General features: G+C 44.1%; 1 protein-coding gene across 1 annotated transcript; it reads left to right on the top strand.

The window, feature by feature from the left end:
- The first annotated feature begins 17,036 nt into the window (after positions 1 to 17,036).
- ephb3a (eph receptor B3a) lies at positions 17,037 to 56,264 on the top strand. The gene is made up of 15 exons (XM_085440373.1): positions 17,037 to 17,646; positions 23,374 to 23,438; positions 25,550 to 26,222; positions 28,302 to 28,457; positions 31,660 to 31,995; positions 32,742 to 32,866; positions 39,202 to 39,358; positions 39,545 to 39,653; positions 39,962 to 40,014; positions 41,601 to 41,723; positions 42,401 to 42,648; positions 47,222 to 47,437; positions 47,727 to 47,876; positions 50,669 to 50,862; positions 54,499 to 56,264. Exons 1-15 carry the CDS (start codon positions 17,583 to 17,585, stop codon positions 54,608 to 54,610), a joined length of 2,781 nt encoding a protein of 926 aa, XP_085296499.1. The 5' UTR covers positions 17,037 to 17,582; the 3' UTR covers positions 54,611 to 56,264.
- Positions 56,265 to 72,089: the final 15,825 nt, after the last annotated feature.

Raw genomic sequence — 72,089 nt, 5'->3', positions numbered from 1 at the left:
CATCATTAGAAGATTTAATTTTGAGTTTAAGTAAATTACAATTCAAGCGATACAAATCCATCTATCTCTTCGCCTAGTTCAGTACCTGCAACCACATTCATAAGACTGATGACTTGACAGTTTGTCCAGATGATTAATTATTATATATATAAACTCAAGGACAAGGATGGGAAGTGTCGAAGCATTAATGGAAATTTGACTGTAAGCGAAAAACAGTGTAGCAAAGGTGCACACGCAACAGGGACGGCTGCAGTTTTAAGGAGACTGTCAACAGAAGTCGAAACAAGAACTCGGGAGAGCTTCACAAGGAGTGGACTGATGCTGGTGGCAAAAAAGTCCAGTCAACACTTCCACAGAGCAGATTTTAGAGCACTTGATGGTTCCATCTGCTCACAGGCTTCACGGAGATGCAGATTTCCTTTTCCAGCAGGACTTTAGAGGTCCCACAGTGCCAAGATGGCAACCATATGGTTTACTGACTGACGTATTACTGTGCTTAATTGGTCAGCCAACTCATCTGATGTGAGCTCCACGGAGAATCTATGGATCCATCCAAACCAAAAATACAGCCAAGCTGAAGGCTTCTGAATGCATGGATTACACTGGATCATGCTGCCTGATGTTGATTTAAGTTGCAATCTTCAACTTAATTTTTTAAAAATTTGATGTAGCTGAGTTTCTTCAGGGTTCAGGTTTTTTAGTCATCACATGCATATACAGGTATAACACACAGTGAAATGTAACAGTCATTGTAAAATGTAATATTGTATCACGAGGCATTGCCACAGCACCATCAGATCCCCTTGCATCGTATCACACCATCATTGTATGTAATAATATTGTAGCGTGTCCTTGTATCAGTCCCCACTGCTCACTGAACCTTTGTGCAGTAGGTGTGTGAAAGGATGGCCATGGCTCACGCCACGTTCTGATTTTAATGAAGCAGCCATATAAAATAAATCAATGTTTATACCTTAGCTGAACTCACAGAAGGCTGTATCTTCAGTCTCTCTGCATCCTTCTTGTATTTGGTAAAGCTGAGCAGAAGGGATTACCTCGTGGGGATTTATTCATGAGAGGCAGAGAACTGGATATATGACACTTTTTTCATTTTCTCTCTTTACCTTCTGCATCTCAGGTCCAGCCTTAGGTTCTAATCTGCATCACAGGCAGGGTTGCTTCAGAAAAACAAGAACAACAAAAAAACCCTCACAGCCTGTAGTAGGTTTTCCCGCTCACATTACATTCTGCCATGTAGTTTCCCCAGCTGTCACGCTGACAGGAACCTGCACCGTGTACCTGAAGAACAGCAAACATGCTGGAACAAACCCGATTTGTGATTCTGCCGCCGTTTGCATATCTCTGCTGTACAACGGCAGCGTGAAGTGTCGTACATAACGGTGTACACGGTGCAGTTGCTACTGCGAGGAACGTCAAGGCAAACCCTCGTGTGTGAGGCGACAGGGACGTGAAGGAGCCCGCGGTGGCTGATGGCAGCGCGCAGTGTGACATTTCCTCCGTGTCGCCGCGGTTTTGTTCGCAGCACCGAATTTAAATGGATATCAAGAGGATTTTTGTCAAGAGCATTTATTTCAACCTTAGGCAGCTTTTCCAAGGCTGTGCCAGTGGAGAGAGAAGAGAAAACAAAGTGAAGTAGTGTAGTGTCTCCAACTGACATGGTGGTTTAACCTGAATTTGAGTCATAACAACTGTGAACTCTGTACATAAAATAAACTGAGTGAGCTCTTCTTGTGCACGTTCATTTTAATGCAGTTATGACAGAGCTGCAGTTGCACTGAAATCGCTACCTTGGAAATCAAGTCAAAGGGTTCATTTTCTTGTTAAAAAATGTCCTTTTCCATATTTAGCTGTATAGCACAGTAAATGCAGCTCCTTTTAAACAAATGTGAAAGTTAAGAGCACTCTGGGTGTTCTCTAATTGCATCTTTGCCGTGCATCTGCAACTGTGTGCGAGTTTAAGTACGTGTGTGTGGAATGTTCAATGAGCCGATGCATTAAAGAAAACAGCGGCGATGCTCTCTGTCTCTTAAATCCCAGCTGCGAGTTTGCACAGTCCCAGCAGCACACCTTCATCGCAGCGTCCACTGATGGAGACACGGTTGGAGAGGCGGCTGGAGCGTGCCCTGTTTCACACAGAGAGAAGTGGCTCCTCAGAGGCGCAGCTGCTGAGCAGAGCACGGAGAATAATGTGCACACAAAAAACAGGTTTGTGACTATTCTCAGGGCTTTGGGCTGTTTTGCACTGATTTAAATGGTTGTTCATATACAGCTGATTGTGAATGCCAGTGTACTGATAGCAAAGAGCTTAATCATGTCTTTTTTTTTCTTGTAAGACCCGATAGGACACACGGGGCTCTGGTTCCTACTTTTTAATTTTTTATGCTTTTCTTTGTTGCTTTGTTGCAATTCATTTAAACGTTGAAGGTAAAGATGAGAAGGAAGTTCAGAATTTTTGTCAACATTTTTGAAAAAGTTTTTTAACAACAGACGGGATTTTCAAAATTTCAAAATGACCAGGGTCAGTATTATTAGCCCCCTGAAAAACCATCTATTTTATTGAGCCATAGCACGAGCCACTGCTGTGCTTTTGCTTTGTAATGCTTGCAATTTCAAGTCAATTTCAAACTGTGGTTTATCTCCCAATTTACACACAGTATAAAACCTTTGGTGAGGATTTGAGCTTCACTTGAGAAAACATCACGACACATGCAAAAGACATCAATTTAAAGTTGAGAAAAAGAATTGTCGATGTTCACAAAGCAGGAAATGGATATTCAAAGTTATCACTGTGTTTCTAAGTGTCAAGAACTGGAGTGAGAAGTAGCATCGAGAAATTCAAAGAGCCAAACAGAACAGAACAAGCCCGGCAGAGGTAGGAAGTGAAAGATTTCAACGCCTCTGGAAAGAAAACTGGTGAGAGATGTGTCTGAAGACCCCAGAACAACTGCCAAGACACAAGTGCATGACTTAGCCAAGACAAACCAAGGAAAGACAATCACTGGGACCCACTTCTGGAGAAGAGGCAACTTCAAGCATCTTCATTTTGCACAACCTGGAGAATGAGTACACATACTCATGTGCTTTGAACAGATGAGATAAGACCGGAGCTTTTTGGCTGAAGAGATGCTGCTTATGTTTGAGTAAAGAACGGAGAGGCGTACAACCCGCAGGTGGAAGTTTTATGCTGTGGGGATTCTTCAGTGTGTCTGGATCTGGAATTTTCGTCAAAGTGGAGGGAATAAAGAAGAAGGGAAGATGTGTGGATACATTGAAAGAAAACCTCAAGCCATACTAAATGATGAACTTGGTCTGGGTCAACATCAGGAGGCCGAACAATTGTGTTCTCTTCTGTATTGTTGTGTTAAGCTAAAAAAAAAAAAAAAAGCACATTAAGAGCAAGTTAATATCCGAGAGCTGAGGGACGCATAAAGGTTTGTAAATGCATCATCAGAAGAAGCTGAAAAATGGTTTACTGGTTTGAGTAATTATGATGTGCAGCAGTTTATGATTTCAGAGATCACTAAAGTCCCTGTTGGACGTACAGTGCGTGGGGGGCTCAGGGCAGCGGTAGAGGATTTTTCTAACCAATAACAACAACGTGCAACAGAGTCATAAGCAACAACCACAATTCATTGCGCCTCACCTACAGTCAGTTATTACAGCTGATTCAATAAAGCTGGAGGATTCACGAGAGAGAGAATTAGTCAGAATTAGTGTGGTGTAACATCATACATTTCCCCCTAATGCACGTTGATAGCATCTTTAATTAAAGTCCCTTGCCTCCTGAACTTGTTTCAAACGCATCCAGTATTAAATGCAGGCTTTCTATTAAAATGTAGAACGCTCGAGTGAAACGGCACCACGAGCGCATTGTTATGGCTCTATTTTTCAAACTTTGGAAAGCTTCTCCAGAGCTACAGAAGATATCTGTTTTTAACAGGCCAACACTCCCTGCGAGGGGTAAATTGAACATCTTTCATGAACTCAGATTGGGAATTCTGCACAATCACTCAACGCTACCGGTTTCATAGCAAACATTACCATGTTGACCCAAAAGTATTATTTATAGACTGGTAGCTACATAAGACTAGGAGGGAAGTTCCAGGGAAGTGACGAAAGCTTTCCTCTTCGTGAGATTCTCCGGGTACTGGTTTTACTGGTTTCCCTTTTCACTTCTCTCAAAGCACAGCTCACATCTGCTTACATGACGAGAAGCACTTTGTAGTGTGTAAATGTTTCATAAAGAAGGCCGCCCGGCGATCGTGAGGCTCGCTGAAAAACAGCAACAACGCGAATGCTGCACGTCAGCCCAACAACAACAATAACAGGCATATTATAAATAATGCGTCCGCTTTCAAGCTGATGGGGCTGCTCGTCTGACAGTTAAATAAATTCGCTGCTGGCTCATTAAGCTGAGAGAAACCAGCGAAGAACGCGTCGGAGGAAGAACACTGCGTGACAGTGAACAGGCCGATTCCAGGCTGACCTCACGTAACCCCGGCATCGCTCAGGATAAATGCTGGAGATAAATGACTCGGTGGGGCGAGACTGGTGGTGCGGTTCAGATATCTGTCTGCGTCAACAGCTCAGAACGGTGTAATCCATAATTATGTTTATCCCCTCTTCTGCAGAGGTTGTTAGACTTTATGTCATCGCTGCTGACTTAATGGAAAGGACAGCTGCAGCACTGCCTCCCCAAACTTGGGTGTAGGCTTTTTTTTAGGCTCAGCTGCAGTTTATATACAGTTTATAGTACATAGCAATGGTGCCAGCGATATCACTGCATTGTCAAACACTCTAAGGACTGTAAAGGAATTCTTCAAAGGTCTGTCCAGGATCACTTATAAGAGAGAGACGACCGGGCCGTTTGTGGGCCTGCCCGCTCCCATCTGTGCTAGAGCGGCATCGTAAAAGCTCGGGATAAACAACAGCATGATAAACTATGTGCTGACATCATTACAAATAATCACAGTGTGGGGAACAGCCAAACACATTTCCCGTTGCCAACAGGAGAAAATTGGATAAGACAGAACTCTGGTTAATATGGTAAAATGCTACGGCTCGGGTAAATACAGGGTTAATCTACACTTTGCTCCATCATATTGCAAAAATCTTCTTTTTAGAAAAAGCTCGGCATTCTTCTGCAAACTTCTCGGATCAGGGTTCAGCAGTCTTCAAATCCAGCCATCATATAACATTACGGCTTGTTTTTGAAGCTTTATTTATTAAAGTAAAGTGAAACTCTTGAGATTAATATGTTTGCAAGAGTGTCACCACAGGTGGGAGACGATCCTTGCAAGCAGGAGGAGAACATGCAGATTCCATTTAGGACTTCTTATAAATATGGCTGCGCTTCCAGTTTCTATGGAGGAACTTTACTGACCAGACAGAGAGAAACAAACAGCAATGAAAAACAGTCAAACGAATTCAAATGCATGGGAGTGGGGTGAGGGGCTTTCACGGTGAAGTGAAGGTTTCTAAAGCTTCATTTAACACTGGAGCTTTTTGAGTATGCATCAGAACCACTGAAATGTGGCTCCTGGGGTGGGGTTTGCTACTCCATCTTTCAGAGACAGCCTCCACCCTCTGGTTTGAGTCTTTATAGAGAGATTAATACTGGAGCAGGATAATGAGTAAAGTAAATATTTCCATGAACTACTCGAGGACCAAAGAGGACCCAGGAGTGGAGACAGCCTGAGATTTTCCTCCAGAGTCTCGCGACCTCAGCGTGACTGAACATTTCTGGGGGCACTTTAAGGAAGAGGAAGACGAGCAGACTCTTTGAAACATTGTCCAATGAGATAATGTGGGTAATGAGGGTTGAATAAACTTGCAGAGTCCCTGCAGCTCGAGTGGAGCTGCCATTAAAGCAAATAAGGAGGCAAACACATACTAATATCTCCATAAATTCATGCACATTTTCCAGACACTCAAATTAAGCTGATATTTAGTGTTTGATTTGTGTCATTTTTAGGGATAATTGCATTAGTCTAAGTGTGCCAGATTTAGCCAAATGGATAATTTTCAACTGGTGTCACCTGGTCTGGTGTTTAATTAGATCTTAAAACATCAGAAAGAAAGAAAAGCAGGGGAAAGGCAAGCATATAGCCACTGGATAATAAAGTTTTGTGACTACATGCAAAGGAATGGTGAGAGTCACTGAATCTGTATATCTTTACTGAAGTATGTTCCAAAAGTGGCACGCTTTTATTGTGAAAGATCTTGAACCAAAGGATGCTTTCTTCCTCATTAAACAAATACAAGCGTCGCCTCTTTTTCTGCATGTTGATCTATCGCCAACATTTCTCTGAAACTCATTCTTTGCAATTAAAAGATTTTGCAGTAAAGGGGAAACAATCCAAAATCGAAGCATCTGCACAGGTGGCCTCCAGTTCCATTATTCCATTGTATAAATCATTTTGTGAAGACGTTTAGAAAAAATGCTGTTAGTCAGTAAGTACTCTGGCAGCACTGCTTTCTTAGCTGGACAGCAGAAATGTGGAGAGAGGACGGGAAACATGGTGAAGAGTGACATCTATAATCCCCGGCCAAGACATAATACAACAATCCTGCAGTTCCCGGTCAGCACCTCGACCCCACTGCACTCAGCTTCCCCTGAGGTTAAGTTCAACTTTTATTTTTTTTTATCGTGACTCTATACATCTTCTGCTTTCACGTCATTCTAGTGGAAAATTCTGCTTATTTTATGCGATTCGTATCTTCGTCCTGTAAAATGCCAGCCCAGTGCCGTGTTTGTGCACTTGTAGAAAGCTCACGCCTCTTTCTGTCTGTATAAATGTCTCCATTTCCAAAACTGAAACAGAAAACCCAATAAATTCAGCATCCTTCATATTAGCTGCAGGCCTGTGCTGCTGATCGTTTATGCAGCGTTGCATGCGTAAAATCATATCTCTGTGACTGTTGATGAAAAAACAAACTAAACTGGAACCTTGGAAAGTCACAGTGTGACAATACTCAAAAAAATCAAGTGGGGCTTAGTATCCAAAGTTGTTATTTCATGGCAATTTTTCGACTGTGAAAAGGCTTAGCTCTGAAAGACCTGCTCAGAATAAACAGGGGTTTCTTTTTCTGTAATTGCACTTCAACTTTCGGGCACTAGGAGGCACTCACGTTCTGTGTGAATGGTCCCACCCTGAAGGCATAAGGCAGATACCTACTGGAGCATACAGCAGGTTGCATCATGATGTAATATTTTTCATGTATTCTCATGCCACATGGAATTACTGAGTCCCCAACCCAAACCTCAGTCTGTGTAGCAATGAGGTTTTCCTCCCTGCCTCTTGCTCCGTGACACCACCAGGCACGGGTGAGAAGGAGTGGAGGGGGTTGAAGGGAGGAGACGGTCACAAGTGCTCATCGTCATCACCACTACCTTTAAGTAAGACTGTTTTTTTGTGGGGGGGGGGTTTCACTGTTACTGCCCGACAGTTGGAGCAGCATGCAGCCCCCCGAGGGTCTCAGCTATATGGCTCAAGCACGAGCTAAATTTGACTCCGGGCGCTCGGTTTGACTCACACACTCACAGGGCACGCAGCATCACCCTGACCTCATTATGAAAAGGTTTCTCAGAGCCTTCGACCCAAAATTGACTTTTCTGCTTTTTTTTGCTTTTTTTTGCTCCGAGCCGAGGCTCATGAGGTCATGCTATGTGGGTCTTCAGGGGATAGGAGTGTCTGATGGACAGCTTCAACCGTTAGAAGAGGAAGTTGGAGTATTATGTGGGAACAAACTATGTCGAAGTTTGAGAGAAAATGCAGAAAAAGACTCTTCAGTCAACAAAAAGTTTAGTTTTACAGTTTGAAATGATGAACGACATGAACAACATCTGGTATTAGATCAGGAAATGAATAAAAACAGTGCTGTAAAGACGTATCCTCTACAATTTAATGCTACTTGAGCATCAATTATAGTCTTCTATGCTTCCTTTTCAGTCAATCTCAGAGGGAGATGTTTCAATTTAATTTTCAAAAACAGGAAAAAATAGATTTCTTTTAAGTAGTAGGCTTTCAGCAGCAACGTGTTAGCAAACAGCTGCGTTTCACACTCCTGCAGTTACAGTACATCCCTGCAGTCATCCCTGCAATGTAAAACCATATTCAGTCACCTTTTGTCTCTGTTTTGCCCCTGCAACCGACTCCTGATGTCAACGGGCTTTTTCCTGAGCTAGTTGCCAACTGTGTCTGTCTTGGAGCTGGGAAGTCATCATGCAGTAGTTTGCAGTAGGAGGCTGAAACATGCAGGAAAGCATGCCAGAAAACCAAAAGCAGTCACTAAAAGAACCTAAAATGCTCAGTTAGCTGCAGACTCTGTGAGACGTCTCCATGTTCTATATATATATGAAATATTCTGCACTTCAGTGTGTGTGTGCATCTAAATGCTTGTTAAGTCACTTTCGGTTGCTGTTCATTCAGGTAACGCGGAGGCGACTGAGCTGACTGCCCTGTGATTAAAATACTGAGCACAGTCCTGGAAAAAGTCTCAAGTAAACAAAACACATCCTGCTGTTGAAAGGTTCTCGCTGTGTTACTGTGAGATCGTTCATCAGGAGACGGTTTTCAGCGTGAGTTTACACACAGTCACAGAAGATGAGGAAGCAGTTACACTTTCAGGTCCACTGCTCCCTGCTGTTTGTAGATCTGTGCCGATAATAAAAGTGTACAGGTGCTTAGGTAAGATCAAAGTGAAGGTCAGGTTGGAGGATGGGAATGGCTTGATCCGTTAGTACTGAGTAAGGGTGCCAGGAAAAACCAAGCTAAGGAGGCTATTTACTTCTTATTAAGAGCTTTTTAGCCTTTATTGAGGCAGAACAAGAGGAAAACACAGTAAATGGGCTTGGGTGCCCATTGGGTGCTGGGTTTAGTTACTCACTCAACCCAGCTCCCCATTAAGGGGCCCACTGCTGCATTCTTTTTAATTTGGATAGTCTCCTTTTTAACTTCCAATATGAGGTATCATTTATCTTTTACTATGTGGCCCACAATCACATAACACGGGAGACTGAGAAATCTCCAGCACTGCAGGTGCTGTGGTCCCATCACAAGATGCTTCTCCACTTCATTTGAAATCTTGTTTGTGTGCAATATTTAGCTTTCTGCTGTGTTCTTGATCTCGCCCAAACTCCCAAGGGAAATATCAGACTCATTACCTGCTAAATACTCCGCAGTTCACCAGCTAGTATCTATGTCTGGATGTGCGGCCAGCAGGTAATGAGCAGCTTCCCTAAATACAGCTAAACGGTGCAGTAAAAATGGATGATTTAGAAACGCACAGTAATAATGATTGAGTTGAGCCTTCTCCGTACGTTAATTGGTATGAGCAACACCTTTCATATTGTCTGTCAAGGATTTTGATTATCAGTCGTTGTGATATTTTATTAATTTTACCGGAAATATTCATCAGTGCTCTCACAGTGACCAAAACAAACCCATGGGACTGATGATACTGGAAGTTTCTGGAGCATTTTGGGAGTCGACCTGTTCATCAGGTGTCCAGGATTTAGAGTAAGTAGTAGAGTTTTGCACTGGTTTCCTGCAGCAGTAAGCTGCTCAGCTCGTAGGTGATTTTCATGCTTGAGCAGAACCTGAAGAGTGGAGGATGCTGCCGCCTGACTGAAATCAGTTTGCAGTCCACGACGGGTGATGAAATGCTGTTAAAGTGTGGCCCTTTAGCTGGAATGACTGCCAAGCCAGGCAGGTTTTCTTTTTTTCCCCCCCTCCAAATGAGAAGTGTAAGAAGCAAAACTGTCTGACACCAATTACTCCACCTATGGGGGCGGAGGAGCTTGCAGGAGAGTGTGGCAGACAGCGCTTACCTGGACACTTGTCAGGGAAAATCATATATGACAAAGAGGCCAAACGCCCCGAGGTTTCCTAGATCCAGAACACTGGTGTTAATAATAGATGTAGAAAAAGCCTCCGAATGTCACATTTCTTAACTTCTGTCAACTCAGGGTTGTAGTATGACCGGAAAGTAAATTTTGCGATGAAAGGGCTCTCCTTAAGGCATTTGCATTTAGTGAGTAAACACAAAAATGGAGATTTAAAGGCCGCGAACTCACGCGGGGAACCGCCACTCTGAACAGATATCGCTGCAAATAGTGAAACCTGTTTCTCCAGCTGAAGCTATGGGGAGGGAAGAGGGGGCACAACAAAAAAAAAACACCATTAAGAGCCAGCTCATGGTTAAAACTACAAATACGTTTACAAGACAGAGCAGTGATGGGAACAGCAGGCACGGCTGTCTTTCAGTCTCCTTCCTCTGTTATCTAATTTGTCTCAGTCCCGTTTGATCGTGTCCCTGCTCCATCTCAGCTGATGAAAAACAATTGTCTGTATTCATTTTCTGCCTCCGCTATTCCCCCCGTCCTCTCCTCTGCCTTCCTGTGGGAGCCCGGTTGGCTGCGCTCTAGGCTGCTGAGGGATGTGAACACAGAAAATTAGTAAGCACGCCAAAGCCAGTAATTGTTAAATTGCAGCAAATGGACCCCATGTGGACCAGACGAATAAACTCAGAAATCAACATAGCCTACCAGGACCCAGTTTATCTAAATTCCAATAGTATGCTCAGTAATGGAAAAACACTGTGGAAATGCCATTTCAAATAGACCCCAATGTAATCCCCCAGCCCACTGGGGTCCATTTAATCAATGCTACAGACATGAGCATAGAGGAGGAACAGTCTGCAAATGGAAGTGGAGTTCTGAGTCAGCTCACAGGAGATTAAAAAGTAGAGGTGGATGAATAATGGAGGAGGAGAATGGTGGGAAAATTGCCGAATGTGGCGAATCATCAATAACGCCTCCTGTGAATAATTTTGAAGGAAAAAGACTTCTGCTGAAAAACTGTCTGTACCCACTAAAATGAAATTGTTCTTAATTAGTTTTTGCTGTGTATTGCCTCACTCTCCGCGTGAGCACTCATTATTTCACAATTTCGGCGGCTTAGATTACCTGCGATCCTGAAATCTCCCACTGAAGTTGTAGTCATTTTGAACATCCTATAAAATAACTGACAGATTTCCACTCATTATCTCGGGAAGTTCGGGAGACGGAGGGAGTGCGGCGGACGTTTGGCAGAGCCCCGTGCCCTAACCCGGAGCAGTGACAGCTCCGAGAGTTGATTCAGGAGCTGTTTTTGTGAGACAAACACGCCAAGCGCCCCAAACAGAACACCGATTCATAATCAATCAGTGGTGCACACAACCACACGCTGACAGCAGTTTGTGAAAAGCCCAGCAGTGCTCGTGCCCTTAAGCGCCAGCTAACAGCCAGATCCCTGTCTGAACATAATCATGTATCATTACTTCTCCAATCAATGAAGCAAAATGCCCCTCCTGCTCTGTTTCATGTCTTGTTTCAGCGGTGCTCTTGAGGCCTCTGAGCTCTTTATTTTGGTCTTGTTAGCAAACAAGCTCAGACAGACAATGACAGATATTCAAATATATGCAGAATTATGTGCGATCTCTTCGGGCGACGTCTTTTCCTGATTGTTTTCCCCCTCATTATCTGTCAGTGTCGTCTCCCAACATTTGTTGACAGATTATTTTCTGTTTTTTTCTCACATCAGCAGCCTTAAAGAAAATAGATTATCTACAGGTTTTTCGGTCCTGGGGAGAAAAAAAGTGACATTTGTGTGTTTACTCAGCGCCTTTGCAACAGTTCTGCTAATGTTTCCGCTGGGACCCGCAGACCCCAGTTGAGAAATGAAATAGAAATTGTATTTAGAGACATACTCTCTTGCCAAGAATGGGATGAGGAAAAATGGCGACCACAGCTGCCATAGCTACAGCTCTGTTAGCCTGTTAGCTTAGCTAAGTTTGAAAAAAACAAAACTAACAAAAAACAAGTTCTAGTATTACTTACCACGCAAAGCTACAACCTTTAGCTATTTAAGGACAAATGCTAAAAAAATATATGTTTTTATTATTATATTTAGTCTATTTATTGCTGGGTACTGTGACTTTCTGTTAAGCTAAGATTAAGCTAATGCTAACAGCTCTAAAACTATGCTCGTCCTTTAGGTTATACTTTCAGAAAGCTACAGTTATATACAGTTACAGTATGTAACAGTCTTGAGCTACCGAGCTTTTCTTTATATATAGTGGCCACACTTTCTTGTAAATGTGAAGTCTTGTCCTTTTACTTGTACCTTATTTGGTAAGCCACTTAAAACTGACCTATGAATCATTCAAGCATAAAAAGGCATCTACCTCAAGGGATGGATCAGTGTTTTGCCTACACATAATAGCAAACTGCAAAAAATGCCAAAGATAACACAGTTTGACAGGAATAAAACATTTATTTTTAAACCAACAGGGTGATTCCCAGGCAGGTATTAGTCTAAAACTTGGAATATCTCAGCATGATGTGCAGTGTTCTTAAAATTTTGAGGAAACAGTACAGGCCAAAGACAAAAGAAGATGTGTAAGCCCTACAAAAGTATCTATGGTGAACGGTATCTGAAAGTCCTTAACCCTTGGAGGGTCCTTAAAAAATACAGAAAATTCCAGCAAAGATGTGATACAGAACCTGAGAGATGGATCTGCTCCTTCACTTGATCCATCTACTGTTTGGAAATTGTCTCGGTGGAAAGGTGGCTGCCAACAAGCCATTCTTAAGGAAGGGAAGCAGAGGGGAAAGGTTGATGTATGCCAAATTACACAAGAACAGGAGTGAAAATCAGTGGAAACAGGTTTGATGGAGTAATTAATCCAAATTTAAAATGTATGGTTCAATTCATTTTCAGTATGTACGGAGGAAGTCAGAAGAGAGGTACAACAGTGAGTGTCTATAGCACGGTGGAACCGCAGTCATGGTTGGCGCTCCATTTCAGCCAGTGGTGTTGGAGATCTTGTCAAAATTGTTGAAATTATAAACACAGAAAAGTCAGATTTCGTTCCACCATACAATAACATCTGGAAAGAATCTAATTGACAAAGGCTAATCCCAAACACACTGCCCATGCAGTGCGAGCATATTATTGGTAGCTATATTTATATGACAGTATTAGCACAACAGGGGCAAACTGGCTAAAAAGTCCACTCGTGACAACTATGCCCGCTCTTATGACACCGTTTAAGATGAAGGCCAGATTTAATGATTTGCTACAAGCTTAACTACACTTTAATGCTCAGCTGAGGTTTATTCTTTCCTAGTTGTAAAACAGTCTAAGTACATGGTCACTTTACTGGGCCTTCTGAAGATTACACACAATCTTCATCATTAGTTTCCATCAAGTGATTAAAAAAAAAGCATCTAGAGGGAAAAAATTATGTTTGATGACAGTTCTTTACATCTCTACAAACTCTTCAGATCAAGAGTATGAGACTAGATTAAAGCGTCCTTCAGCTACAGCCTAATGATGGCGATACCGTGGGCGTGGGTTGAGCATTTGGATCCAGGGGGCAGATTTAAGCACCGGACACATCATTTCCTGCATTTTGGTGATTTTTTTTAAATGCACCAGCTAACATCTTCATTTATTTAAATCTGACTGGCAAGAAGAAGGATAGGCAGCATTATCTGAAGATTCATTAGCATGCTGGCATCAAAAACTTACACATAACTCTGCTTTCAGAGCTCCTTCTTTTTTCCTGACTGATAACACAACACTCTGCCTGTGTGTGTGTGTGTGTGTGTGTGTGTGTGTGTGTGTGTGTGTGTGTGTGTGTGTGTGTGTCACCAGTGAAGTTCCAGTAGTTGTCTTGAAGTCAGACTTTAAATTCAGATTCCTTTTGGGATCAAAAAGAAGCCCTCCCTGCAGAAGCAGAAGAAGAAGAAGAAAAAGAAGAAGAAGATGAAGAAAACAATTGCTCCTTGCTGGGTAATGTTCTTCTTCTCCCTCGTATTTGCCGCGTGTCTGCATTCCTTGAGCATCTGTTCTGTTATGGATCGAAAAGAATGTATTGGAAGGATCCCCAAGGTTAACTTACATAAACCATTTGCTCCCCACTGTTTGATGCTATTAATTATGCATCGTAAGTATGAATATAAATCTGAGTCGTTTTTATCATTTGCATTTTTTTATTCTCATGATAGAAGAAAAAAACACACAAAAAAGCTGGAAGATAAGCGTGCAAGACATCTCAAGAATTTGCCGCATTCATGTAAATTTTATTTGGAAGCCAAAGTAAAAAAAACAAACATCTACATGTGTCTGACATAAATCCCTGAGTGCACACGAAGCTCTGTGTGCACATGCCTGTTTTGTTACACACACACACACAGAGTGAGCCGAGCTGGACAGACTCCATAATTCACGAGTAGTTCACAGGAGACAGTCTGGCTTTGTGGAGATGTTCTGTCATCCCTTCTTGTCAACTTAACACTGCTGTCCCACAGAGCTCGTTTCCATCCCCTCCTCCTCCTCCTCCATCCTCGGCTCTTCATGTCTTCACTCCATGCTCTGTAAAATATATATTTTCTCCCCTGAGTCTGAGAGCTGATTTCTCATCTGCGAGGGGATAGGAATCCTCTCCAGAGCGGCAATTCTTTACTCCACCTGCAACAAGTGAAGCACGCACAATCCAAATCCAGCCAGCGACTCTAAAGACTTTGCCTGCCAGTTCATCATGTCAGAGTGGGGAGGGAGGGCGAGAGGTTGCTCTGAAACAACACCTGAAGGTATCACGCGGATGAACTTGGCACGACTCCACGAGCCTTTTTTTGCAAGTCAAAGACATACAACTAGAACCGCTGCAGATTAAAAGCAAAATGGGTTTGGCACACTCTGCAATCGCCATCAGTCTTATGCGGGCTTGTCAGGATATTTCAAAATAAGAGGAAGAATGAGCACCGCGATTATATTGGATTTTTCCTGCCCGTTAATGGGTTGAAATTCCTCCCCGCACTGTGTACTTTAAGATACCGTGGAGAATTCAAGGACTGTAGCAAAGCTGAATTCAAAAGCAGATTTGTAAATTTTCGTCCAAAACTCTCTCAGTCTCTTGGGAGCCTCTTAGAAAACACACACACACACACACCACAAACAAACAACAAGCAATCTGCAGCCGATGAAGGATGTCAAAAACAAGAAGAGAAATTAAAAAGAGAAGCAGCAGCAGTTAAATTCTGCACTGCCACATTTCATTATTTATATCCTCCTCTCATCATGACTCCAGTGATGCTGCCGGAAGCGACAGTGTCCTTTGTCGTCGTCATTGTCGTTTTCTTAGTTTGAATATAACTAGTTAAAAAAGGCTGTCTGTCACTGGTTTCTGTAGTGGAAGCTGACCCGAGCCTGCTGGGAACTGAACTGTAGTTAATTAGTACACAAAGCCTGAGGGACAAAGAAAGTTTAAGGGAGCTGAGGGCGGATTGGAAGTGGTGGGTGAGGATTTGGGATGGGGGAGTCTTAAGTGTGTGGCACAGAGGGACTTATTGGGGGGGGATGCTTTGTGTGTGTGGGTGTGTTCCTGTGTGGGGTACAGCAGGGGTGGGTGGAGGCGGAGGGATGAAGCGGAGGGAGCTGAGGCGCACAGACGGATGAATTGGCATCGTGAAGGGGAGCCTTGTCCCTAAGCTGAGAGCTTCTGCGAGCCAGCACACAGACACACACACACACACTCTCCCTGCTGGAGCCCGTCAAGAAACAAAAGGCCGGGTGGGTCTGGTGGGAAAGGACCTAAAAGGAGAGACTGCAAGACAGAGACTGCAAAAGGTCAAAGTATGGCATGAACTAATGAGGGCAGGCAGTTTGTCACGACGCCGCTTTGCTCTGGAGATGACACTTTGATGAGCGGTAAACTGTATCGTCTTTCTGAAAGCCTCACAGGGAAACAATTATATGTCCCAGCAGTATTTCCCAAGAGGCCTCAGTAACTCTCCCTGCACAGCCCCACTTTTATAGTAGGATTGATCAATTGATGCATTAGGTAAAGATGAACTGGGCTGATGGGACCAAGTAAAACTGTCTCATGCAGCTCAAATCACTTCTGGTTATTATTGCAGTGTATCAGCCTCAAAGGCTGCTCAATAACCCACGAGAGGCGCTCTCTATCCATTGTTATCAAAGCTCATATTGACGTCCTCCAACCAGTACGACCACAGTCCACTTAATGCCACAATTGATCGCCACTTAACGGCAATGAGCGGGGAGTCCGGGCTGGTATTACCTGCTGCCAGCGCGGACAAACACTTTGGGCCAGTGGCTGCTGGCAAACCAGCTTCCTCCTCCTCCTCCATCTCCTCCCACCTCCTCCCTCCAACCCGCCAGCTGCGTTAAACCACACGAAAACGTCCAGGTGAAAAACGGAAATGTGGATGTTTTGCCTTCAAAATAAAAGGCCCAATAGGTAAAACGCCAGTAAAGCAGGAGCTAACGCTGATCTAGCCTGTGCAGTGGTTAATTTAGCTGATGTCACTTATTAATGTTTATACCGAGAATAAAAATAATTAAACAACAACAACAACAAAAAAGCGGCCCCTTATTTACAAAAAGGATGTCCACAATACAGAAATGGATCAGCATATTTAATTTAACATAAATTTTACATTAGATACAACCCCTCCCACTTACCCAAGCATTACTGGGAGTACTGTGTCCACTGAGGTCGGGTTCATCCCTCCTTTCAGTCTTGAACCGGTGACAGTGATATATAAGGAAACTGTAATAAGTACTAGACCACGGAGGAATAGAAGTGGCTTAAATAAATAAAGTTTTGTGAACACAGGTTGTTGTAACTACATGATATAAAATAAACTACAAATTCAAGAATTTCTATTAGTAATAACACACCACATCACAGCTTTTGCTGCTTCTTTGACAATAATAACAAAAACAAAAATAATAATTTATTTTGTGCTATTCATTTATTATTTATTGTAGAGTGTAGTATTTTAATTATTTATCCTGCTGCTGCTGCTTTGGGATTAATAAGGTATCTATCTATCTATTTATCGATTCATCGATTTTTATGTCTATCCAGTTGTCTTTAAAGACATGCTCTTGTTTTGAAAGTGCCTACCAGAAGCTGAGGGTTCACGGAGTCTGCCTTGACGCCACCTCGAGCTCCCAGCCCCCCTCTGTGTGTGTGTCTGTGCCCCTGTGTTGCCATTCCGACGCACATCTCTCGCAGAGGAGCAACAGCCGCACGGAGTTGGTCAGAGCGGACTTCACAGATTCCTCTGCGGGCGGAGAGCGCTTCACACTCCGAGCTTCCACCCTCTTCTCCCGCGGGGGGCAGCAGCACAGAGATGCGCCCCTGGACCGAGGCTCCGTGTCGGTAAAGTCAGAGAAAGAGAATGAGACTGAGAAAAGGGCGCAGCGTAGCGGTCCTGTAAGCACCGCATCCACAACTACACTCCGGGGAGGATCTGGGGAGCTGGGTGAATGCAAACATACAGACGCGCTCGGCTACCTCTTGTTCTTTTGAGGATTTGGGTTGAATGGGGCGGCGAGAGCCCTCATCACAGCTGAAGACATGAGAATGTGGAGGGGAACAAAAAGCTCGGCTGCGGTGCTCCGTGGTTGAGTCTCCATCCATCCATCCATCCATCCACTCCAGGTCTACACACCTTTATTCATGTTGCAAAAGCCTGGTTTATGACAATGGATTACTTGCTGTGGGTGTGCAGCCTCGTTGTCCCTGTGGTCCTGGCTGTAGAAGGTAGGTCGTTTGATATTTTTCATCACTACTTTTTTGCTCCCCGCGGATGAACAATGGGCTGTTTGTAGGCGCTATAAACTGACAGCGAACCATGTTATTGTCAGGCAGAGGGATACAAAAATCAAAAACATACAATTACACACACTGTGCCTCCTTTTCATGACAGTGTGAATCACGCTGAGGTCAGTTTGAACACCACATCAGTGATGCACGCTGTCTACACCGGAGAGATTACATGCAACACGGCATCCGTGTGTTCCGTAATTACGGCTGTAAATATAAGGCGGGCTCCTGGGCTGAGCGTCAGTCTGCAATTCATGCACACATGCATCAGAACGCCCCAGTCCGTGTGTGTGTGTGTGTGTGTGTGTGTGTGTGTGTGTGTGTGTGTGTGTGTGTGTGTGATTACTCCCCTGTGTTTCCATTGCGGCTGAAGGACTGCCCTGTTGCTATTGTCCTTGTTGTCACACCCACGAGCCCGGTGAGGATGCCCACCTGCCCCACCTTTCTTCCCCCCCACAGCTCCACAGAGGTTAGAGACGGACTCCACGGAGGAGAAAAAGAAAGGGCTCCTCCTGTGATGCGTGCGAGAGGTGCAGACATGCTGTGGGTCCTGTTAAGCGGGGCTGCTTTAACAAGTCCCGGTGTGGCTCAATCTCTGGCCCCCGGACAATGCCGCTGGGACGCTCATGTGAAACGTTTTCAGATGACAAGTGTGAGTTAAAGGTCAGCGGCTTAACAAGTGCGCTGCGAGCCCACCCCGGAGCCCCACCTCCCCCGGGGGGAGAAGCCCACCATCGCCCACATCCCTTGCTCCCTCGCCCGTGGGCTCTTCTCTCCGAGCTGTAGCTACATTTCTCTGCTCTGCCTCGCCTCCCTCTCTCCCCTCCCCGTCCAATCTGCCTCTCCTGGACCGTGGCCAGCCCCTGATCCCTCATCAATTCTGGTGTCAGCAAGTAAATCAATGCAGCGGCAGCAGCACTCCCCGAGTCCCAGTGGGCTCTGACGCCAAAGGTGATCAGCCCCGCTTTCCCCCCTCAGCCCGACCACTAAGTGTTACTCAAAGCACGGGGGTTAACTAATGTTTGTCCTCTGAGGGTAAACATGAAGGGCAGATCATCACTCGGGTTTAAATGAGAAGTCGTGGTGATGATGGTGTGGGCGGGATTACATGTGCCTTGAACAGTGGGGTCTCTTGTTGTTGTTGGATCCACCTTGGCAACTTGAAAGTGTGCGCTTTAATTGCCAAAGTGATCAGGATGACTTATCTCCGGTTCGCGCCAGCAGATTGCAGTAAAAGCCTGGGCCAGCTGTGACGTTTTTACGTTCTAATGCTCTCATTTACAGTCGGCGTTTACTGTACTCTTTTTAAAAAAAACTCGTAAACGAGATGGGTGAGCGCTCAGAAAGCGTTTTACAAACGCGCCCTGCAAGACTGCGGTGCAAAACGCTCGAAGGGAGGACCGGGGGGGGATTTTCATATTAAAAGCGAGCCTCATTCACATTTGTTTTTCCTTCCCTACTTCCTACACACACGAATGTCAACAAGAATCGTTATTTGTTGACCTGTAAAAGCAGCTGCATGTGTTTAAATTAGGTCAGCAGCACAAAAAGGTGCTCATCATCAGGCGTCAAACTGAGCGTCGCACTCAGCTGTGAGCCTGTAGAGAGAGAGAGAGAGAGAGAGAGAGAGAGATGCACTGTGAGTGAAGTTCTTATTATTAACACCTGCAGCATTTACAGATCTTCACGGCGACGACGACGATGATGATGTTTTGGGCTTTTAATATTTCATGTGTTTGCTTGTCGGCAGTGTCTTGTGTAGTACAAGGGGGAGGGGGGGGGGGGTCTCTTTCATGATGCGGCCGCTCGTACAAAGTGAATAAAACATCAGCGTGTGTGAGCTCCCAGAGCGCAGAGCTGTGTGGCATTTTGGCGATTATAAAAAATACAAAAAAAGGGAGAAAGAAAGAGCCTCAAATGCCACGGGGGTGGTGGTGCTCTAAAGTTCCCACTGCAGAGCATTGTTTTTTTTTTACCCCTGGGGGCAGAACGACTCCACTGCTGCTGTAGTTTTATGGGAGAGGTGGTGGTAACGGTGGTGGAGGGGAAGAGATTTCTGGATTTGAGTTATAGCAGTTAGGGGATCTCAGAGGCATTGTAAATTTAACGGGAGAAGGGGTGGGGTGAGGAGGGGGAAGAGGTGTGGAACAAATGGGATCTTTTTCAGCGGGTTTCTGGGAGTCAGTGGTTTGATGATGAGGAGGAGGAGGAGGACGTTGACACACTCCGGTGAGGAACGAAAACCGTGTTCACGCTGCAGCTTTACTGTTTCGAGCAGCACGTGAGCCCAGACTGCACAGGAGTCCACGTCTTTAAGATCTCGGTAGACATATTGTCTTCCTCCTGCTCCGCATGGAGGTCAAAGGTCCACCCACTCCCCTCTTAACCCCCCCTCCCTCACATCAGCTGGGTGCAGTCCTTGCCTTCACAGAGGGGGCTTTTACAGATATGAGCTGGTCACCTTGCTCCCCCTGCTTGTTGCGCCGTGTGAGGTGAAGCCTGTTTTAAAGAGGCATGAGCTCGAGGCTGTGGTTAGCTGAGGCTGAGCGGATCTGTCTCCTGTTGCCTCTGGGTACAGGGGATAGAGGGAAGGGGAGGTGTGGGGGGTGGATCAGACACTCTGGAGACGGGCCTGCATCCACGGATCAGCAGCGAGCCGTCCAGTGCTCACTTGGCTGTGCGCCGCGAGGGCCCGCGTGTAGCCAAGCAAAGACAACAGGCGCTGATTTCACTGATTAGTCCCTCCTCTCTCTGGCTCGAGTCGTGCTAATCAGTAAAACAACCTTGTACACGAACGTGCATTCGGGCTCGACAAGTGAAGTTATTAACCGCTGTCGCTCATGCCCTTTCGCACGTAAAGCTCAGAAAACTGAGAATGCATTTGCCCTCTGCGCAAATGTTACCTATTAATTATCATGCCCAGGTAAATGGGATTTCTATTGTCAACACGCAGACACACAAAAATGGAAGCAGCCACTTATTCCTCCTTAAATTAAATGATTTTTTCTTTATTGCAGAACCACTGGTATGCTTATTCCAACCTAGCAGCCTACTTTTCATTTCTGAATGTACTGTACATTAAATAAATTCTGCTTAAGCACAAATCCCACACTTAAATGTGGCCTATTGTGCTAATTTCCCGCACTTTGATTTTTATTCTTGGACTGGGTTGGAGTACCTCCTAGCTTTAAAAAATCCTAATTTTCCTCTTTCTGGGTCTTGGTCCAGCTCCTTATTTTCTCAGTCTGAAACAACATGCTTTAGCTCCTTGTCCTTTAAGCCAGCATGCCTCTGATTGGCTGCCTCTGGTATACAGAAGGTTTAATAACAAGGGGGTGGGGCTTTAGTGCTAACCATATTAGGGATATTCCTTCTTGCTGACATCACACAGAGCCAAGAACCAAAAAAAGCTATCTAAGTGATTGGTTCATATAGCTCAGAGGGATTTCCTGCACATGCTCACCTCACTGAACTTTGACCGTGCTTAATGTGAGCATCTACCACTGTAACAGAATATAAAATTTAAAAAGGGTGTAAAGGAAAACATTTTAGTTCTTCTTCAGCTAATGCACGACTCCTCTTGCTCTCCATTATTTCAAAATTATCAAGTCATTATGAGTTTATGTGATTAGTGAATGCCTAATTAACCATCGTTTAGCGACGGCTAATGCACAGTTACGTCTTACATGTACACTGCTAGATTAGCTGGATCCCAGTCAGAAAGGGAAAAGCTGCTCCCATAAGTGTCTAAAATGCTGCTACGTGTCCCGAGGATCACAGATGGCGACTGATCAATCAGGGAGCATAAACTCATTACATAAACTCTTAGTGGCTGGATCCGATCACACGGGTGACCTACAGGAAATCGTGATGCATGGTTGCACTGAATCATCATGAATCATGCTTTAGATCAAACTGAGACACAGCACACCCACCCCGGTTTCAAGCTTTATGTTAAACTTGCGTGCTTCATCTTCACTGACTTTTTGCAGTCTCAAGCATTTTATTAGTGAAGCCTTATAGGATTTAACTCTCAGTTTATCGCTGCACATCAAGCGGCTGTTATCATTTACACACACATCCAACGTTACCTAGCATAAAAACGCCACATCGGGATGTCTGTTTGCTTCCCTTTAACCACGATGTGAACGTAACTGTATGAAAGAGATCAGTGCAGGGGCGGATCTACAGGGGGGGCAAGGGGGGGGCAAGTGTCCCCCTGCTGTGGAGCCTTCTATTAGTCCTGTACAGTAATTTAAGTTGTTTTCTGTATTTATTTATTTATGTATTTATACTGGAGAACCTTTTTGCGTCTCATTTATTGTCTCTTTGTTTTCTTAGAAGAGATAATGATACAAAAGTAGTTTTAAAGCGTTTTTTGTTGGCTTCATTAACATATAGGGGATTTTCAAATACCTTTTTAAAGAGAAATGTGCCACCCTGCCTAAACCCCCACCCCCAGGTAAAATTTCCTATATCCACCAATCACTGTGTGTCTTTCATTCTGAAGTTAGAATGAAAACTAGTGTAATCTTGCATCTCCACTGGCACACTATTGACCACCACTGAAAAGTAATCCATCCCCGTGCATGTATAGATCTATGTCCATTATCTCCCGTGCTCTGAAAAAGAAGAAGAAGAAGAAGAAAAGCCGCTGTGGTTTTGCCTGAATAACACACATCGCTCATATCAGCAGCCACAGATGGACGACCGATTTAGACACCCAAATGCAACTTATTTTAGTTAGTGACACTCAAAAGCCAAGGACACACTGTGGTGTAACCACTGTCTTCAGCGGGCTCCACCGGAACAAAGCCACCAAGTGCTACTGTTGCTCCACACAGGACACGCTATTTGTTTTAGCCTCTCACACCCTTCTCCGGCGCTGTTATCAACAACTTGTGAGCAAATGGTGCACAGCGGGAGTTGTGTCATTGAGTCTCCGTGAAGAAAAGTATAATTGTTTCAGTAATTAGCAGCAGGGGAACAATGGGAGCCTGCACGGCCACACAGCTGTAAGAGTGAGTGAGGTATCAGATGAACTCAGCAGATCACCCCCACTCAGGTAAACGTGTGATTGACAGCCAGACGACAGAGCTCATTGATCCTGCTGTTTATTCTCAACTTCTCCTCCCCCCCCCCCCCCCCCCCCCCCAAAAGATTGTCGACTTGGCTCTCACCAAAGTTGTAAACAGCCAGGTGACGTAAGCATCTGCTCACCTGAGAGAGGTCACAGTTTTTTGTGTTTTTGCCTCAGAGAACAATATATTCCTGCTCATGTGACCCCCCCCCCCCTTCAATTCCCCTGGGATATTTCCCCTCTGACGAAAACCCTGAACAGGCTTTGTTCTTTTAGTCCACAAGTGAATATTTGAAAGAAGTGCATCTGTGGGTGCCAAACGCAGAGAAAGCCTTAATTAGGCAGCAGCACAGATATGCCACGATTGTCAGAGCTTTCAAAAAACTGAACGCATGTGGGTGGAGGTTATGGAGCGAGGGGTGTGTGTGTCATTTTTACCTGCATCCGTTTCTGGAGAACAGAGAACTGTGTGTGTGTGTGTGTGTGGTCTTTAAAGTGTTGCAACACTTTTTGTTTTGTTTTTATCCTTCTTCACACCATTTAATTCCCAGTTTGTGAACCTTACTCCTACTCTTAATTTGCAGAAACCCTTATGGACAGTCGGTGGGCTACCACAGAGCTGGCTTGGACCACATTCCCAGAGAGTGGGGTGAGTTTGCGCATGTGTTTAGCTTAGTTGTGTTTTTTTCTCCTGGCTTTTTAACAGCATTTGTTCCATTTGCTTGTTAATAGAGCCCAGTCTGACTTGAACAGCACACCTCCTGCTGCTTTATGGCTTTGTTTTTGCAGTGTATGTTTGCTTTCTCGGATTCTATAAAGCAAATGAGAAGCACACTGTGAGACATTGTGTGGAGGATATCAAAGATTTTCAGACCACATGAAAAGATCAGCAAAGGAATATCTTTTTTGTGCTTTTTGTGCATATTGCACTTTAAACATACTAATGAGCAAGCGCACAAACAGGAGTCAAATCCCCGCCACGTTTAAGGACTATTAGCTAGACTTTACCTTGAATGTCTCCCTAGGATAGAGTAGCCTGATAACTGAAAGCATGTGTCTTTTATAATGTGGGCCCAAGAGCGCATTACAGACAGAAATTAAGGTTTTCAGCTGATACCCCCTATAGGAATTGTGAGAAAATAAAACAACATGAATTTGACCCCAGGGCTAACAGCCTGACAGACCTCCCCCACACTCGGCCAGTGTAATTTGTCTTCGCTACATGAGCGCAAAGTCAGTCAATGGAAATGGTGGGTTTCCATGGAAACGATCTCCGGCAGCCCCGGCTCCCTTCTTCCCCCCCCCAACCAAACAAGGGCCGGCTCTGAAATGTCCTAGCATCCATGAAGTCATATGTCACGACTGGCGAGGCAGCCCCTCTCCTCACGCCTGACAAGCCCATACGTTCAAGGAGGCCCGGCAATTATCATATTTGTCAGGTAGTGCATCAGCGGGGTTGCCGGTGATTTACGACGCCTAATGCTGACTCTTGGGCTCATCGTTTGGGGATAAATTGCACGCGGGGAGCTCAGAGACGTGAGATGAGTTATGCATTATTTTCCTCCGGTTGAAATAATCAATTTCTGGAACGCTCATTTGTTATGGAAACGAAGCATTCAGTCCGACGTGGAATTAGAGGGTGGGGCGGCGGTGGTGGGGAATCAAAACAATTGACTTCTCACAAGGTTATTTCCTAATGGACTAAATTTATTGACCCACCGATACATTTATCATAGCTGCTAATGTTAGTTACCATATAGAGACGCAACTGTTAACAACACATAAAGCCATAGTTGGTGCCCGTGTCACACCGGGCCCCTAAATCACTATTTCTACAGCAAGACATCAGACTCGCAGGGACACAAACCGAAGCAGATGCAAATATGTGCTCCTGTATTGTGTGTGTAGGCATAAGAGGATATATATGAGTCCATGTAACCTGAAATGCTCCAGAGTGCTGCCATAGTGCAATCACACTGAAAGCATTGCATTTAGATGGCCGTTTTAATAAATAACTCACTGTTTGCATTATACATATATGGAGGAGAGGAGGTGGTGGTGGGGGGGGGTTACAGAAACCGAGTCTTCCTTCGGGGGTGTTTCGATTGCAGCGCAACAGACATCGATGCGAGCGCTGCCTTAGGTGTGTCTGCACCTTGTTTAATAGCTACTGAAGTTGAGCTTTGACGGAGCCCCGCAAGTGACTGATTTGCTGATGATGATCTGAGCTGCGACACACGATCGGTATCAGAACTCGTCAAACAGCCATAATGTGTGAAATTTGTTTTAATGGGAAAATGTTTCCATTGAAAGTCCATCATAATTAGAATTTTCTGAATGATTCATGCAATTAGAAGCTTTTTAGCTGCAAATTATTCTGCACAGGCCACGTGTACGCGCACACGCACGTCGTGGGAATGTGTGTTGGTGTGCACGTGTTGTATATTCGTGCAACCATGTTTATGCCAGACATCACTTAGCTGTTTTCAACATTCTCTATGGGTGAACAGTTTGCATTAGGATGCACTGCATTTAACATTATTTAATATTAATTATCAGCGTATTAAAAATTGAGCTTCTGCCGCAGCTCGGTCGGTGCTGAGCGAGAAATGGAACTGTTTTTGCGTTGAGAGAAAGCATTAGATAATCACGGGGATTTTTTTCTCCTCATTTAATTCTTAAAGCCGTTCTGCTCCTTTCTGCACAGTATTTACAGTCATTACCTCCCCTCATCGCAGTGTCTCCGTGTTGTCTCCACAGTGGGAGGAGGTCAGCGGATACGATGACTCCATGAGCCCAATCAGAACCTACCAGGTGTGCAATGTCAAACAGCCCAGCCAGAACAACTGGCTGAGGACGGACTATATACCCCGCAAGGGCGTGCTTCGCGTCTACGTGGAGCTCAAGTTCTCCGTCCGCGATTGTGCAAGCATCCCCAACATCCCAGGCTCCTGCAAAGAGACCTTTAATCTGTTTTACTATGAGTCAGATGGGGACATGGCCACGGACACCAGCCCTCTGTGGAGGGAGAACCCCTATGTGAAGGTGGATACTATTGCCCCAGATGAGAGTTTCTCTCTGCTGGAAGCGGGAAGGATCAACACCAAAGTGCGCAGCTTTGGCCCCCTCTCCAAGGCAGGCTTCTACCTGGCCTTCCAGGACCTGGGAGCCTGCATGTCTCTAATCTCAGTCAGGGTTTTCTTCAAGAAGTGCTCCACCACCATTGCCAACTTTGCCGTCTTCCCCGAGACCGCTACGGGAGCAGAAGCCACCTCCTTGGTGATTGCCCCGGGGGCCTGCGTGAACAACGCCATGGAGCTGTCCGTGCCGCTGAAGCTGTACTGCAACGGGGACGGCGAGTGGATGGTTCCCGTGGGCTCGTGCACCTGCAACGCCGGCTTTGAACCTTCCGCAGACAGCACTCAGTGCCAGGGTACGTGTATTTAACAGACATTTTGACTTTTATTTAACCAAAGCTCCTTTATATGCTCGGCGCAAGTCACCTCAGTCTGTGCCCTCTTCCCTGCATTTATTGTGTGGCTCCTGAAAGGAGGGGGTGGGTGAAGGAGGGTGGAGGAGAGTATGAATTAATGAGCTGTTGTAGAGAGGAGCCGCATACAAATATTGTGCGGGCAGGACAGGAGGGAGAGAAAGATAGCGGGAAGGCACAGAAACAGAAAGGCAAGGAAAATGCGCATAATAGAGGCGGAGAGATATTAACAGAGAAAAGGGAGATAGCACGATGTACAGTAAAAAGGGTTGAATGTGCCCAAAAAAAGAAAACGGGACAGAAAATGAAAAGGGAGGGAAGGTGCAGAGAAGTCAAAGACAGACAAGCAAGGCTTCCTCTCACCTGGGTGTGAGAAATGTTGTCTAACATTGGCTGAGAGCTCATTCGTTGCCATTTGGCTGCTCAAGGTTAAAAGCTTGCCGCCAGCGCCTGATAAAAAGCTCTCCAGGGCCTCAGCCAGCGGTTGTGATGAGGAAGTGTAATTTCCTCCGCGGCCTCCTGTTAGTTAATCTACAGGCGGCCACACTCATTAACACCATTCAGACCAACGTGAGCCAACACTGCCACGCTAACATTAATCACTCAGACATTTCATTTCTTACCTCAGTCTTGCCTCTCGCTCACAGCCAAACACGGGATGAGATGGAGAGGAGGGGGAGGCGAAGAAGAGAAAAGAAGAGGGGGATGAGGCACAATAAGAGCGGGGAGAGGGAAACATTAAGTGTATCAAAAACTGGAAAATCATGGTGCCCTCCAAAGAGGTTAATGGATTGGAGAAAAGAGCGCCGGGTGATTCAGCACCCTCTCGAAAAGGAGTGGGGGGAAACAAACAAATAAGAGAAGATGACAATGCAGCCCTTAACACGAAAAAGAATAAATCAGATCACAGACTGTAGAGCCTTAAGGTCTCTTCGGATTGTGAAAGTGTAAAAAAAACACACATTTTCGTCTCGTCTTTGGCTTTTTATTGCACAGCGCCGTTGCGGTGTCATTAGCTGCGCTGATTTTTCCTAAAAGTGTCATTGTTGGGGAATTAGGGTGGAACTTGAGTTCAAAACGAGAGACCACTTAACCCAACTAGTTAATCACAGACTCTCCCTCCTGTCGGAGCCCTCATGCTGACACGACAGATGTTTGCCAGAGACCGCCACTTTTACAGCACCGGTTAGGAATGTGGCAAACAGTAAAACAAGGGGGGCTGATATATCCGGACCTTTTGCTGCTAATCCCCTTTATCTGAATCCTTCTTTAGTCTCGGCTTATGCTGGTTTTATCCTTAAGACTTGATATCACGCAACCTTCAGCGTGACGCTCTGGAATTCAAACGAATCGCTTTGGACACATCGTGTGAGATAACCGTACTTTTCGTATGCTTTCCTAATAACTCCGCTCGGCTAATTCGCGTCTGCTCTGATCATTCGGATTGATTTATTGGCTTATTACGGAGCCGTTCCACATGCGCGTGGAGGCCTTGTTTGTATTCCGCGGCGCGGATTCGGAGAACCGAGGACTGAGCAGACACTGATTGATGGGTTTAGGGTGTATCCCTTTTCTCAGAAGCATTCTCCATCCCTGTTTGTCTGACAACAGCAATCTCCTGTCAGCAGTCGGTCTTCATCTTTATCCTCCTTTTTCTTTCTCTTCAACATGAAACTTTGCTGTCATCCCGACTCTCTTTTTAGGGAGATTAATGTCACCTAGCCGAGAGAGTGAAAATGAAAGAGTAGATGCAAATGTATAGATAAGCCCTCGTGCTTAAGTGTTCGTCATTTCTCACGTACGTATCAGCGCTTCCTCCATAAATATTGAGCTTTGCTGCTACTTCACAGGTACTTTGTTCTCTGACAGATGTGACAGCCCCTGGTCTTGTAGATAAGTGACAGCCCAGCATGTTTTTTTTTGTTTTTTTTGTTCCTTTATTTACTTATTTAGATAGATCTATATATATTTTTTTGCTTTTGTTCTTATTGTCCTTTTCATTTTTCTCGCCCACTCATCCAGCGTGCATCCCCGGGACCTTCAAATCCAAATTCGGAGAGGGATTTTGCGCTCCCTGCCCAGCCAACAGTCGCACCAGTGCACGAGGAGCCAGTATCTGTCCGTGCCAGAATGGCTTCTACCGCGCTGACAGTGACCCCCCTGACTCCGCCTGCACCAGTAAGTCACTCTCCGCTGCACAGACTGGAAAAATAGTCTGAATTTGGAATATCTTTGGTGCTCGTTGTGACTTGTTTGTAGGGGCTTCATTTTAATCTGTTCATACCAAAAAGAGAAGTAGTGATTGTGCCCAATACACTAGTGCTCCCTGTGGGGTGTAAATCTTTCACTCTGATGAAAGTGTCACTTCATCGGAACAATGTATGTAAATAGGCTTAAAGCCAGCTTGGGGGAAGATGCTAGGATGTTGCCGTTTTCGCTGCTGTGTGCTTCTGCACACTCTGTCACTTTTTAGATTGATGCTGCTTGAAATTATTACATTTTTGGGTTCTGTTTTAGCAGAACGGCACACGAAACTGCACAGCTTGTCTGCACACTTCAGTGTCGATTTGTCATGATTGTAGGAGTGGACTATGTTAACATGTTTTTTTCTCAAATCACGTGATTGTGTTTGGTTTTAGTTGGTGGTTATCACCACAGCAGAAAGAGAAATGGTGAAGCCAGTTAAAGGTTTTGCCAGTTTCCTGCAGCCAAAACTGATCAAGCTGCAGGTTGTTTGCAGACAACTCGGGGTCTCCCATGATAACCACTTCCGGTTGCAGCACTGGTTTCACTTAGCAGCAGCCAGCAACCTCCAGCAAACACTTTGGCAACCTGTCGGGTTGCATTTTTCCTTAACCGAACCGCCTCTATCACCCAGTGCTAGGGCTTGTTCTGCCTTCACGACAAATCCCAGTGCTGGGTTTCAAACATGATTACATCAAGAGACCCAGTTACAGCGCAACACCCTGCTTTGTGACAAGATTTTTAAAAATCTGAGAAACATATTCTTTGTTTTTTAAATCTTCCACTGGCATGGAAAGAGGACTTTAATTGCTGCTGAACTGCAGTGTGTTCAGATTTCTCGTGACACAGGAGTTGTCCACTGTGCTGTGCACGATACAACCACCAGTCAGGAGAAGAAAAACGTATATTTACTGACCGATAGTGAAGTGGTTTCTGGATGCTGCTGGCAGTCGATGAGTAAAATTGCAAGTTGCAAACATTGATGCTGCACCAAAAACCTCCTTATGCTTGCTGAAGTCAGTCGCCAGCAGCTCGCTCCTAGTTTACATGGAAGGCATTGAAAAGTTCAGTGTTAACCAGAAACAGAAGAACGTTCATCATCATCATCAAAGTAAAAGTTGTGCTCAGCGTTGCAGCTGAGGCCTTTTAAAAGGTGCAACTTTTACTTTGAAGGTAAACAGCTTCTGTTTCACGTTGCATTTGTCACCGTTTTAAATGCTGCTTTGGAAATAGGAGACAAGTTGGCGTCCTCTATGCAAACTAAAGGTGACTGCAGCAGTCTGCTAGTGACCAAAGCATTCGCCTAGAGGTTTTCGCCAGCTGCTTGAGGAAGACATTTTTCCTAGTGATCAATGGTTCAGGGGGTCATTGAACAGTCTCTAATCCCGTGTGACTGAGACGTTATCAGTTTCACAGCGCCTTCCAGCAACCATTCGCCAAGATGGTTGCTGGTTTAATAGGAATGTTAGACTGGGTTTTTCACATGTCTTAAATGGCAGATGATTTATCGCATGGTTAGCAGTCATGTGACCACAAAGTCTTCATAGTTGGAGTGGGAACATAAGGGCGGAGCCATTGGGGGAAACACAAATGGAACAAGAGCTGGGTTACTTTTGGGGCTCTTCTTTATGCACCAGGCAAGCAATATGTATTCAAGTTAGTGGGGATGATCTTTATTCAGTTCTCCCTCAATAAAATTGAAATAGTAACAGGACCAACTCACTTTCTGAGTGGAAAGTAGCAGCAGGTGGGCCTACCTTGGTAGGGATGTAGTAGAATAGTAAAGCAACATAATGTTACGTGCTGAAATTATGAAAAAAGAATGTGTCAACAACGTACAGGTCGATAAAAAGCTCCACTTGGTAACGCGTCAGTAAAATCGTCAGGGCTCTCAAATGTCAAACATTTTCTCTTTCTAGGCTCTGAAGCCGAATACACAATGCTCAAAACTCAGTTTGACATTAAAATGGCAAACACGCGTCTGTCAGCGTTTCAAATTTAACGGTAGTTTGGTGGTAAGTAATCGGGTCTGGTGCTGACCGCGGTGTCGGTGCCTGTTCTGCATGGAAGGGCCTCGGAGAGGAGCCGCAGCCCCAGTCGTGCTAATGGAGAGCGACATGTGCTGCCTTGACCGTGTAAAGTCAGGCCCCAGGGGCCTTTCGCTACGTTAAGTGACACACACGGCTCGCAACTGTCTCCCCCAGATCCTCGTCACAGGAACACTGTGGACTCTGACACCGACCAGTGTGTGCAGACAGGCGGGCAGGGACACAAACACCGCCTTCGACTAAACATGCAAACACACACAAACACACAGGCCTGACAGTTCTGTCCCTGCGGTCTGTCAGGGCTTGTGCCAGGCAGCCTGCGCTTTGTGTTGGAAGCTGTGTGCGTTGCACAAGAGAGGCTCAGCCAGTCAATGGCCGGCAGCTTGGACTCAGCGTGTGTTTTAGATGGGTGTCCAATTAAAAGAGCCTCCACTCTGAACTGTGCCTGCCTAATTAGAAAGGACAGGGTGAGTGAAACCCAGCTCAGGGCGAGCTGGCTGAGCTGAAGTCCGTGAACAGGCGGTTTCAGAGCTGATAGCTTGAGAGAGCCCCCCCCCCCCCCCCCTTTGCTCTCTTTCTGCTGTGAGACAGGTTAGACTTTCTTCTGCTGGAAGCTTAGAGGCAGAGAGCTTCTCTTCTCTCCCTGTAACAGGATGAAAAGCACGTCTGTTGAACCAATCTGTGTTGCCTCCCTCCTGGTTTATCATACTTTATCCAGGTTTTAAAGGCTCTTGACTCAAAAACGTAGCACTGCTTATTGAATTGCGGTGGCCTTGGGTCATACTGGCACGAGAACATGAATTTCTATCAAGAGTAGATTAGCTAAGTTCCATAAGCACCGAGAGTGTGGTTATACATAGGAATGGACTACAGGGCTGCTGGTTTTCTGTTTGTGTTCTCTTAACATGTTGTCTGTTTCAGTACACTTAGCAGCACATCTTCTTCCTGAGATATTAAAGGATTTTTACACCACTGGGGAGGATAATGCCAGCATTGCATAGGGAGCATGACTAAAGCCTCACTGTGTGTTTTTATTCTCTGCCTGCCCACCTGTTTTAACACCTACGTGCGCGTCTGTGTTTGTGCAGCGATCCCCTCGGCGCCTCGCAACGTCATATCCAGCGTGAACGAGACCTCTCTGTCCTTGGAGTGGGAGGAGCCCGAGGACACGGGTGGGCGGAGTGACCTCGTCTATAACGTCGTGTGCAAGAAATGCCTCCGAGACCGGAGCCCGTGCACGCGCTGCGATGACAACGTGGACATCGCTCCACGCCGGCTGGGGCTGAGGCAGAGGAAGGTGGTGGTGAGGAACCTGCAGGCTCACACCCGCTACAGCTTCGAGGTGCAAGCTGTCAACGGGGTTTCCGGGAAAAACACAACCCCACCCAGATACTCCATAGTCAACATCACCACCAACCAAGCCGGTTAGTAGAACATCTGTCAGTGACACTGGATGTTTCCACAAGTTCATTCATAGAGTAGCTCCAATCAATACCACTTAGCATCACGATGAAACAGGCTGGTTAGTGAATCCCACGTTCAGTCAATGTCTATGAGTGTCTTAATGAGCTTTTAGGATACAGAGCGGTGCTAACACCAAGAGTAAACATTGCTGAACAAGCTCATTGAAAGCGACAGATGGACAGACTGAGCAGGAGCTCAGCCTTTCTGAGGGTGTTACAGGAAAAGGCAGATAAAATGTAAAATGTACACTATATCGCCAGTGTCAGCATTCAGCCCACTGTCAACCAGGCGTCTTACGTTACATCACTGCCAATGTCACCTTTCAGCATCTCCACTTAATATTTGCAGTGTCATCATCAACCAAACTGCTGAGCGCTTTTCACACGCTGTAATTACTTTCCCAGTTAACCTGCGCTTAATCCACCTTACTGCAGTTTATGGGCCCAGGACAATGGCTGTCAGTTGAGTCTTCTTCAGGCCTCACAAATCAATAAACTGCAGAGCGGTGAAGGTGAATTGCGTCCCACTGTTCTTTAACCGTTCAGGTTGAAGAATTTTGAATAATAATTATCTTACTTGGATGGTTTGTGACTTCAGAAGAGGAAAAATCTTGGCAACTTACTGTGAGGACCCGCCAACTTGGATATGAACACACTTTCCAGTACCAGTGTAATAATATACTGTTCTCTCTGATGTCCACCCACAGCACCTTCAGCAGTGCCAACTGTCCATCTAATGCGCTCCACCTCAGACACGCTCAGCCTGTCGTGGCTGCCCCCGGAGAAACCCAATGGAGTCATCCTGGACTATGAGATTAAATACCACGAGAGGGTAAGCTCTGCCTTTATAGCTGCTGCCTTATGTAGGTCATAGTGGGTGTCTTATTTACTCTGACCAAGATTATATTTTGGACACTGGTGTAATGCTGCGATGGAGGTGGACGTTTATATTATAAGCGTTTATGCAAACTCAGCAACTGGTTGTGGAGATGCTGCATCGCTTGCATTGATCAAATTCCCTAGGGCCATTTTATAAACTCGGATGGCTAAACATCCGAGTATACTGCCACCCCTATATTAAAAGAATAAAGCTCTGCAATGGCTCTGCTAAGTCCAGCGTTTGGTACCAGGCCCATTATTTTTTAAAGCTTTACAGGCAAAAACACCACGGAGCGTTTCTAAGCCTGACAGGGAGAATTTCATGAATATTTCACAGCAGCATCATCTCTCTGTCGTTTAAACCTCCATCTCTGCAATTGTCATGCAAATGTTAGAATTACTCCATTCATGTACACAAAGTGATTTGCATGCATTTGATTAGCTTTGCTGGATGACTTCACATTCAATTGTGGGAAAAGTTGAGGCAGGTCCAATATTTTTCTGGACGGCTCTGAATGTAGAAATGATTGAGCTTCAGAACTTTAATATGCATAGGAATAAATCTTTAGTTAAAAAAAGGATCCAGTAGGTGCTAGGAGTGTTAGCCATAGTTAGCATATTACTTAGTGAGCCGCTGTGCATCAATAAACTAAATCTGTGATTTAAAAGTGTCATTTCTAAAGTGCAGCTTTTATTTTTTTTCTGTGCTAATGCTGAACACTGCCTTCGCCCTTCAGTTAGAGTAAATACTAAACTGTATTGTAACAGAAGCTCAGTTAGAGCTGTGAACTTCATCTGTGGCGTTTGCTAGCAATAGCTAGTTTGCTAATAGTAGCACCATTAGCCACAGTAGCAGGTTTTTTTGGTTAAACTGGAAAATTTCAAACAATGAATTAAAGATGTGTGCTGCCTGTTATTTTTTGTTCAGCAAGATAATCTGTATAAATGAACACACCTTTTATTATTTTTTTAAGCAAAAATTGAATTAGTTAATGTTATAAACATACTACCACTAATCTCCTGTGTTAAAACATTTCGAGTTTCACTTGTTGGTAGATGTTTACTCTCAGATATGTCATGGGTGTAGCACCGTGATGTTACTTGTTTGTCTTGTGCTCCACTACAGGTTACAGAATACATGCCCCAGAATGTATTTTGTAACGTATTCCGTTACGTTCCTCAATGAAAGTAACGTATTCTGAATACTTTGGATTACTTTATATATTATCAAACTTTTTACAACTACATGAATGTACTATTGCTGTGTGATTTATTACTATTACTGAAGGTTACTTGCCATACCAATACCAACTAGATTTTTAAATCGCGATATAAAATGAGTAACAGTAGGGTGGACATTAGGTAAGGCTGCACTTTTTGCTGCGATCTTGTATTGAAAACTATTCCACGCGTATATAAAAAAGGCTCCGAACCGTAGTAAAGGCACCTCTGGCTAATACTTCGGATTCCGTGTCGGGCTCGTAGCCGAGAAATAGCTTTACTTTGTTGTCCGGATATACTTTCTAGCAAGAGAGAGGCGTTGCAAGGCTGCTCCAATGGAATTTATTGTTTCGCAGAAAAACACGAACACAGTGTACATTCGAGTCTTAATAGCTTACTTACAACTGGGTTACACTGCCCATGAGGCTACATTCTTTAGGGCTATGCCTGTAACACTCTGCCTATTGCCTTCATGTTAAATAATTTTTTGAACAATAATTTTTTAAAATATTTTTTTTAACATCATTATGCGGGCTGCAAGTAGAGGTGACATGTGCTGCGAGATTGAGACCCAGGCATTAGAGCCTCTGCGTGTTTTGTTTGGGTTTTCACCGGCGTGAAATGACCAGAAATAGAGAGAGGGGACAAAAACAGAGAGAGGACAGCCTAACATATGAAACAAGAAAAGACCGCAGTTTAATCCATTTACTTCAACAAAGTAACTGTATTCTGAATACCACCTTTTTAAACGGTAACTGTAACGGAATACAGTTACTCATATTTTGTATTATACTTTATGCCGGTACATGTATTCCGTTGTTGGGGTAGTAGTGTATTACTCATGACTCATTACATTTCTTAAAAGTAATGCTTTGTGCTATCTAATTACTTGTTGGAGAAAGTAATTTGTTACACTACTTAAACCTGCTACATTAATCCATGTAATAACTTAAAATGCATTATCACATAATTACCACATAAAAACCCGAGGCTACACCTCCATACAGCAACACAAATCCCCATCCTAATGAAGAGACATTAACTTTCTATTAGTTTTTATGCATGAACAAGAAACTAACACCACAAAGCAAAGTTGAAACCTAACCCTAAGAGACTTTAAAGGGATCTCCACAATTGCTACTTTAGAATTATCTATAAGGAGATATCAAGGCTAGAGTGCTGGAAACCCGAATGCTCATCACCGCCTTTGTTACCTGTTGAAGTTCAGGGTCTGGCTGCTGGGCTGTGATCAGCACTTACTCAGCTTTAACATCATTATGGGTTCTTGGCTAGCTTTGTGTTAGCTTACTCTCTGTGCACACACTTCCAAGGAGTCGATGTTGTGTTAGCGTTTGTTGCTGTCTGGGTTACAGTTTGCATTTCACCATCACGATGTTGTCGCTTCATGCAATAAAAAATTTAATTAAAAAATTAATGCCCATACAGGGAGTGCAGAATTATTAGGCAAGTTGTATTTTTGAGGAATAATGTTATTATTGAACAACAACCATGTTCTCAATGAACCCAAAAAACTCATTAATATCAAAGCTGAATGTTTTTGGAAGTAGTTTTTAGTTTGTTTTTAATTTTAGCTATTTTAGGGGGATATCTGTGTGTGCAGGTGACTATTACTGTGCATAATTATTAGGCAACTTAACAAAAAACAAATATATACCCATTTCAATTATTTATTTTTACCAGTGAAACCAATATAACATCTCCACATTCACAAATATACATTTCTGACATTCAAAAACAAATCAGCGACCAATATAGCCACCTTTCTTTGCAAGGACACTCAAAAGCCTGCCATCCATGGATTCTGTCAGTGTTTTGATCTGTTCACCATCAACATTGCGTGCAGCAGCAACCACAGCCTCCCAGACACTGTTCAGAGAGGTGTACTGTTTTCCCTCCTTGTAAATCTCACATTTGATGATGGACCACAGGTTCTCAATGGGGTTCAGATCAGGTGAACAAGGAGGCCATGTCATTAGTTTTTCTTCTTTTATACCCTTTCTTGCCAGCCACGCTGTGGAGTACTTGGACGCGTGTGATGGAGCATTGTCCTGCATGAAAATCATGTTTTTCTTGAAGGATGCAGACTTCTTCCTGTACCACTGCTTGAAGAAGGTGTCTTCCAGAAACTGGCAGTAGGACTGGGAGTTGAGCTTGACTCCATCCTCAACCCGAAAAGGCCCCACAAGCTCATCTTTGATGATACCAACCAAAACCAGTACTCCACCTCCACCTTGCTGGCGTCTGAGTCGGACTGGAGCTCTCTGCCCTTTACCAATCCAGCCACGGGCCCATCCATCTGGCCCATCAAGACTCACTCTCATGTCATCAGTCCATAAAACCTTAGAAAAATCAGTCTTGAGATATTTCTTGGCCCAGTCTTGACGTTTCAGCTTGTGTGTCTTGTTCAGTGGTGGTCGTCTTTCAGCCTTTCTTACCTTGGCCATGTCTCTGAGTATTGCACACCTTGTGCTTTTGGGCACTCCAGTGATGTTGCAGCTCTGAAATATGGCCAAACTGGTGGCAAGTGGCATCTTGGCAGCTGCACGCTTGACTTTTCTCAGTTCATGGGCAGTTATTTTGCGCCTTGGTTTTTCCACACGCTTCTTGCGACCCTGTTGACTATTTTGAATGAAACGCTTGATTGTTCGATGATCACGCTTCAGAAGCTTTGCAATTTTGAGACTGCTGCATCCCTCTGCAAGATATCTCACTATTTTTGACTTTTCTGAGCCTGTCAAGTCCTTCTTTTGACCCATTTTGCCAAAGGAAAGGACGTTGCCTAATAATTATGCACACCTGATATAGGGTGTTGATGTCATTAGACCACACCCCTTCTCATTACAGAGATGCACATCACCTAATATGCTTAATTGGTAGTAGGCTTTCGAGCCTATACAGCTTGGAGTAAGACAACATGCTTGAAGAGGATGATGTGGACAAAATACTCATTTGCCTAATAATTCTGCACTCCCTGTATGTTCAGTCCTCAAAAGCTGTAAACCGCTAGTTACCTCTTCTCTTAACAGTAACTGACGTAGATTTCTTACTGAAACATAGTCTTTCCGGGCAGCTTTGACCTGCCATGTAGTTAAATTTCTTGGGAGAAAAGATATGTGGAAGGTTAAGTGTTAAGAGGGACTTCCAGTCATGTTGTAAGATAGGATGAAGATTTCCCACAGAAGTCTAAATCAAGCTTAAAGTATTACTTTCCAATGCGTCACACCCAAACCCTGGATGTGATACAACAACCAAAAAAATATATGGAAAAATATGCCAGGGCCTTCCTGGACAGACAGGAGAATTGTGGGGGGATGACCAGTGCCCCCCCTGAAACCACCCTTGGTGGCGCCCCTGTCCTGAAGGTTGAAATCGATTGAAAAGAAGATACTTCACAAAAATTTTTCTAGCAATTGCTTTAATCATTAACAGCAGCAGTAAAACAAGAAAAGTCACGATGCAAATCACAAAACATTTTTCACTTTTTAGGTAAAAGCTTCATCAGTGCAGCCTGCAATTTGCATTTTTTGCTGTCTATATGTTGTGTTGCTCTTTTCACAGTCTCACTACAGCTCAGAGTGTAGTTGGACAGTGTTTTTACACATGTCTGTCGCTTCAATTTCTAACTACGACTGCAGCAACATAGTAGTGGCCAAAGAAATCGCAAGGAGGCTTTTTCCACCCAGTCATACACAAGTGTTTGTCATTGACCAGCCTGTAGGCCTGCGTGACTGGAACTTGTTCGCTTGACCCTGCATTGTCCAAATGACAGTCAGGTTAGTCAAGTAGTTAGAGGTCATGTGTCTCCAAAATCTCACTATTTTGATGCCATAGTTCGAACAGTGCTAACAGTGCAAACACTAACAAGCTTGTTCAGCAGCTGCTTCTATAAACTGTATTAATGCAACTCCAGTATTCGGTGGATACAGTTATAACAAAGAGGGAAACTATCCACAGAGGCCCAAACTGTTTTGTTTTTTTAATGCCAGGCTGTAAACATGTGTTTTTAATGCTGTAAAGTTGGACATTTTGACATGGGTGTCTATGGAGATTGAGTCACTTTTAGAGCAAGCCTCAAGTGGCCATTAAAGAAGCTGTAGTTTTTTTGGCTCCTCTGTGTTGGCTTGGGTTGGTTACAGTTTCAGAATACACAAGAGGGGTATTAACTTGGATTTTTCTATGTTGTAGTACAAAACGTGACTACCACTAAAGCTTGCATTAACTGCAGACCGTATTTCAGTCGTCTCACAGAAAAAGCCCAATAAAAAAAAAAATCTGCTGACTTTCAGATAAAGGAGCCAGGGGAGGAAAATGCTAAGTCATTTTAAAATTTTAAGACCTACTCCTGCTACACTGAATATCAGCACAGGTTTGATTCTTTCTTTATGAGTTCATCTTCAGCTGTATTTGTTTTAAAGAACACTTATCGTCTGAATTTAAAACATAACAGCAATTTTTGTTAAACACCAAGTACTGTGGTCACAAGTGACACTTCCAGGATAATGTTATATACTAAAAAGAACTACAGACTCTTTTACTGCCTACGTAATCACTGTTTACAAACTGTAAAAGGGTCTATAACACTAAAGCTAGAAGAAAATTGCCAATCTTCAGCTAGCAATGGCTCATTTATTAGTAATAAAAAACCAGCTGGTCAGACCAGGGATGTCAAACTCATTTTACAAGCCATGAAATGTATGAGTCAAAAGTCCACAGTGTGTATGTCCTCCTTCACATTCTCCAGCGGACCGGATGAGAGTCTTCGCCAGGCCAATTCTGGCCCCCGTGCCGTATGTTTGCCAGGCCTGTAATAGACTAAAGAAAGCAGCAAGAGCAAAACTTATTAGTCTGTTAGAATAAAAAGAAGGACTGGCACATCCACGAATAATGAATTCATCCTTTAATCCCTAAGAAGAAGATTATGACACGACATTTTTTCAAAGTATGATATTAGTTTGTGAAGCTAAGCGAGGATAGAAAGATGGAGACACATAATAATATTTAATAATAATATTTAACTAATATTTAATATTTATGTTTTTCCTTCAGGGCCAGGCAATGTCACACACTGTAACTTCCCAGCACAGCTCAGCCAAGGTGGAGGGGCTGCGGGCTGCCACGCCCTACGTGGTGCAGGTCAGAGCACGCACCGTTGCTGGGTATGGACGCTACAGCAACCCCATGGACTTCAGCACCAGCCTCCACAGTACGGACTCGTTCTCTCCCACTTTACCGTCTGTTCCTGATGATCTGCTGCAGCGGTTCTCTTAATGAGGGTTCAGACTTGATAGTTTTTATGGCTGCCCTAATTGGTAGCCATTATGCATGCAGCACGAGCCACCCTTTAATCTCTCTGCTGTTATGCATTCATTTGTGTGTCTCCGTGGCCCAGGTGACCCTCAGAAGTCCGTGCAGGACCAGCTGCCTCTCATCATCGGCTCGGCGTCCGCGGGTCTGGTGGTCATTGTTGCCTTGGTGGTTATCGCTGTTGTCTGCCTTAAGTAAGTGTTTGATTTTCATTACCGACAGGCTGAACTACATGTTTTCACTTTGTCCGTTAGACTTTGAACAAAGACGCTCATTAAATTTTAACATGCTCTCAGAGGATGTAAACTGTTAGCCGCTACAAATCAGCTCCAAAAGAGGGGAAACAAAGAAAGGAAAAAGCAGATGTGCTGCCAGGAGTTTCGTCCTCAGCCTGTGATTATCTGATAGCGCAGTTAGACGTTAGCTTGATTCACTGTACCTGGAAAGCTGGCCAGGGCTGATTATGTCAATGTGACTTTTCTCATGTGCTTCTTGTTTACAGGAAGCAGCGCAGCGGGTCAGAGCTGGAGTACACTGAGAAACTGCAGCAATACAGTAAGTTTATGTGCTGAGCTTGGAAACCGTCTCCTCTGTGCTACTTTTGCTCATGCCAGCACAGTTAGCCCACTGATTCAATCAATTATCCAATCACCTGTTTGAGGCAGGAAAACACTTCCCTGTTGTCTCGGAGGAGGTCCGAGCACACAGATCATCTGAGTTGAAGTAGATACGTGCGCAGCGGGAAATAATTCCACACTGGACGAGGAGGGGCTGCCCACACACTGAAATGTAAAATATTTGTTAATGCAACATTTTTCCGAGGTCTTTGCTTGATGAAATTTCAGTCTGCGGAAAGTCATTTGTTTGGTTTCTATTTTTTCCCCCTGAAACACACATGGCATGAATTGCAAGCTCCCCAATGTGATTCAAGTTCTCCACTTTTCTGTCTGCCTGTGGACGGGATGCTGTCATTTGAAGGCCAAAAATAAAGCAAAATGAATTGTTTGTTAACTATATTTTGTTTTGATAGGTTTGATAGATTCTAATGCAAAACATCAGCCTCGCTGCACAGATCTTAATCAAGGCGCTATCAGTAGGAGAACAGGACTAAGAATCTACTGCTGTGCTGTGAGTCTCTGTCTGAGCACAATAGTGTCACTTGCAGTTATTATAAACTAAACTCAGTGATTCAATTTTACCAAATCACAACAGCAGTCGCCTCAAGGTGCTTTATATTATAAATTAAAGACCCCCCAAATCATACGATGCCCTATGAGCCAGCACTTGGCAACTGCGGGAAGGGAAAACTCCCTTTTAAAAGGAAGAAAATGTCCGGCATACATCTGCCATGACCAGTTAGGAATGAGTGGAGGAAAACAGGATAAAAGACACGCTGTGGAAGAGAGCCAGAGATGAATAACAGCTAATTATTAAATGCTGAGTGGTGGATGCGGTGGCGGTGGCTCTGCCTCCCAGTCTTCTTTTAAATACCGTAGGAACCACAAGCAAACCTTCAGTCTGAGAGAGAAGTGCTCACAGGATGGCACTATAAGGTCTCTGAAAATAACATGTGGTGTGATTATTAAAACCTTGTATGTGTCGAGAAGGAAATTACACGATTAGGCCTTAAATTTTGACCTGATCCTGGGATTAACTCACATGTGGGCAGATGCCTACAATTTCCTACATCAGTGTAAATGTTCATGTAGGAATTAAGTGGATTTTTCCGTGTTTTATATCTTATGTTCTGTTTTTGTATGTTAGAAATCTTCTCACTGCAGCCATATTTCGATTCACTTATTCAATATGTGGCCACTCTGTAAAAAATGTCCACTCGTGCATCAGAAGAAAAGTCAGACTGATCTTTAGGATTAGGATTTATCCTTTTCATTACACGAATGCTGAATCTCATAGCAGTTCGCCACAAAGTTGTTGAGATGAATCAGTGTGGATTCATCGTCTGGCTTTGCTATCCGTGGATCAAACACAGCATAGCTAGGAACATGTCTTATTTATACTGCAGCATTGATTTCACTCATATTATTCAGCCGTTGCCGTATTCAAAGCTTTGCTTTTAACAGATGAACTCATATGAACGACATTAAAGATGCAGATTTTTTCCATTTTTCTCTATTTTTTAGTTTCTCCGGGGGTCAAAGTGTACATCGACCCTTTCACCTACGAGGACCCCAATGACGCAGTCCACGAGTTTGCCAAAGAAATAGACATCTCCTGTGTAAAAATAGAAGAAGTCATCGGCGCAGGTAAAGAACCCTGATGTTTTTTGTCCAAGTGGACAGAATAATTTACCTTTATTAAACATTTATTTGAGCAAGAGTATGCCATCAAGGCCGGGCGCTGCTCTGTTAGAGAGTCCTCTGTGGGAGAGCAAGGTTAGGATTCAGAGTGCACATGAGAGCTGTGGGTGGGAAGGACTTCTCTGTAGCTCTCCGCCCCTCCTTCCTTTATTTCTTTCTTTCTTGTCTTTCCAGCAGCATGTTGTGTCCTAACTTCACCTCAAATGACAGTCTGCTCCCGCTCGTTCAACCTTCCTGTCTTCTCTGTCTTTCCTTCCCTTGTAAACATTCGTACTCAGGCACCAAATGCAAAACCCTCAAGTACCTCGCCCACCCTCTGTCTCCCTGCACCCCTCCCAGGTTGCACACTCGATCTATACCAGTCACTCCCTCTCTCCCCAACATCTTCGACCCCTGACCCCACTAGCGACCCCCGTCTTCTCTTTTCTAATTCTCTCCCACAGTCGAAGTCGACCCTCAACTCACTCCCGAGTCCGACCAGTAACGCTTCCTCTCCCCGCACTCTCCCTGACGCTCTCTTTCCCGCCACCCCTCCTCCCCGTTCATTCCTCTGCTCACTCAACCCCTGCCCACCTCCATCACCCCCCACCCCTCCTCTCGCCACCTCGTTCTCCTCGCTCCAGGTGAATTTGGCGAGGTGTGCCGCGGGCGTCTCAAGCAGGCCGGGCGCAGGGAGATGGTGGTGGCGATCAAGACGCTGAAAGCCGGCTACACCGAGCGTCAGAGGCGGGACTTCCTCGCCGAGGCCTCCATCATGGGTCAGTTCGACCACCCCAACGTGATCCGTCTGGAGGGCGTCCTGACGCGAAGCTGCCCCGTCCTCATCATCACCGAATTCATGGAGAACGGAGCGCTCGATTCCTTCCTCAGGGTAAGCTTGGCGGGAGGCGTGCGCCGCCCAACACCTCTGACAGAAAAAAGATTGCTTTCTGTTTGCATCAAAGCTGAGAGGAACACACACACACACACACACACAGTCATTCACGATACCTCTGGGTTATCAGAATGTTTTACTCTCTGTAAAACACCCCGAGGCTCTTTACTTGCTGAGAGATAGAGATTAAATGCGCAATATAACGCCTGGAGACAAGCATAGTGTCTCTGCTTGACGTGACTGAGTGATGCTGACAGGCTCTTCCCGTGCACAAACTCCTGGTGGAAAACTGTCACACACGCAGACCTTTGGATAGGTTTGCTTCAGTGTATTAGAGAGTCTTTGTACCACCGCAGAATACATTAGTGATCAGAGTTTTTGGTTCAGACCACCTACACAAAACGCTGAACAAAGGCGGGATGAGAAATGAGGTGTCACAAGGTACATTTCCAGCTGCGTGGGGACTATTACATGTCATTTACATCCAATAAAATGTGTTTTCTTGCGTGGCTGTACTGTGAAGAAGACTACTGCAGCTTTTTGACTAAATGACAATTCTTCATGCTTGCGATGAATAAATGCTCTGATGCTGGTATTAATAGCAGTTTTCAGGGGATATTGTTAATGATATTGAAGAAAGGCGACACTGACCAGCTTGTCGAGCTGGTTTCGGTGGGTTTGATGCCTGGTGTGATGTCGGTTCTCTCTTAAAGAGAATTCGTCACACAGTTTAAAAAAAGTATTGCTCAGTACTTTGTTGAAGCTGCTCAAGGCCACTCTTGGCTGTGTGCTCAGGGTTGTTGTTGTGTTGGAACATGAGCCTTTGCTCCACGCTAAGATCCAGAGCGCTCTGGAGCAGGTTATCATCTAGGCTGCATATCTCTGCATTCATCTTACCCTTGATCCTAACTAGTTTGCCACTTCCTGCTTCTGAAAACCTTCCCTACAGCACGCCACCATGCTTCACTGTAGGGATGGTATTAGCCAGGTGATGCTTAGTTTCCTCCAGATGTGATGCTTGGCATTCAAGCCAGGGGTTCGATGTTTGATTCATCAGACCAGAGTATTTTGATTCTCATGGTCTTAAAGCCCTTCGGGTAACCTTCAGTCTCGCCACTCTACCAAACAGGCCTGATTGGTGGAGTGCTGCAGAAAAGGTCCTTCTACCCCAATCGCTCGGACTGGTCAAGTGGCCAGATCTAAGAAGAATTTCAAACTTCTCAATACTTATCAATGCAGTACTTTTAATACTTATGTACATGTTAATATTGTGCATTTCAAACAAAATAAAATAATCAAAAATTTCACTTTTTTCAGTTTTCAGGATGTTAATTGTTAAGCACAATTTGATCTCTTTTTAAAATCGTTCTCAATTCAAAGCCTTTTGGACTTTAGAGTGCTAATATATTTGTTTTAAAAAGAAGCGGTTTGACGTGGTCCTCTCTGACTCTGTGAAAGATCTATCGGAGTTTACAAGGATTCATTAATTACCTGAAAACCAGCTGATTTATCAGCAATAAGAATAATAGCTGCAGCTCCACACGAGAGCCCTCACTTCCTTTTCTCGATCAGCGGGGAATTAATCAGTTTTGATAATTATTTGTCGAGATGGAATAAATGATAAATATTCATCAGTCGTAGCTTCTGAGATTTAATCACTCAAAATCTTGTTCCTTTTTTACGTTTAGTCGCTGTGTAACTAATTAATAACATTTATAAATGTTGTCTGAATAAGTAGCTTTACAGAAACCGCTGACATGAGGGGCAAGTTTACCGTCGTATTGGCGATGAACGGCTGGCTCTAGTTGATTTCCACGCTTTTCTCCAACCAGTCGGTAGAGACCGACTTATTCATCTGAACTTAACATGTTTGGTGACACTTTAACGGTTCTTTAAGAGTGGGTTACTGAGCTCAGCTAACCTCGGCAGTGCCAGAAATTAGCGAGCGGGGGCTAGCTGGTTTACATTTCGATACAGGGAAGGGGGCATTGGGCGGTGACAGCCACACTCCAATATGATTGTGACACCACGAATGCTATCAGACCAGAGTGCTGTTAAGCTTGCATTACCCAACATCTAGATCGGACTGATAACACTGATATGATATAAATATGCTGATTTTAGATTGTAAATCTACTAATATATGATGCTGTGTTATTATATATAAAGCATTTCAGCAGGGTATCGGTGATTAAACTCCTGTCCAGCTGCCACATTAAACCGATGTGCACATTAATGAGTCAATAATTTAGGCAAATCATTAAAATACTTTAGATTTACTTTGTGCAGCAGCACTTTTTAAGTACATGAACCTGAAAATAGTGACAAATATCTTCTAAACCTCTTGATGCATGCTCAATCATCCAGGAAAGTAAATCTCCAAAAGGTTGATTCTGTTCATCTGGACGTAGCGTTTTGTGGGAGAAACGTTTCATCACTCATCTGAGTGACTTCTTCAGTCTCAGCTGACTGCAGGTTTCCCCAATCTTATAAATAGTACATTTGCATAATGACTGAAACCAGTCCACTGAAGGAACAATGGGCTGGGAGGTCAGTTCCTTGATCTTAATTATGCAAATTCTCATGACCATTGATCAACAACCACTGATCAGTGGTCATGAGTACCATTCACAGAGAGTTGGGGAATTAAGGAACTGACCTCCCAGCCCATTGTTCCTCAGTGGGCTGTTTATAAGATTGGAGAAACCTGCAGTCAGCTGAGACTGAAGAAGTCACTCAGATGAGTGACGAAACGTTTCTCCCACAAAACGCTACGTCCAGATGAACAGAATCAACTTTTTGGAGATCTTCTAAACCTGTTCTTTACAGTCTGTTTTTCAGAATCAAAGGCTCTGTTTTCTTTTCTTTCTCTCAGTTGCTCAGTTAAAATAACATTTGTTGGTTCTAATCTTAGTTATCAAGTAATCATCTGTATCATTACTGCGGACGATTTCAGATGTTTTTATGTATAAAATCTTTGGGTTTTAGGATATATGTTTTTATTGTATTTCGTCATTTTTATTCGTTTGTCAATCATCAAGCCAACTCGCCGTCTCCTTTCTAAGCATTTTGGACACTTTCACAATTTTCAAGTTAATTTTCAATTTATAAATAATGAACTGATAACGCCAACACTCATTATTTGCAGCTCCACATCTGATAGTGCAGCCTGAGCTTTTTTTTCCCCTCCTTCTCACCCACTCCTCTCAGCCAGCTGTCCTACAGATAACAGAAAAAGTGCCTGCTCTGTGCTCTCCTCACTCCCGCTCTCTCGCCAGTGTCACACTGCCTGTGACTCAGAGGAACTCAGAGTCCTGCTCTAACAAGGAAACTATTGAGTTAATGCACACACACACATGTGCACGCACACATGCACAAACTGTCCAAGCGTGTCACCCGCAGTGGAGCTTCAGACTCCCCCCCGGACATGTGGACATATGCACATGTAGAAAACTTTATAGAAACACAGAAATAACACACATGCACTCATGCCACCGTGGCTTTGAAGGCCTGCTATGAATCACGGCTGTTTACACATCCATCCATCCCGGCTTGTTTGCCTGTCAGACTTCATTGGAGTGTGCAGACTACAAGGCAGGATGTTTATGGGTTTGCGATGGCACGTCCTGTGTTCTTTGCTTTCTCATCACGGAGCCAAAGAAGGAATTGATTATGTCGAGAAAAAAATTCTTATTTTCCCCACCCCTGTGACTCCCTTCGCTCGGATTAGATATTCAGGTCATGAGAGAAAACCTCCCACCGTAGCTTCGTTCAATTTTGCAGAAATTTCAGATCATTTTTTAACTGGTTAATTGATTAGTTTTAGTTCAGCTCCCACACATCAGGGTACACGCGCCTTCGCGAGTCAGGAGCGCTGATTTATTGCGATCTCGAGTATGTGACATGCGTCACAAATGCGGAGAATTGTAAATTAAACCCTGAAAGCCCTCATCTAAGATTACTTTCATGCTTCTCAAATGTTGCACGAGAGGGCAAATCTCTGCTTCTCGAGGACTTTGCCCTTTTTACAAATGATCTTTGAGCAACATGACATAGTGATTTTGTTGACGGGCTGATTTTATTCTCATGTCAACAGGAAGAAGAAAAAGCAAAGCCATGTTCAGCCTTTAACTGCTACTAGTTTGTCAGTCAGTGAATGAGGGGAAAATACCTGCAGTGGTCTGGTTTTGATTGCAGTGTTTTGGCTCCCATTATTATATTGTTTTGTTGAGTCAATGGCGAGCCATACCAGCTTTAGTATGACAGTAAAGACTCTAATTAATCAGCTAATTGGACAGCATGCATGAAAAGGTCAGCTGTCAGTGACTGTCAGCGGGAGCCATGAAGCACTATGACAGATGTCATGTTTACGTGGCCTCGGTGACTGATCTCCTGCCTCTGGTTCTCCTCTTATCTCCCGTACTCGCCCCTATCATCTGTTTCAATACATCTTTTCTCTTTCTCATTTTCCACTCCCTGTTCATTAACCGCCTCCTCTGCTGCACCCTCCCCGCTTCTCCCCCTCTATCTCTGACTGTGTGCATGTGTGTTTTTTTTTCCTTGCTTGCAGCTGAACGACGGGCGCTTCACAATGACACAGCTGGTCGGGATGCTGCGCGGCATCGCTGCAGGCATGAAGTATCTGTCCGACATGAACTATGTTCACCGAGACCTCGCCGCCCGAAATATCCTGGTCAACAGCAACTTGGTCTGCAAGGTCTCCGACTTTGGCCTGTCGCGCTTTCTGGACGACACCTCCGCTGACCCCACTTACACAAGTTCTCTGGTTGGTCAAATACGCGTGAATGTGTGTGCCGCTGTGCGTTTGTGTACACTGTGCTTGTTTAATTGGGCGTCTTAATTCGATCCCCACTCACTTGTTTCACATGTACACATAAATGCATGTGTGACTGTTCACGTGTGCCAATATTTACGTTGGCGCACGACACCATCTGTGAAATTTGCATTTGCTGTTTGTTTTTTTTGCATTTGTGTGCTGCTGCTTGTGCCTGCGCTTATAGGATTGGAGTATCTTTCAGAGTGCTGATACCATCCCCCTCTGTCTGTGTGTGCAGGGCGGTAAGATTCCCATTCGGTGGACAGCACCAGAGGCCATTGCCTTCAGGAAGTTCACCTCTGCCAGTGACGTATGGAGCTACGGCATCGTCATGTGGGAAGTGGTCTCCTATGGAGAGCGGCCATACTGGGACATGAGCAACCAGGATGTAAGTCAGCACAAGAGTCTCACGAGAAAACGTATATCTATAGCCTGAAAGCTCATGGAAGGAGTTTCATGTCTAAGTTTAGGGCCGGCTGAGAGTTTCTCCAGGCTGCTGTGGCTTTGATTTCCAGCGTGACATGTTGGACTCGGGCCTGTTCTGCTGTCTTTATCTCCTCACTGCAGATGCTGGTTGCAGCTGCGTGCCTATGTTCTAGTTTTTACCACCTTATTTACGGCCCTGGCCTGCCCACCCCCCTACAAATCCATACTGCAAAGCCTCCCTTCTCACACTTACAAAGGCATACTCAGGATTGGCTTTTTCTCTCCTTCTTCTTTACGTGTGTTGGTACCTGTAGGCTATCTGCACTGCACAGACATTGTAACTGCAGCAGTGAGCTCGAAGGAAAGAAAAAATAAATCTCTTGGTTCCTCCTCCCTGAACAAAGTACTGAAGCAATGTGTACACCTCCACTTCACTCTCTGAGGAATATCTGCTCTGTACTGAGCTTCAAAAAAGCGACTTATAACGCTGATACCAATAAAGCAAAGGAGAAAAAAAAGGATCAGAAATGAAAAATGGCAGTAATGTATGTATAACTTTCACAACAGAACCCACATGCAGTAATGAAAGCATCAAAGTAGAAGCCCACTATTGTTCCCAATAGCCTTTGTGCCACAGTCATCGCTCAATAAGCAACAGAGTCAACAAATACGAGATATAAACAGAAGTACTCGCAGACTTAGAAGCACGACATAAAAATCAAAGAAGAAGCGGCGGGAGACGAGAAGCGCTGCAGAAATGTTTTATTGTTCCCAAATGGAATTTTTTTATTGTTGTGGGGAGTTAAAACCCATACGCAGCTTACGGAGGCAAATGCAGTTGCTAGGCGAACTCGCATCCGTGAGCCAACGTGTTCTTCCTCCAGTTTATTGTTTCTCCCATCAATCATGCCAGTTCTGAAGTGACAAATTTGAGAATATTGTTTTTATAGTTTTGTTAAGACGCTGAAAGAAAGATTGGAATGTGTGACAGCACGAGCTGAGGAACTGTCTAATGCAGGAGATAATACAGGAACTGCCGATTATTCTCACACCACAACAACAAAGGCCAAACAGAATGAGCATAATACGAATGATTCAGAGCCAAATGGTAACACTCTGTAGAGGCGCCACATGAAATTTGCCTAAATCCTTATGCACAGTCTTCTGGGTTGATATTTATTTAGCATAGCAAATTTCAAATGTAATCTTCATTTGAATGTGTTTGTGGCGGAAATGATTATGGACCAGAGTGAGACAGGTTTACAATTATCAGAAAGCTTGCCATAAAATGTGTCCAAATGTATTGGTGTTCTTTGTCTTCAAAGGAAATTTAATGATTTCAGAGACCCCTCAACTTTATCCCTTAATGCAATAATTTCTGAAAACTCTAAGATAGGTTTCCATTAAAATTTCTTACAAGTATACAAAGGATGAAGAGTAATAGCTGAAACAAGTTTCAGATTTCTTTAGCAAATGATCAAAAACTTGCAAAACAAATGGTATTCTCCTCTTAAAATGCTAACAGCCTAAACATTTTAAACATTATTATGGTGTATTCTTTCAGTTATCTCTTGTAGTACACTTCTGCATAGTACAAAATACTTTTTGCATAGTACATGAACAGGGTAGTGTTGTTTCAAATCCAAAGACGGCTAGTAATGCGCTTGTTGAAAATGGCGATTGTAGCTAATGACCATTATCAACATTAGCTGCTTCATTTTGCAGAACTTTACAACTCGTCAAGCCTCCGACCCTTTTTTACATCAAAGACCTAATCAAGACACTTCAGCATCCACAAACATCAAATCATGCCACAAGTATAACATTAATACCTGACAAAAACAAAAACAAACCAATGTTAGCTAGCTTGCTAGCTAGCGTTGGCACTAACTAGCTAGCTAACTTTAGTGATGTCGGTGTACCCTCCCACTGGCTGAAAACTGGTTGATGGTCACATTTCTCCTACCTTGGAGACAGCTTGGCAAGCACTGAGGATGAAACATGTTTACACCTTAGTTTTTTACACCATCTTACACTTGTAATAAAACCCTTGTCAGTGTTGACATCAAATATACTATATTATTGCTTTTAGCTTCATTCAGTATTTAGTGGAGACTCAAACAAAATTACCTTACAGATACAAATTTTTGTGACCGTTAAGTTACGTGCACGGTTAAAATTATTTAAGTGCCAGACTTAGACAGACAATTCCAGTATAAACTTTTCTCAACTTAGAGCTGAGTGATTGAAGCGACTACCAATGAGAGTGCAGCATACTGGATATTGTAAATAAATGAGAGGATTACCATTCATCAGTCAGGAGTAAACTGTCAGCTTCAAACTCCCAACTCCCAACTCTTGATCGTGGCTCAAGAGTTGGGAGTTCGCCTTGTAATCAGAAGGTTGCCGGTTCGAGCCCCGGCTTGGACAGTCTCGGTCGTTGTGTCCTTGGGCAAGACACTTCACCCGTTGCCTACTGGTGGTGGTCAGAGGGCCCGGTGGCGCCAGTGTCCGGCAGCCTCACCTCTGTCAGTGCGCCCCAGGGCAGCTGTGGCTACAATGTAGCTTGCCATCACCAGTGTGTGAATGTGTGTGTGAATGGGTGGATGACTGGATATGTAAAGCGCTTTGGGGTCCTTAGGGACTAGTAAAGCGCTATATAAATACAGGCCATTTACCAAAGTGATGCACAACAAGTGAAACACTCCCTGTGTGGACAAGCCAGTTGTTAAGATTGACTTCCTTTGCCTTCAGGTGATGACAGCAGTAGAGCAGGACTACCGGCTGCCCCCACCCATGGACTGTCCCATGGTGCTGCACCAGCTGATGTTGGAGTGCTGGATGAAGGAGAGAAACCTGAGGCCCAAATTCTCCCGAATCGTCAGCACTTTGGACAAGCTGCTTCGCAACGCCGCAAGCCTCAAGGTGGTGACCAGCACCTACTCAGGGTGAGTCTACAGTTAGGTCCTTGATTTGTTGCAGTGCATATTAAGTTGCATATTAAGGCAAACAGTCTTGGTTTGATTTGTCCAAAGATTTTTTTTTCAGAACTGTGCAGGTTGTTTTAGATTTTTCCCTTACAAAGTTTAATCTGGCCTTCTTGTTTCTTGTGTGTAACCAGTGGTTTGCACTTTGTGAATCCTCTATAGTGATTGAAAAAACTAGTTCAAGGTTGTTGTTTTTTTTTCCTTTTTTCTTTTTGATTTGTTTAGATGTTTTGAAGATGTTTCTGTTAACCATGTAAATAACTCTGCGATCATCCACTTTAGTTCACTTTTGGTCTTGCTGAGCTGACCAGTCTCTTCTTTTCTTTTTAAGAAAGTACCAGATTGTTTTTCAGTGAACTGATGGCTTCCCTCTCTTCCCTCTTAATGAACTTTGTTTATTATGTTTTCTTCATTTACCGTGAAATAACAAGGAGGGAACCGGTCTCACCCGCCTATTAAAACTGATTGCCAGTCAAACGTCCAATTAAAAATGTGGGGCTATGTATAAAAATGGCTGCAATTCCTGAACAGTTCATTCAAATATTTAGTAAAAACCTCTTGAATTAAATCTGAAAGTTTGCTCTTCAAATCTAACTGTATATGCAGGATAAATTTAAAGTAGATGTCCATGTGACATGTCAGAGTCGGGCTGATTTCAGTATGGTTTTTCTGTCGGTTATAGGAAGACAAGTAAGTTCGGTTAAATTTTCTCTTCCATCCAGAGATGGTATAGATCTGTTAGAATCACAGACTTTGATTACCTTGTTGGAAGGCTGGAGGTTTCAGACACTTTCCCACCACCCAGCAAGCACTTTGAGACAGAGTTTTCTCTTTTTCTAGCTAAAGATCAATGTTGAAGTTGAAGTTAATGTTAAAGTAGATGAAGAGAAGTTGCAAAGTGGATGGAGAGTGTTGCTTTTAGAAAAGTGTTGCGTCTCAGTCCTTTGTGGAAAGAGCAAAGCGCTTCACTGTCACCACCTTGGCAAGTTTGCCGCGAGATTTAGCAACTCTTCAGAGAAACTCGCTGAATTTACTTTTCTTGGTAGCTGCTACAGAAAAAATAAATAAAATATCAGTGGATTTCCATGCACAGGAAGTTCTAAACGAGTGTTTGGGGCTGCAAATTTAGAATCCAGCTCGTGTCCGTTTTGAGGATTCCTGGGTCACAGCAGCAGCAGCCAGAGTTTACAGTAAATGCAGAAGCATGGACTCTAATTAGAAATAATACCAGCTGTGTTGTGGCAGACTTGGCACCTGATGTATAACCGAGGCATAAAATGCTTTTGAGGTCTTTCTGCAATAAGAGCAGAAATAGTGCAAACACAAGGAAGCAGTGATGCAATTCCTTCTCTTTCACCTTGTGCGAAATTGTCCTCTGTATTGCATATGACGGCTGTGAAGTGCAGGATGAAGACTGGTGCAGGGACGAGCAGCGCCGCGCCTCTGGGTTGTGGGAATGAGATGTCACAGTAAAGAAAATTATGGCTGGCCTAAGGAAAGGCACAACAGGGTTCATGCTTGTTGGCTTCGGTCTTGTTTTATGCTTTTGGGGGACTTGGAGGATGCCTCTTTGAGCTGAAGGCCTTTGCGAGCAAACAGCGGACTCTGACATTTCCCGTGGACGTGTAAAGATTTCGCTTACTCGTAGGCGCCCGTCTTCGATTTCGAGCTTGTTCTCACTGTTGAATTTTAATGATTAGTACTTCTTTTAAGACGTACCAGATCCCTACATCTTAACCGATGCGTAACGAAACGAGCACACGTCCTCGAGCCCCTGCCTCTGACGTCGGCGATGGCACCCTGTTTCAGAGTCACATGAGGCAGAAATTGTACGCAGAGGATCCGGGTCTGATGCCAGCTTCTTGGCTCACAATTTCACTCTAACACTGAGCCCCAAGGGCGATTCTTATGCCAGGATTTGGGCTCGGCGAAGCTAATTGTGTCACAGTCCGCTGTGACGGACCGAGTGGAGAATGCGTGTAATGGACCCAGGTGCGTACACAAGTGAGCAGACGGGAGTGAGTTTTAACAAAAGGCGAGCCTTTAATATGGCTGAAAACAAGGTGTGCAAATACAGCAGGGATGGCGTGGCTAAACAAAAACCTAAACTGAGAACAAACTATGGTGAGGCTATGGCTTGGAAGACAACAGACCAGGCATGGAAACACGGAGGGTGGGAACACAGACGACGCGACACAGACTGTACGAAACACAGAGACTAAATACACATGAGGGATGATCAGGGGAAGTGGATGCACACGGGGAACACAGGTGACACTGATAATCATAACAAGACACGGCAGGAGTGAACGTAACACTGATGGGAGATGGGCAAAGTAAAGCAGGAAGTACACAGAGGTTCAAACAGGAGGAGAGAGAGCACGGGGAGAACGCAGACATAACGGGCTGGGGAAAACATAGAATAAAGCACAAAGAGAGACGAGGGCTCATAAATACACAGAGGGGCACACAGGGGGTAAGAGTCACGAAGGGAAAACACATAAGGAACAACGTAACAGATCAACCCAGGAAGCATGGCCTAAATAAAGAACAAAATACAAAAATACATGAAAACTAAGAATACTGGGCCCACATGGCCCAGGACCATGACAAATTGTGTGTGGAAATGTAATGGCTGACCTCAGTTTAATTCCCCCTATACTTGGCTGGATGCTGGAATGTAGGTGATAGGACAGACAGCAGCCAGAGCTGCTGATGTGGAAAAGCAGGAGGTGATGAAGTGTGAGTAATAAGGGAGATTGAGGAGAAGCTAAAAGAGAGGAATGTGTTTAATTAGGTTGCTAATGAGCTTTTTAATGCATCAGGGGAGGGTGCACCCAATGCTGTGATGAGCAAATAGGAAGGCAATGGGTGTGTGTGTGTGTGTGTGTGTGTATGCATGTTGTGCTGTTGTTGTGTTCCGATGACATGCCAATGATTAATTTATGGCCTCATCTGTATGCAGCAGCTAGAGATATAGATGGAGAAGGAGCAGGAGGAAGAGGAGGAGAGGGAACGGATCATGTTGTCAGAGCATGATTTAGAGAGCGTCTCCCGTGTTTGCGCGTGCGCGCGCGAGCCGTCGGAACGCTCGCTGCTGCTCACCTGCCATTGGCTGCTCAGTGATGTCGGGGCAGATAACGGAGGGAGAGAGAGGATATGAGATGCGGCGCTATCTGTGGAGTATCTTGTGCCACGAGGGCCTTAAAAACAAGGACACTGGCCGAGGAACAAAGGACACTCGGAGGCTCGCGGGGCTTTTTCCAAGATAGCCGAGAAATGTGTTGAACTTTTATTAAAACTGGAAACGCGATGAATAGATTCAGGCTTGGCATTTGAGTTGGATGCTGTTTATAGCAGATGAATCTCCGGATCAGCAATTTTGAGCTCATTCTCCTGGCGCTGTATTTTTTCATTGTCCATAACCAGGAGATTTAAGTGTATAGACTCTGCAGAATTTAGCTACGCTTGACACCAAGATGGATTAGGCCTTTATCCACCTTCAGCGAGAGCACTTAGTGGCGCGATAATGAGTTGCACCTTTTGTTTAAAGTGGCCGTGAACTTGGCGCTGACCTGTGTGGCTTTGTGTTGGCAGGGACCTGCTGCGGCTGGGAGGAACGCTGCCGGGACACAACAGGAAGAGTCCGGACAACAGTCAGGAAATCATTCGGCAACAGATGAGCCAAACTCTCCCGATCAGGGTGTGAGCTGGAAGGACTAGCTAAAAACTACCTAAAAACTCTTGAGACGAAGAACTGATGTAAAATAAATTTAAAAAAAGAAGAAGAAGTAAATGAAAAGGATGGAAGCTCCGGCGACACAGCGAAAGAGGACCAATCTGGAGATTTCTTTCCCACTGGAGACTCAGTGTCTGTTTAAAGAGAACTCTCCATTCCAGTGTGTGTGTTCATTACTTGACACTTGTGGATTTGTGACTGTTGACATAAAGCCAGACTTCTTATTGCTCCCTCTCAGGTTGTGTTTGCATGTCTGCATGTGTTTTCTGCTGGTTGGGGAATCAGTCTTTTCCTTCTCTTCACCCTCCAACTGAGGACAGGGCGGGCAATTTCACGCAGATGATGCAACAGTGCCAAGATAAAGCAATCGTTTGCTTAAAACCAGCTCAAAGACAGCTGTGGACCATCTCTCCAATCAGCGATTCCTTTTCTTTTTAAAAGAAAAAAAACCCAACCAAATATGTTCATTCATTTTGCAAATTTTATTATTCTTATTTTTTCCTGTAAAACAAGAAAAAAGAACTACACACTTTTCATCCGCTTCCTCTTAAAAACCGTCTTCCGTGTGTAACGGGAGACGTTACAAAACCTGTACAAAGCATCCGAGTCTTCACACCGTCTCTCTCTCGGTCCGAGGGGAGGCGTAGCTGACACTGTGCGGGACACGTCATGTGCATGCCAAAGTGGAAACGTCTTCACGAGAAAAGGATGAATAACGGTCCTCCTTAACTGTTGCTTTGTCGGCATCTTGCTGGATGGGCTTTAATGTCCATGTTTTTTCTTAATCTTGTTTGACTCACGGACGCATTGTTTTGAATGCTAACTTATTATCTGGCGAAGAGGTGATTCCTACCTGGACTTACCTTCTTTTTTTTAATCACTTGTTTTCTGACATAAACAAAGCAGACAGACATGAATGGGTGAATTAGGAATCAATAGTTCTGCTCACACAGAGTACATTACCTTTAAACCCACTGAGCAGACATGTTCAAGGGCCTGTCTTTTCATTTTGTTTTTGGTTGTTGTTGGATTTGGGGATTTTTTTTTCCTCAAATTAAAAGCGCCTGTGGTAATGCTGTGTTGTACATTAAACTCTGGTGTTGCAGGTCAGTGTGAATCTAAAAGGTCGTTATCCAGATGATAGCTTGGTGACCTTAATAGCGACCAGACCTACAAACACGGATGTAAAATCGACCGCTCGCTGGTTCATCTCTCCTCACGTGTTTTCTCCAGCACGCCGGCTCTCAGCGCAGTTTCCTATTAAAACGACTGCCTGTATATAACACTATATTTGTATTAGACCAACCTGCTCGGCATTTACAACTATCTGACCTGACTTTGGCCTCTCTATGACCCTCGTTTATATGCTTGTTTGTTTAATGTTGAGGAGCAGACAAATAGAGGAAAATTACAGTTAAATGGTCATTAAATATCTGAAACTATATGTCACGCTGAAAGAAAATGTGTCTGTTAGGGCAGACTCTTTTTTTTTTTTTTCCTGTGCAAGTAAAGGTGTATTAGATTGTAAAGAAGAAAAAAATTTGCCAGAAAAACTAGAACAAAAATAAGCATTTCTCTTTCAGTATTTTTACGATAATCATATGCAAATAAATTATTAAATGGATCTCTGGTATTCTCTTTGATTTCTCCGTGGGTTCACTAGGCCGAAGTTCCCGGCCTCCTCTCATCCAGCCGTGGGATGAAACTAGGCGAGAAGCGAGCGTGTTTTACCTCCTCGGTCGGAATATCACAGCGGCTTTGGATGAACTCATTAAGATTTAAGATTAATCAAAGCCCCGTCCGCACAGCTCGCCAATTAGCGAGACCACAGGACTATTCTGGGGATTTTGCAGTCTCTGTTGCTGCTGGAGAGGCTTCAAGGAGGCAAAGTTAATCTGGCTTCACACCAAATGTCAGCGTTATTTGGCTTTAATCTGTCTGCCAGGACACAAACCAGGTCCCTGCGTACTGCCGCGGTTGAGTGAAGCTGTCACCCACTGTTTTTATTGACTGAGAGGAAGCTCGACTGTCGGGGGGTTCATACTTAACCATCTCTGACTCACAGCTCAGGCTGCTGCTGTATGATCAGCCACCAAAGGGAAGACTGCTGCCGTGTTCTCCACATGTTCTCTAATCATCTCTGCAGCTCCCACAGGATGTGCACACAGCAGTCAACACACAGCCCCGTGGCATTTATCAAGTGTGTCAGATTCTCAGGTAGATAAGGTAGATAGATGCTTTGTGGTGGGGTTTTTATGGATACATCAAAAAAGGAAAACAAAGAAATAGAAATGCCCGACCTTGGGGAGCAGTGTTCTGCACACGGGCCTGCAGAGGAGGAAGTCTGTCGGGGGGAAGCTGCATTTGGGGGGGGCCTTGCTTTTAATCACGGTCTCTTGGTTTTCACCGCTACATCTGAGATCTGACACGGTGTCAAAAGTGAGAATTTGCATCCTGTTTATCATCAAAACCTTTGAAGCGTTTCCAGTTTTTGCAGGCCGCTTCAGCCTGCTGCTCACTATAAACCAGCCTTCACGTCCCTTCCAATCACAGCAGAGCTGCTGCGGGGCCCTGATAGACGACGCAGGACGGCAGCAAACCTAAAGGAAAATATCTGGATTTGTTGTACCATCAGCTGAAACGCTTCCTCACAGAGATTTTAATGAGCGTGCTCCGTGGAGGGGAGGGGGGGGGGGAGCCGAGGAAGCGGTGGCAGGATGACAGGCAGGTTTTTATTTCGCAGGCTGCTCGCTGCTCATCACTAACCCCGACCGTCTGCGGTTCAACATCAAATCGCTGCGTCGCCGCAGCGATCCCAACGATTACTGAAAGATTAACACCAGCCCAGCCGTTATACTGGATGTATATAATCACACGAGAACACCAGCCAAGACAGGACCCACAGAAGACATGAAAATAACACACACACACACAAACACACAGGCTCACTACAAACACGCCCGCGTCGCTCACGCTCAGATCTGCTGGATTGGCAGCGATTAGTCAGATTTAGCTGCATCTACTGCTGTAGCCCTTCTGAATGCAGCAGTCAGTTCTCTTCCAAGCTCAAAGCACTCATTTGCCATCCTGTCCAAAGCAAGTTTAATGCCTCCAATTACAGGGGGTCTGCAAGCAGGCAGATTTGGAGCGAGGCGGCTTGGCAGGAGTGTTTGCTACGCATCAGGGCCTTTTAACAGAGCAGTGATTTGCTGTTGCTTGCTGCTGCTGCTGCTGCTGCTGCTGGTGGTGGTGAAGCCGCCTGCGCCGGCTCATCAATGGAAAACTACCCTCTTTATGGTGAAGCGCATGCAGCACTAAGCCAAAACTGTGAGGAGACGCACACAAAGGACAAAAAAAGAAGACGAAATCTCGGGCTTTTTAACGAGTTGTTGCTGGCTGTTTCTTCACACTCTCTGCGTGGAGGAATTTCTGCATCTCTGCACCGCAAGCACAAACGGAAATCAAAGTCTTTTCAGCAGCCATTTGGATGTAAAACGGGCTCTATTTTAATTGATACTGTACAGCAGAGTGTCAAGGGTGTAAAGCGAGCGAAATGAAGGAATGGGTGCAAGAGGATAAGATAGTTGGCGTAAGACTGACACGAAGCACGGGATGTGCTGCATTAATTATATATGATAGTCAAGGAAAAAAAGAACTTTTCATCTCCCCAAAATTTATATATATATATTCTTTATACTAAAACTGGCTTTGATTTGATTTTTTCAAATTATATAGTTAAACGGATTAGCTATATCCTGTTTGTATGTACATATATATATCATGCAGTAGTAGATTTGACTAATCCATGTCCATATTATTAATGTGCACCACCATCTGCAATAAAAAATTCAAGGGGGCCTATTATGAAGAGATTTACATGATTTACAGAGCAAAATCTCATATCTCTTATCTCACACTGAGTCTTGGTGACTTTCAGACTTGCCTCTGATTGACTGCTCCTAGTAAACAAAACAGAACTGGAGGTGGGCGGGGCTTCTGATATGACCATATAAGGGATATGTGCTCTTACTGACATCATACAGATCCAAAAGTAGAAAAAAATGTCTGAGATGGCACAATTAGAGCTTTCATTCACAGCGATTACTTGTACACATGCTAAGATCATTATGTCAAGCTCTGGATATTTTTATCATGAACATCAACTATTCTAAGATTATAGCAGCCATGTGAAAAGGGAAGTTTTCACAGCAGCAGTTTTTTTTGTATTACTTTCTTAGTGTCACACATCTTTGGAATTTGCATTTATTCATGCACTGCTCTCTTAAAGTTCCACTGCAGCATTTCAGACAGGTTAAAGTCTGGAGTTTGACTGGGCTGTTGCAGATTTGCTGCTGTGCTTGGGACTATTGTCCTGATGCATGACCCACTTGCAGTCAAGCTTTATCTGTCGAGCAGATGGCCTCACATACTTTGGTATTGAAGTTTCTCACGTTACGTCATGCGCTCGTTGCTCAAGAGTCATCACCCATACTAGACGTAATACAAGGACCGGTTGCTAGGGAAAAATATGTATTTCCCGACTTCCTGGCGGTGGTTTCTTGAGGTTTCTGACTGTCGGTGAGTGAAATTGGTTGCAAAAAAAGGTGCTGCACTAAAAACCTCCTGCTTATTGACTTGGTTGCTAGCAGTTTGCAATGGCTGCCTGTAATATCCCTGTAATTTGTCATGATTGTCTGCAAATGCTTGCTAACTACTAGCCGAGCAATAGCAAAGCTTGAAAAACCCCAACACAGACCAGAAATTGAGGTTTGTCTTTAAAGTGTTTTAAAAATGTGTTGAAGGCAAATGCTCTCCACAGTTTCACTGCACCTCGAAGAGCAGCTGGATGTTTGTAGATAAGACTCACTACCATTCAAACTATGACCACAGCAATATGCTAGCAACTAAACCCAAGACAGATTTTACCACCCAGCTGGAGAATACATATTTTTTTCCCAGCAACATGTGGTTGCCAGATAGTCATGGACTGGTCACAAGGCCTGCGTGACAGAAGTTAGTCTCATGTGGTTAGTAGGGTTGCCAACTCCCTGAAGAATAAATAAGGGACACCTCGTGGCCAGGGCCGGGCAACCCAGTTGTCTTCACCCTTCCCAGTGTGGTAGCTCTTTTTTTTGTGTGTGAAATTATTTTTTAACCATTTGACTTGAATTTGATTTAAGCAGATGCATATTCTTTGTGATATGACCATATGGGAAACAAATGATCATTTAGCCATTTATTTTTAGCTCAAAATGACAACATTAACACAGTAAAACAGGTCTCTCTCTTAAACAGAAGCCTGTCATGCTTAGCTTTTGAGGATATAAGTAAATCTTTCTTTAAAAGAACTCTGTCCTGCTTAACTTAAAATTATATAAATTAATAGAAAACAATAGAACAAAATCATTCTTGTAACTGTGCACATTTAGTGCATTTAGTACAACTGGCTTCAGTTGAGGTATTATTTCAGCTTTTCTAAAGCTAATCAGGTTTGTAAACCCACTTGTTCCCATGATTACGCATCATAACTCATCATCATTATTCATCTATGTATTACTTTTATGTATTAGTGATCTATTTGTTGTAATCATCTATCCTTACAGATGTTTATTACACAAAATAAGTTATATTATCACACTTCTGGCCACATAGCGCTGATATTCACTGCACATGCCCATATTAACCTTAACCAGAGGGTTTAAACAACAAACCAGTGTTTACATACCATATCTGCTTCTGCCGTGGCCTGGTGGACAAGAAATTGGTTAAGGGTTCCCCGAGCTTTCACGCCCCTCATGTTCTTCATGTGCCCACCACTAGAAGCATGCCTATGGAAAAAGTGCGCCGGCACACAGTGCAGTGCGCTTTAAAGGTGTTATGGTGTATTTTCCCAGCCAGGTGTTTCCCTTTTCCCATTCCTCCCAGTACTTTTGCAGCCTATTTTTCTTTCTCTGAGCGAACAAACATTGCTGCTCTAATGCTGGGCTTACACTGTGCGATTTTTGGCCCATTTTGAGCCGATTTTTGAGTCGTGCGACCGATTTGGTGATGGGCCAGATTTTGGCCTTCATCGTGCATCGTGTAGTATACGTGGGGTAACGAGAAGCGATTAACACCTCGAGCAGCTCCCGATCATCAATCGCTCGTGAGCCGCTCACACTGCTCACGCGCAAACACGTAAACGTCGGTGAAAAAGACGGAGCAGCACGGCTGTGCAGCGTGTGATCTGGACACAAGTGATGGAGGCACAACTTGTAGAACTTTGGAAAGCTCATCCGAGCCTTTTCGATGTGGCATCACAAAATTATCACGACCACAACAACCGTGAAAATAGTTGGATCTACACTGCTGCTCATTCACAGCTGCCTGATCATGTTTTTCATTAGCAATTTAGCAAAGTTGATGGTGGTGGTGTGTCTGTGTGAGTGAAAGACAGAGAGAGCGAGCGACAGATTTTCTGTTATAACCTTCATGTTATGGAGGCACAGTGTGAGCACTCAGGTCGCATCAGAGCATCGGGCGGTATAGTGTGAGACCTACATCGTGACCTACCAACTTCTAACCCCTGCGAGTCAATCGTGCAGTTTGAGCAGGAGCTGAATAACGTGACTGAAAATCGCACAGTGTCTGCCCAGCTTTAGGTGTACTGTCGTCCGAGACTTGCACCGCCGTGTCGGCGTTTGTTTCCCTGTTGGCCATGCTTCTTGTTGTGGTCATCTGTTGTCTTCCGGTATTTTCTCCGTAAGCGACCTTTCATCGACCAATGAGATGAGCGGTAATCTGAATTGTCATACTCGAATTGTCATAAGTGTGCTGTCAGCTCATTGGTCACAAAGCAGGAGAGGGGCTGGGAATTATGCTTTCCAACAAAGCGTTAATTCCATTAACATTTATAGACTACTTTTGATTCTCACTGTATTACGGGACAAAGTGCGTCCCTTATTAGCTCAATACGGGACGTGTGCTTTTGTTTCTAAATACGGGACAATTCCGTATTTTAAGGGACGGTTGGCAACCCTAGTGGTTAGCAGCCACGTGTCTGCAAAACATCAGCACAGAGGAGTGCATGCAATTGCTGCAAGGTGCCCATGTCCTGTGGCTGCAAGACAAACTCCATCACTCCTCCCCCACCGTGCATGATAGTTGGCATGAGACCATTGTGCTGATATGATGTGTTTGGCTTTCTCTAAATATGGTGCTATACATACAAATGGTGCTATGGTGCTATACATATCTCCACTTTGGTCTTCTCTGTCTGAAAGATATTCTTTCAGAAGTCTTGTGGGGGGGTTTTCAGATGTGACTTTGCAAACCTAAGCTGTGCTGCCATGTTCTTTTAGAGACAAGATGTTTTTTCCTGGCAGCCTTTTCAAACAAGCTGTACACATTCAGCGTTTTTCTAATTGTACTGTCATGAACTTTAACATTCAACATGCTAACTGAGGCCTGGAAAGTCTGAGATGTTACTCTGGGTTTTGCTGGGAATTTGCTGGGATGTCTGCTCCGGCAAAGATTGTGACCTTACAAACCTGAATGCTCCAGACCACACAACTTTTGCTTTTATTGAGGTGTTCACAGTAGCAGCACCTGGCTGCTACTTACCATCTTAATTCCTATGAAAGCAGTCGGGTGTAGTTAGTTTTTCACTTCATAGAGTCTTGTGAAGGACTTTCTTTTTCACTTGACTGTGTATGACAGAAAATAAGAAAAATCCTTAAAGGTCTGTTTGATAGCTGCAGTTATATTTTATTATTAAAATGAAAAAATGCCTCGGCAACACATTCCGTATTTCAACAGTATTACTAGGCATGAAATTTTCCGTACTGATAGACACTAATTCATCTTTAAGAACCTTTAGAAAATGAACAGAATTTCCCAATCTGCCCACAATTTAACACTGAAATCTGAAACTCATTATAAAGCTATAAAGTTATGTGACATTCGTCTTCTTTTAATCCAAATTAATGGATTACGTTTAACATTTCTTGTAACCAGATTATTGTAATCTTGTTAAAGATAATCCCTCACCCTGGTCTTCAAGTAGCCCATTATATCTGAACATTTCTGCAAAGCAGCTGGCGCTAAATGCAACTGTAATCTGAGCTGCAGCCTCGCACCTAATGAAAAATATATGGGGAGCTGCAGAATATCTCATTACAGAAATATTCAATTTTCCCCTCAAATGATTTGTTCACATTTAATTAAAAAAGAGCTACACAGAAACTCTCACACGTACACACACATGCACATCTGGGATAGTAAATAATGCTTTCCAATTTCGCCTTTACCTCCCAGCACTTTCCCTATAAAAGCCCTCAGTGTTGCAGGGACGGGTGATTAGCATGACAGTGCATTTTGTGCACAGAAAGGCTTCCCCACCTCTGCCAGTCTCTGGCTCTATCTCTGCAGTGTGAGCCATTAAATGGCCTCTGAAGCCCCAGCCATTGATTAACGGGTGTCAGTACCCTGTTGGGTTTGAAGGACGGGATGCATGTGCATTAGAAAAGTGCCTGCTAGCTGCTAACCCCCCCTCCCATTCTCTCGCCACCTCCACAATCACCACCCCCGTTCCACTACTGTTGCTGCCAGGGCTGCTGATCTCTGGGCCACAGCCGCCACAGTTTGAAGGGAATCAGAGCTGGCGAACGAGGTCAGGAGGAGGAAGGGAGTGAGGGAAGACTTAGGAGCGGAGGAAATGTAAAGGATGAGGAGGGATTGGGGATAAATCGCTGCAGTTTAAAGCTGCGCCGTATTAAACATTTTCAGACTCACGCTTATTCACTCTCTAGCAGAAAGTTGATTGTGTCTGTTACGTGTGACGCTTTATTCACCCTAGCTTGGCAGGAAAACTAGATACTTCAATTGCCACACAATATTCTGCATGCACAGTAAAAAACGAGTGCATGCTGTTTTAAGTGCAGCTACATGTTGAAGTCAAGTATCTTTTCCATCTGGCAAGATAAACAAATAAGGCTCCTATTATGTTACTTATTTCTTCGTAAGCCCGGAAGGTTACCATTATGTGTGCATGTGCAGAGGAGGGATAGTGGACATACTGGGCAAAGGATGTTGAAGCTGCCGGGCATACTAGAAATTGGAAAGTAAAAGACAGAACCATGCTTTATCATTTTTTAAAGACTTTCAAAATAAATGTTAAATTACAGGTGACATATAGGTTCTAAAACCTAAAAATAACACAACTTTAACTGCGTTTAACTGTAAAAGTAAAGGTTCCTGTTACATTACATGAATAAAAATATAATCAGTAGATGTTTTATGACTTTTTGATATACTTTATATAAGACATTGACAATACAATGCCACTGTAATATAACCCACTTGGTTTTAGAGTCCACAAGCTAGCAGGCTAAAGTGATTCATCCACTCATAATGCAACACAATAACTGTTGTGTTCACTTAACAACACTCCCTGCCCAGTATTATTGCAGCTCTCTTGGATTGGTTTCTTCCTGTTTAAAGGGAGTTTTTCCTTCCCACTGTTGCCAAGTGCTTTCTGATAAGGAGTAGTATCTGGGTTTTCTCTGTATAATTGTTGGGTCTTTACCTTACAATATAAAGTGACTGTTGTGAATTGGCGCTATACGAAATGAATTGAACTGAACAGCAAAGTCGTGCAGCTTCCCAGCTTGAGAGAGCCTTCTAGCTAAAAGAAAATCTGACTTGGAACTCAAGATTTCCGACTTCCCACTTCAAAAGGAACACGGCATGTTGACAATTTTAACCCTCCATTTTTTGGACTGGGCTGTAAACATGTTTTTTAATGCTGCTAACTTGTAAATGGGACTCACTTCTAGAGGAAGTGCAGCAAAACTCTGGGACTTAATTTTTTAGCTCCAGGCGTTGCTGCTTGGTTTTTATGCAGGCCTACATGGATGACAAGCTTCTCCATCTAAGCACAAAAACAAATAACTGTATTTCCTAAATTGTTAGCTGCTATCTGTGATGGATAAGGATCTAACATTTAACAGCTCAGTTGTGTGTTTGACTGAGAGGCCGTGACTGCGCTGTCACGTTGCCATGAGATGAAACATCACAGGGAACACTGTAACAAATCTCCATTGTCCAGCATAAAGAAAACAAAAACACAAACAAAACCAAGCCCGATGCAGCATGTGAAAGACCACATCTGACTGCCAGGGCGTGTGTGTTTCAAAGCCCTGAAGCAGTGAGCTCTGTGTGAAAAGAGAGGCCAGCAGAGATCATTAGCATGCATGTGAATGGATGGAAAGAAAGAGCAGATTATGCATTTGTATGTTTGCCGATGAGATAGAGGGGTTTAGGTCCCTTAACCCAGTTTGAATCACAAATCCCCCACCAGGGGAGGAGAGGGGCTATGGATAGAGAGAGCAGGAAGAGACCGACTTTAGGCTTTTGAGTAAACGTAGAGGGGGTGTGCAGTGCTGTGGTCTCAGAGCAGATGTCCCAAATTGGCAAAGAAAAGAAAAGAAGACCAAAAGGGATTGGTGGTTCCCGAGCTTAACTCCTATCTCAGTGAATCTGCAAAGTGTCTGCGCGGAGCATCAGGGCGGATCGCATCACCAGGCTGCCAGTCAAAGTTTTGAGAGCTTGTTTTCAGAGCTGCTTTTGTTTTGGCCTGTGGGGCGTGTTAGCAACAAGGCCGAGAGTGAGAAGGCCGAGAGGCCGACTGGCTCCGGGGACTCTTCCCCCTACATGTGGACGACTTTACAGTTCGCTGCAAAGATGAGGAGAGACAAGGAGCAAAAACACTTCCTCGCAATCCGCGCAGAGAGCGGCGACGAGCCAGTGCGTCACACTGTCTCGTCCCGTTACCGGGGTCAGCGGTGCCGATGCTGACAGTGATGGGTGTCACTGCGGGTTTGTAATTAAATGGCAAGAGGCTGTTTGAAATTCAGTGCCATTTCTTTCTTCTTCTTTTTTTGCCTATATCACAAAGAGACACAAACACACACACACACACACACAGGCTGATTCTTATCGCCCGAAACTACCTGTATATTCGAAATAAATGGCCTGCCAAGCAGTTGATGGGTTGGCTAGAAATCCCAAATGCTTATACTGCCTTGGCTGCTTTCAAGTAATCATCCCCATGGTAACACCTGACACCAGCTATTCATCATGCAGCCCATATAAACTCCAGCATATTCACAACAACAAGTCAGAGTCAACTTTTTATACCAGCCGCTGACAAGTAGCCACACAAAACATGTCAGCGCATGATGACGCGTTCAAAATCTAACGATCTGCCGCGCACGTGTGTCGCCTTGCATCATGCTCTTCCCTCGGCATTAATTGTCAGTCGTTAGAGCTAACGTGACAGGGGGAAAGTGAATTTGTTAAGATGGAGCTGACTCTCATGTGCCGCCACGGTTCACATCAGTCAGCGGGGGATACCGAGGAAGCAGGCCTTCATTTAGCATTTATACAAACAGAAATGGAAATTCTTTGGCTTTAAATTAAACAGGATGAGGATGCGCGCACGGCACAAATAGTCAGACTGTATGAAGATGTTATTTTTTTTCCCTCCCTCACTCTTGCTGTGCTTCTACCATCTGTCAGAGATATTGATGTTTCTCACAAAGGGCTAAGGGGTGCGGGATGAAGGAAAGGAGCGAGCGTGAGGAAATATTTGTGGGATGTAGACATACACATCTTCTCGTCACTCCTGGGGACAGATGTAGAGACCTGGAGGGTTTATGTCGACGCTGGACCGCGCTCGCTCAGTTTTAGTCAGCGGTGAATTGATCTGATACCAAGCTTTTCATGTATTTTGAAACATGGGTGTTATTAGAGACCTGGAGGGCAAAAATGTGCCTGTCTGTAAAGAATTTTGGGTCAACTTCTGTGGTTTGAAAGTGCTGTAGGCTATAAATTAAAATAGAGGTGACAGTCAACACAAAAGGGTTCAGACGTTTTTCATTATGCATGCTTGAGGTATATCGTTTCATTTCCAAAAAATAATTTATTTTAAAGGGTTCAGTGGGCTGTATGCTGAAGCTTGGAGGATAGAAACAAAGTATCGATCATATCGCCCTAGTAACAATCCGATATTAGTACCAGTGTCGGTATCGATCAGCCCTCCTATAGTTCCTGCATAAGAGCAGAGGAGTTTGTGCAGACGTGTCTCCCTTCTGATGAACAGGAACAGCATATTGAAGCCGATACCAATACCAACGATGCATCGATACTATCCATACTTGGATCGATTCGCCCACCCCTCGTCATGGGTGTTGCGTGTTAATTTCCACTCCTCGTTAGCATTGCAAGCGGTGCAGTTTTAAGAAATATGCAATGCCTGCCTTCGGTCAACCACTTTGGTTCGGGCTGAAATATATAAACACTAAACATGTGGACAGGGGATCAAGCCGTTTCAGTCAACAAAGCCTCAGCTCACCCGCACTGCAGCATCCGCAAACACAGATTTTTCTCCATCCATGGCGGCACATAGATGCTCCTTGTGGTTCAGATCTCGTTTCTGGCCTAAATCCCATAGCTAAAGCTCGAATTTCTCTCGGAAGGGAAAATATTCTTTCAGCGTGTGGCTGCTATCCTTAAACACTTCAGAGTTTATGCTTCCATCTATAAATACAAGTTCACCTAAACCGCTGTAAGAAAAACAGCACCAGACTTTGTTGTTCCCACCTTCTTCCACCACTATACCCTTAGTGCAGGCTGGTTGGAGCTCGCGCTTCACAGAAACTTTCTGCCTACAGATCAGTCTAGGTGGGATTTGGTCTCATCTCAAAATAACTCATGTTCACATGCTGCTATTGTGCAGTTTTTGTGTTTTTGTGCTTATGAAATAGGCTTCCTTTGCTAATAGCTTTAACTGTCCATCTATGTTTTTTGGGGGGAGAAACAAATGATCTTATAGTGGAGAAATGGATGAGTTTCAGCTCTGTTTGATGCAGATATTCATGTTCCTCTAAGGGTGTTTTCACACCAGTCCCATTTAATCTGTTTAAGTCAAACTCTGGTTTGTTTTCCCCCTTGGTGCAGTTCATTTGTGCAGATGCTTGGACCAGAGGAAATGGACTATTGGTGTGAAAATACCCTAAAGGTGAGCTATCATTAATTGCTGGTTCAATCCCCGGCCTCTTTCACATACTGAAATGGAGGAGAATGACACTGAACCCAAAGTTGCTGCTTCTTTGCCGTGCCATTTCTGCCACCATTGTCATGAGAACATACACTGTATATAAAATATGGGCATAATCACCACTGTCTGAAAGCAGACGTCACTGGCTTGAGACTCAGGCTCGGGGAGAATGTGCTCCACGCAGAAAATCTATTTAATCTATTTAATATGAGGCAACAGTGTTTGAACAAGTACATGATGAAGTTATCTCTCAGCTCTCTGTTGTAGAGTTAACTAGCACATTAACACATCATCTAAATCAAGGATGGGTCATTAATTTTCCAAACGGGGCACAATTAGTGCCTGGCTGTGCTGTCTTCTGTTACCGGTAGCAGTTTATAAAGAGATTAAATTAATATTGAAGAAAGTTGAGTTCAGCTTATTGGTGCAGTTCTAGTTCAAACCAGTTCTAGTTTCTCACGTGGCCTCCTTGGTAAAATTAATTTCCCACCCTGCTCTGAGTCCAACATGTAAACACAATCATTTTGCACATGTTAGCATGGATGCTAATAATAGCATTAAATAGTAAACGGACTGAGTCTTATAGCGCTTTTCTACTCGACTACTACAGTACAGCTTCCCTCATTCACCCAGATGTACAAGCACTTTTTAACCATCTTCACCCTCCGATGGATGCACCAGAGTTCAACTTGGGGTCAGTATCTTGCCCAAGGATATTTGGCATGCAGACTGGAGCAGCCCGGGATCGAACTACCAACCTTCCCGCTCTGCCTCCTGAGCTGCAGCCACACATATAAGCAGTTCATCATCAGATGGCGAGTGCAAAGATCTGCGTGGACAGTTGCTTGCCTTCCAGTTTTTTGCGGCCGTGCAGACTCCTCCGCGAGGTCACATCATCAGGAGGGAACCAGGAGTGGGCGAACACACCACTTTCTCACTTTCCTCACTTCAGCTTTTTTTTTGTTGTTGTTGTTTGTTTGTTTGGGCCAAATACAAGAAACAAAGCGGCTCTTCTTTCTCGTGCATGGATGTCGCCAACTGACCCGAGAAGCAGACAATGACAGCGGTGAGCAAGGTTGGAGGTTTTATTTACAAAAGCAGAAACTTTAGAAATCAAGGTAGAGGGAACGGAGCAGGAACTAAAATCTAGGCTGGTGGTCGGGGAGGGTCTGTGGAGATGGGAGAGACATGGTTAGAGAGGGTGGATGGACAGGGGCCATATGGATAGGTGTGGGTTGAGTGGATGTCTTACTTGCAGTCCAGGGAAAGGTACTTGAGAGAGGGGTGGTCAGAGGGCAGGCTGTTATCCGGTGGTACCTTGGAATGAGCAGGCAGGTTATAATCCAGAGAGAGGTGTTTACCAGAGTGAGGTGGCTGGCTGGGTGTACGAGTGGAGTTGGATCCATCTCAGCATAGAAACCAGAAAAAACCCACAGCCTGCCCGGACCCTGACAAAATCCTTTGCTTGGACTTTTGCAGGTCTTTGTGACTGCGTCCATGTAATTGTTCCTTTATGCTGCAGACTCTTAGCATTGTGTAGCTAATAGATATTCATTGTTCAGTCAGTGAATATACAGACAAGCTTTAAATGTTATCATACTCTGGCTGATGATAAAGTACCTGCAAAAATGACTTTCCAGTCAATCTCAGCTAAACTTTAGTGTTAGTGCGCAGCAATTAGCAAGCAAGCCTTTAACTCAAAGAGCCCCACAGCCTCGTCAAGCTGCTAGCGTGGCTTCAAACTCTTTAGCCCTTTTTCCATCTGGATTTTTTTTTTTTTTCCTTTTCATAGCCTGCAAAGTATTTTAAATAAATTATTTGGCACAAAAGAGAGCTTTCTTTGCACGGGGTTCATCAGGCTGAAATTGTGGAGTTCATTGTTTTGGGTTTTTTTCCTTTTTTTTTTTTTTGCTCTAGCTTCAAAGAGCGGAGCAGAAGAAAGCCGGGCTTCTAACTGCTAGAGGTTCCCTATCTGTGGACTGCAGATAATGAGGTGGTTGGTATCTGTTAGCTTGAAGAGAGCAGCCTAGCCGGACCGGAGCATCTGTCCGCAGAGAATTGACTTCTCGTCCGGTCACAACGGTAGCGCGAGGTTTTGTTAGGTATATCCTGAATTCCTCCAGGTTTAATGTCTCCATCAAAAGGAGATCAAAAGGATGGGATTAGAGCTGCATAACAGAGGTAAGTGCGGAGAGGAGTCTTCACTAAACTCCGGCGCGCTTTTGATACCACTCATCCCTGCCAAAACCGTAGCCATGGCAACAGTGGAGAGGGAAAGTGTGCAGCATTGATAAGAGTGCGACAGGGGATGAAGGGGTTGACAGATCATTTTGGAGGAGTCTGACCCTTCCGCGGAAGGACCGTCGTCTTGTCTGGGAAATTAATACCATACGCAGATGGTGTGTAGAGATTGACAGTCTTGGACCCAGTTCTCTCTGTGAGAGCAATTTAACACATATCATACTACAAAGTGTTAACTTCAGACACTAGTGAGGGTATTTTCACACTGTAAATGCCTGTGACTGTGGGTCTCTTCTTCAAGTCCTTTAGGATTTATCTGCTGTGCCGAGCTTACTCTGCCTCTCATTGTTAGGAAAATATGCACATAACTCCGCTGCCATGCCTTTAGCTGGGCTTTAGCACGCTGCCACGGTAACGAACGTCACGCGGAAACGGATGTTCGGCTTCTAGTTTAAACGGGATCAGGTAAAGAGACAAATTAAACATCAACGCTTTTTCCTTTCACCTAATTTTTTTTCCTTTTAAACTTACTAAGTTTGAGTTTGTGTCAACAAGGCCGGTACATGTATATGTGTATGTACCAGCTCTGGAAAACCGCGGGGAATTCTTCATTTCTTCTCTTCTTCTCTGAACACATGAAGACAGATAAAAAAGAAAAAACAAGAAGAAGAGAAAGAGCAATGTACAGTATAAGGGCCTCCAGCCTGCCTCAGGGGCAGCAAGCCGGATACAGCCTATGATTTGACAAACAACGTTTTTGCACCACTGATTCAGACGGAGTGTACTTAATTAGCAAAAATGGACACTAATTGAGCCCCAGCTGTATGTGTGGGGGGAGAAAAAGGAAAAAAAAAAGATGTGAATCTCTAAGCACACACCAACCCAAGAGCTCCAAGTCTCTCTGATCCTCTTCTCCCCCCCTGAGCTCCGTCTGTTCACTCACTGAGCGTAGCGGCTTGTTAGCACACTGGGAGATTTGTAAGGATAATGAAAAGTCGAGAGAAAAGCATGAAGAAGAGGGACTTCAGGATTTGTTCTTTGCTAAACAACACCTTGTCCTGCAAGTCTTGACGAAGCGCTAAAGAAAGAAAGAAAGAAAGAAAGAAAGAAAGCCTTCATTTTTCACTACCACTCTAGTGGATGATTTAATCCCAAATGTTTAGCCCTTTATATTGCAATAAAGCGTGGTATTGCATTGAGCATTTCATAACACGCGCAGAGATTGTTTTGCTGCATCATTTGCACAATTTTTTTTCCTCTGTGAAGGAGTGTCCGACTGTAAATGCGATTCCCGAATCTCAGCCAGACTGACTCGGGCGCTGCGGATAAATGAACGAGCACAACAAACTCAAAAGCAGACTTCACTAAAACATGTAAATGAGCTTTTCACTATGCTAATGAATATGTAAATTTCCCACCCTTAAAAAATAAACTATACAGCCAGAAGGCAAAGTGGAAAGAGTAAAATACAATAAATTTGTCCTTCTTCTTCTTGGGAATCCACAGGGGCAGGATTCATGTTTTTACACAAATCCCTGGAAATTATTTAAATCAGCTCCTGCTTCGCTCTAGCATGTAGTGCATGTTTGTTTTCACTTGACAGTGGGCTATACGTTTTAGGCTGGCACATGTCGTCATGTTCACGCAGACTAATCATGATGATCTTTGCATTTGTGCCACAGCTGCTTGGTATTTTTCAGTCTTCTGTTTGTTGTGATCATGCACTACATAGCCTTATGTGTCCCTTTAGAGGCACAAACCAACAAGCAAATATATTATTACAGCATACACTTTGGACCAGGAAGAAAATACCAACAATACGACCTGTTCAAGACGTTTTGAGCCACCATTCATTTCTCCATATTTTCCTGCCAAGGAGCCAGACTTTCTTGTCTTGAGCAGTAGTTCTCCAGGATGCCTGAAGGTCTTTCAATGTTATTATTTGGACATTGGCTGCTTTTTCACTCATTTTCAGTGCACTCCTTCTGCCTGACCATGTTAAGAGGAATGTTTCGATATTTTTTAACCTATTTAACTCTGACCTATCACTCATCCAAGCATAAAAAGGCACCTAACTAAAAGTTTGAACCAGTTTTATGTACACACTTG

Source organism: Copadichromis virginalis, linkage group LG18 (genome assembly GCF_057382275.1).
Source record: "Copadichromis virginalis isolate Kocher_CV1m ecotype Utaka linkage group LG18, C_Virginalis_male_GT1.1, whole genome shotgun sequence".
Lineage (NCBI taxonomy): Eukaryota > Metazoa > Chordata > Actinopteri > Cichliformes > Cichlidae > Copadichromis > Copadichromis virginalis.
This window is presented reverse-complemented; position numbering and strand designations above follow the sequence as displayed.

Bases quoted from the DNA above. Each gene is read 5' to 3' on its own strand.
- ephb3a (XM_085440373.1), top strand. From the start codon at position 17,583: ATGACAATGGATTACTTGCTGTGGGTGTGCAGCCTCGTTGTCCCTGTG. The intron at 28,458-31,659 runs GTAAGTCACTCT...GTGTTTGTGCAG, and splicing joins CCCTGACTCCGCCTGCACCA to CGATCCCCTCGGCGCCTCGC. The intron at 50,863-54,498 runs GTGAGTCTACAG...TTGTGTTGGCAG, and splicing joins GTGACCAGCACCTACTCAGG to GGACCTGCTGCGGCTGGGAG.